This window comes from Rattus rattus, chromosome 1 (genome assembly GCF_011064425.1).
Source record: "Rattus rattus isolate New Zealand chromosome 1, Rrattus_CSIRO_v1, whole genome shotgun sequence".
NCBI lineage: Eukaryota > Metazoa > Chordata > Mammalia > Rodentia > Muridae > Rattus > Rattus rattus.
The window spans coordinates 189,731,539-189,803,627 of record NC_046154.1 but is presented as its reverse complement, the minus strand read 5'-3'; positions in this window follow the sequence as shown (position 1 = coordinate 189,803,627).

Genomic DNA, 72,089 nt, shown 5'->3' with positions numbered 1-72,089 from the left:
TTTTTTTTTTTTTTTTTTTTTTTTTTCAGAGCTGGGGACTGAACCCAGGGCCTTGCGCTTGCTAGGCAAGCGCTCTACCCCTAAGCTAAATCCCCAACCCCTGGCTTGGACTCTTAAACCCTAGCCTATGAAAAAGTTGAAAGTTGGAACAGAGGCTCACAGCAGTAACCGCCCTCCAGCCTTCAGTCCGTGGTTCCCTTATTCGTGGCTTCAGGCTTGAGCCTTCTGACTGGATGTTCATCTTTAGCTTTCTCCGAAAGCACCTGAGAACCGGCCCGTCAGCTTCCGTATGAATCCTCAAACCCCTTTATACAAGTGTTCATTCCCTTCATAATCTGTCAAAAGAAACCTTTGACAGCCGTGAAAATGTTCACATTACCTGACAGCTCAAAGAACCTCCTTAGCTTTCCCTGAGCTAAATCGTTCCGAGCCTCCTTGGCTTTCTTCATTTGTTTCTCCACTTTTTAAAAAATCGCTCCTATTTGTCAAATTAGCCATCTCTTTTTTTTTTTTTTTTTTTTTGGTTCTTTTTTTTTGGGAGCTGGGGACCGAACCCAGGGCCTTGCGCTTCCTAGGCAAGCGCTCTACCACTGAGCTAAATCCCCAACCCCTAAATTAGCCATCTCTTAAGTGCCACAGTCACAGGGCGGCCTGACCAGTTCTGTGCACAATCTTTCGCTTGCCTGTGAGAATTGTTTTCTTTGTCCCCACCGTGTAAGAAAGCATGGTTGCTTTGTTTTCGGTGGCTACACGGAGTAGCTCTGGCCTCTATTCTGACATCCCCCACACCTTCTGATCCTCCAGTCTATAATCTGTATCTCTGCGAATGCTACTTTTTCCTCCTCGAGGCACAAAATAGCTTAAATCCAATAAGCGCATCTTCCGGTGGGCAGACTTACATCCTCTTCAAGTTCAGATGTCGAAGCTGTGATTGTGTACAAAGAGAAGGCCTCGAAGCAGCAATCCAAGCCAGATAAGGTGACCAAGACAGGCCCTACCAATGTGACTGTGTGAAGACCTTAAGAAAAAAAACAGCAATCTCCAAACTGGTCTCAGATCTCTACCACCAGGACGATGAGAAAAGGAATCTCCATCGCCATAAACAACTGGCTTTATGCACTTTATCTTATAGCAGCCCCGAAAAGCTAACACAAGGCTCTCTCCTCACTATGGGGGTGAAGGGGGAAATGACACAACTGCCCTTACAGCCACTTGGGTAGCAAAACAGAGGCTGATGTGCCCTGTCCCAACATGTATGAAACACTGTGGATAACAGTCATCCAACCCATCCACCCAATCCCTCAGTACCACATCACCTGCACATTGGTGTGGATGAATGGAATCAAGGCTCTCCTAAGAGAAGCCCTTTCAACAGTGGCCAAAATTGTACCTCAGGTTTCTTTTCGCTTTCTTCTTTATACTTAAATAACTATTAACTCAGGTAAGGAATCTCAGGAAGGTAGCTAAACAGCTGAATTTTTTTTTTCTTTTCTTTTTTTTGGAGCTGGGGACCGAACCCAGGGCCTTGCGCTTGCTAGGCAAGCGCTCTACCACTGAGCTAAATCCCCAACCCCTCAGCTGAATAGTTTTACTCAAGAAAGAACAGAATCAAATTTACTGTGGCCATCTTCCCCCACTCTTACTCCTAGAGACCATTTTCCCCAAACGTATCATTCTAGGTAGGGAATCCAGCTTCATTGCAACTCAACGAAAACCCGCAAGGAAGCCAGACCTACTGAGCCCCTCTTCTCCTAGGGTTTTTCATCTCTGAACACAGTTGTGTTTAAATTGAAACTGAAAATAAACGCACATCTGCTTTGAACATGGTGTTTCTGCTTGTCACTGCTGCCTGAAAAAAAAATTCAGTGACTACTTAAATCGCACTTGCATTTTAGGTATGAAAACTAATCTGGATCGCATCACAGCATTTGGACAGATATTCACACGTGATGTACCAACTCTAATTATGTGACAAGCTCCTTCTGCCTCCTGACGAACATGTGGTTCTGTTTCTTTGCAATTTCCCCAAACAAGACACCAACTTATCCAAGCTGGGAGCCAGTCCCTTTACAGATGTCATTTCAACATTCTGAACCTTCGGACACCAGGTAACTCCTGGTACGAAACAAGTTTCCACTGGGCAGAAGGAACAAACACTCTTGTCTGGGCTCTTAGCATTTGTCCTCCTGTCTGTATGAAGGACGCTGGAGGTGGCAGTAAGGGCATTCATGGTAGGGCTCGCTTTATGAAGACAGACCTGCTTTGTCATGCAGTTCTGAGCGAGAAGGTTGGCCAGTCTGCTCCAGGAAGAGGGAAGATCCTGAACCCACTCAAGGGCAGTGGCATTCTCTTTTGAGGTGCATGATCAGGAACAAAAGGGTCTTTATTCATCTTTCTGCCACACTTGTTTGCTTATGGTTCCTTATAAGCAGTGGCTGAGAAAACCATGAGTAGCGATTTCAGTCAGCTAAGGAAGTGATGAAAGGCTCGAAGGGAAAGGCCGTCATTCCTGAGAAAGGTTTATTCCCATTACAGAATAATCTCCAAAGGAGAGCACTCCACGGTTCTGATCTTTTAATTATAGGGGAACGACTGCATCTGTAAAACAGACCCATCTCACTTTGGATTAAATGTTCTCCTCAAAAGCCAGATGTTTGAGAAGCCATTTCAATTTGGACATGGCTTCTCTCCATGTTTTTAGGCACTCCTGCTTTACCACCCATTGCCAAATCTCCATTGTTGTCTGGGGGAAAAAGCGATGAGACAAAGACGAAACCTTTCAGAGATGGCCCCTGAGGGCCTTCAATTTCTTCCCGCTACCGAGCCAGACTAGGATTCTCAGCCATACTGACCGGTTATCTGTTAAGAACTTTATAATTGCAATGTCATGGAGAATGCATATATGTATGTCTATACACATATGTGTTTGAGACAGGGATTCTTTGTGTGGTTTTGGCTGTCCTGTAACTAGCTGTGAAGGGCAGGCTGGCCTCTAATTCATAGAGATCTGGCTGCCTTTGCCTCCTGAATTCTGTCACCTCCACCACCACCACCACCACCACCACCACCACCACCACCACCACCACCACCACCACCTGCCTCCCATCAATTCCACTGCCAGCAGCAGCACCTCCAGGCTGAGAGTACACTGTCAATCAAATATCCCAATGCACTTAATGTTACTTACAAATCATATTTCTTAGCCAGGCATATGTGTATATGCCTGCAATGAAAGCACTTGAGAGACTAGAGCAGATAGACTGTTACACATTCAAATTGAGCCTGGGTCACATTCCGCACTGGGAAACAGAATGAGAAACTGTCTCAAAACAACAACAACATCATATCCCAGCACAGCTGAGGGACACAAACAAGAATCACATCTGGGGGAGAAGGATATGATTACACAATGTTCAGGAAGGATAATTATTGAATGGAATAGCATGATGTATAACTCAGAATGTTGTCAGCCTAAAGTTTTTAGTTTCAGGGTTTTGTTTGCTTTGGTTTTTATGTGTATAGTGTTTTGACCACATTTATGTCTACACACCATATACGCGCTGGATGGCCCCAAAGACCAGAAGAAGACATTCCATCCCCTGGGATTAGAGTTATAGACAGTTGTGAGTCACTATGTGAGTGCTAGGAATAGAACTTGGGGTCCCCTGGAAGAGCAGTGCTTTTAACAACTGAGTCATCTCTCCAGCCCCATAGTTTCTTGAAGATCTATAGCAAGCACAGAGACAGTCTCCAAACCCTCACTGGTGTGTCCCTTGCTACGACAACCCAGAAACCATTCTTCCAGCACCGTGCAAACAAGACACAGAGGTGTACCGTTATCCCAACCCTCAGGACATAGAGGCAGTAGAAAAAGAAATTCGGAAGCATCCTCTGCTACAGTGAAAGTTCAAGACCAGTTTGGATTACAAGAGATCTTGTCTCAAATAACAAAGAGCTACACTTTAATAAACTACTGGAGAAATGACCGTTATGGCTATCTGGATGACCAATGCACTGCCAGGTCCACAGCTAACTCTCACCAAAGGATGTGCTGAGATAACATTACAACATTTGTTAAAATAAACTAGAGCTGGCCAGATGGATCAACAGGTAAAAGTGCCCACTCAGGCCTGGCAACCTGGTTAGATCACCTGGGCACAAGGCACAAGGAGAGAGAGAGAGAGAGAGAGAGAGCATACTCTCCCACAGATGCAAACACAAATGCACACTCACTAAAGTAAATTATTTTTATTTTATAAAAATAGAAGTTTCTTTCTCTTTGTTAGTTTGTTTTATTTTGTTTTGTTTCATTTTTTTTGCAAGACAGAGTCTTCTTGTGTAGCCCTGGAGCTAACTCTCTATACCAGGCTATCCTCAAGCTCAGAGATCACCTGCCTCTGTCTTCAGTGCTGGGATTAAAGGGCTGCATCACCACACTCCATTTATAAATTAGATTTTCTTTTTCTTATACACCTGTATAGGCAACCTTTGTAGAAAATGGCTGGTCTGAGTTAGGCTAATACAGATAATAATCGTTTTAATATATAATTTATATTATAATAGAAATATAATTTAATATATATTTACTATATAATGATAAAAATAATAAAATTTAATTTAGCATAATACAATAATAATTTAGCCCTTCCACACTGCAGCAGATGATCTAGAGGAAGAAGAAGTAGAACCTGCTGACTCACAAGTGGCTCTCAAGTTGGAAACCACGGGGTAGAGCTTAATATAGTCCAGGAACACAAAATGACAGTGGTTATATTTCCAGGGTGCATAATCCAGATGTTATTCTCGGTGGATAAACGTGGCTATTTCCAGATCCGAGTAACAAAAAAATCCTGGCTCAGAATGGCTTAAACCATGAACAATGCATATCTCAGGTAGCAAGAAGGTCTAACATTGACTGGCTTCAGGTGGTCACGTCTGGGCCGAAGGATTACCAAAGACCCTGGTTGAGTCCTTCTTTCAGCTGTGCCCTCTTTGATTACCAACTGATCCCTCTCAGAAGCTAAAGATATGTCACAGACCTGGACATTGCTGATTAACATCCAGTGGGAAAAAGGCAGAGTCTGTCTCTCTCTCTCCCTCTCCCTCTCCCTCTCCCTCTCCCTCTCCCTCTCCCTCTCCCTCTCCCTCTCCCTCTCCCTCTCCCTCTCCCTCCCTCTCCTCTCCCTCTCCCTCTCCTCCTCTCCCTCTCCCTCTCCTCCGTCTCCCCTCCCTCTCCTCTCCCCTCCCCTCCCCTCCCCCTCCCTCCCCTCCTCTCCCCTCCCACTCTATCTCCCCTTCCCCCCCTCTTCCTCTTCTCCCTCCTCTTTCTTTCTCAGTGAGATTAGAGGAGTGTGCCACCACCATGGGCCTGGCTGAGAGACAATTTTCCTAAGGACTTAGTCCCCTCAGCAAGGAAGCCATTCCCAGAAACAGTCTAGACAAGCTTCTTTCATATCTCATTGGTGGAATTGTGTCACATGGGCTTTTCTAAACCAATCACCATTAGGGGAGTCAAATGATCTTAATTGGCTTAGACCTTTCATAGTTTTTCATGGAGAAAGAGATGGCAGACATTGGTGGGAAAAATGTAGGAGCAGGGGATTAGACTGGCCAGCATAGCCTGCTATAGAGGAAAAAAACTGTCTCAGATAGAGATAGATAGATAATAAGTAGGTAGATAGATATGAGAGAGAGAGAGATGAGAGATGATAGATAGATAGATGATAGATAGATGAGAGATGAGAGATAGATGATAGATGATTGATAGATGATAGATAGATAGATAGATAGATAGATAGATAGATAGATAGATGAGAGATGAGAGATAGATGATAGATAGAAGATAGATAGATAGATAGATAGATAGATAGATAGATAGATAGATAGATAGATAGATAGATGAGAGATGAGAGATAGATGATAGATAGAAGATAGATAGATAGATAGATAGATAGATAGATAGATAGATAGATAGAAGATAGATGAGAGATGAGAGATAGATGATAGATAGATAGATAATGAGAGATGAGAGATAGATGATAGATAGAAGATAGATAGATCGATAGATAGATAGATGAGAGATGAGAGATAGATGAGAGATAGATGATAGATAGATCGATAGATAGATAGGTAGATGATAGATAGATAGATAGATAGATAGATAGATAGATGATAGATGAGAGATAGATGAGAGATATAATAGATGATAGATAGATAGAACTTTAAAGTGAGGTAAAAGTCTCAAAAGTCTAAGGCCAGAGGACATTAATTCAAGGCCAGACTGCACTAAATAGTGAATTTCAGGCCAGCCTGGGCTACATAGCAAGAGACTAGTACAGGAGCAACAAAAACAAAATAGATATTTTAAAAAATACTCCTACTCAGCAAGATCTTTTGTTTTCTTCCAATGGCTACTGTAAGCATAAAGCTGGTATAATTAAAAATGGTCAAGTACAATTGTTCACAGCTAATGACATATGCCAAACCCAACAGATACTCATCAAACAATCCATGACACATAATTAAGGGACATTATTTTGAGATGACTACAAGCCCATAGAGAATGCTTGGTGCTCCAATTTCGAAAATGTTTTGGAGTAGACTCCATGTATGAACCATGGGAGATTTCACAAAACTGGAGCTCTAATCTGGAAAGCCTGTGGCCATCCTTCCACTCACCCACTGTGGGAGATGCCTTTCCTGTAGGACATTAAAGTTATTATATGCACTGCTAAGTGGCGGCTAGGAAAATTCTTCTGAGCTTCCTATGCAACACTTAGTGTTCTAGATGAAGGCCAGAGCTAGCTGAAGAACCACACTTTCAAATCACAAAGGAGATAGAGCTCTCTGCTTCGTCATTGAGATGACACCCGGGGAATGTACACCATGTCTTCTGCACCCTCTCCAGATTCCTTGAGAAAACAACATAGAGGAAAGGCTTTCTAGAGTCTGCCTTTCACTGGACAGGGCTTCGGTAATGCCTGGCTCTGTCCCTGGACTAATTCAGTTTTCAGTGTCCTAGGTGAGGAGGCCACTTGATCAGAGGGGAGGAAGGCAGGGACAGTTGACTGCAGGGTCATTCAAATTGCATTACTGATCCTCCCGGCAAATGGGGAAGCCTGGCCAGCAAACAATTGGTGATTCAGAGGTCACCGGCAGCAAAGTGTAAAATGCTTTCCTTATCTCATCAAAGATGCTCAAGCTCCTGGGTAATTCTGCCTTCTTTTTCTCAATAGTTCTTTTCAGGAAGCCATTACCCCTAAAGAGCTCTGGATCCAAGAGGCCATTTTTCCAACACCAAATACCAAAGGTCCTGTTTAATGTTCCATGCTGGTTTGTGTTTTAGTCACACAAAAACCTGTAGTGAAGGTGTTCTGGTAAGAGGTTTTCTAACATGTTTCTATTCTGCAAAATATAATAAATGTGTCAGATGCTAGCCCAGGAAATGGTAGAAGCATTACAGGTCTCAGTGAAGATCAATAAAGACTTTCTATTCCCCAAAACTACAGTGCAATCAAAATCCCTCCCAAATATATTGAAAACCATATTTTTATTTATATTTTTCCTGGGCTCCTCCATTAGAAAGTGAAATTCAATGGAGAAAAGTGGAATTTCTGCTTCTCAGACACTTTTATGACAAGAGTTTTCTTCCAGGAATACTAGAGAATATTACTATATGCATTCATTTGGTGTGACGTTTTAGAAAATGGCAGAATCTTTACCAGAAATTATTCCAATACATTTCATTGACTTCAGAATTTTCTTGATGTACAAGGAGATACACCCACCGATGACTCTCTGAAATGTCCTTGCCAACATGTTGGTATAACCAGTTTTCTGGGCTCGCATAGGAAAGATGGGAATTTTTGAATCCTAAAGGAGAGCACTCCAAGTCCCCTATTATAAAGATAGGATATAAAAAGCATAAATAAAACAGACTCTGGGGTTATGGAAGAAGAGGACTCTATACTCCCAAAAGAACCTGTGTGTGGTGTTCAACCTTAAAAGAATCAAAGACTCAGGGACTCATGTGTGGCCTCTTCCTAACCAAGCTTCAAGAAATGGATTAACATAGAACACTTGGCAAGCCTCTACCTTCACAACCCCCACAACTTCATCAACCACTCTGCTGACACAGTACACATAATGACCTTGAGCCAATACAGTCTACAGTCAGGGGAGTGTCTACTTTAAAGAAGCCAGCACTCAAAAGAAGCATGAGAAAGCATGGTGGTGGTGGCACATGCCTTTAATCCCAGCACTCAGGAGGCAGAGGTAGGTGGACCTCTGAGTTCAAGGCCAGCCTGGTCTACAGAGTGAGTTCCAGGACAGTGAGGGCTACACAGAAAAACCCTGTCTCAAAAACAAAAAGAAAGGAAGGAGAGGAGGAAGGCAGAGGAGGAAGTGGCAGAGGAGGAGGAGAAGGAGGAGAAGGAGGAGGAGGGGAAGGAGGAGAATGGGGAAGGGAAACAGGGAGAGGGAGGAGGGGGAGGAGAGAGAAAAGCATGAGATGCAAGTGTGAGCCTGACAGAGCACATGAGAGTGAGCTTCGTAATCTGGGTCTGGGAGGGACACTACTTCCAAGAATAACTCAGAAACCTCTGAAAGTTGACACCCAGCAAATAAGCCCACAAGTCCACACAGTGCTAAATCATTGTGCTACCACCATTCAGTCATTCAGTCATTCAGTCATCATAGCTACCCTGTGAGATGGGGAACTATTATGATATCCATTTTACAAATGAGGAAACTGACGTCAACCAAGATCAAATAAATCTGAATTCTCAATGCGGTGGTTGGAACAAGAAGCCCAACCACAAAAAGTCAACCCGTGGTCTCACCCTCTCATGCTTTGAACCATGACACTGCAATGCCAATGTCTACATCCGTAGAGGCTGGGTGAAGGGAGGGGGAAGGAGAGAGATTCATTTCATGGGTTTTGTCACAGAAACTGCATCGAACTGGTAAGGCCACTAGATGTGTTTTTACCATGACATGGAGCACAACTTGTTTGATCTTAGCCCTCCCTATCAAAGCAAGGGTAAGTCTATTCTATCCTATTACTATATCGCTCTGACCCCTCAGGAAACCACCAATAGGACAGCGAGGAATCAAATAAACTGATGTTCCCATAGCTAAGCCCACTGCTCAGGACTGTCAGGACAAAGTTACATCGGTGGAGTGGCTTAAACATAGAAATTTTCTATCCTACGGTTCTCAGACGGTAAGGTCGCACCAGGCTGTAAGTAGTTCCTTCTGAAGGCTGAAAGGGAGAATCTATTGCCTGTCGTCTGGTTTCTGCGGTTTCCTAGCGATCTTTGGTGTTCCCCGGCTTGTGGCTGTACCAGATCTCAGGTTCACACAGCCCTTTGTTTTGCACACTCATCTGTCTCTGTGTCCAGACTTCCCATTTTTCTACAATATAGTAATATTGAATTACGGTCTACCCTAATGACCTCATTTTAACTCAATCAGGTCCTTTCTTTCGTTTGTTTGTTTGTTTGTTTGTTTGTTTGTTTTTGAGATGGGCCTCTCTATGTAGCCCTAGCCATCCTGGAACTTGCCCTGTAGCCAGGTTGGCCTCAGAGGTCTGCCTGCGTCTGTGCTTAGATCAAAGGTGTGCACCCAGCTTAAAAGCCCTTATATTCAAATACAGTGCTCAAGATGGGGACTTTGAGCTTTTGGGAAGGATCCCAGTTCAAGGTCACTTGGTGACTACCACCTCCTGCTCACTCATATTATGAGACCATCTGCTCACAGGGGACCTGACACGTTCTTACCGATCCTTACAATATAACCACTCTCTGAGGAAGACTACCAAGCTTGTTACCAGGATCCTAGCTTTGACACTGAGTTTCAGATCAGAAGGGTAGAAAGGAAATCAGAGCCTTATCCAGTGGTCCACGCCTCCCCATCATTTTACAGGGAGAGAGGAGAAGTCACGAAGAGGATACCTACCCAGGGTCTTGTGGTCACTCAGAGCCAAAGCAGGACCAGAAGCCAGGCTGCCCAGGCCTGTTCCTCTCTTCCTTTGTGAAAATCTAACCCCCACATTTGAAATCTTTGTTATAATGATTTGATGCACATTTCAAAATAAGTGGATTATAAAAAATATTTTTCCCCCGGCTGGGGAAATAGTTCAGCACGTAAAAGCATGTGTCTTCATGTTTAAGGACCTGAGTTCAATCCCTGGGAGCAGGCGGTAGAAGGAAAGAACTGACTCCTGCGAGTTTGCCTATGATGTCTGCACATGCACACCTCTCCCACACACCCAAAATTGAAATCCAAAAACATTCTCAGAGATTCATCTGTTTGTTCCAATCCCCTACTCCATCCTACCCCACCCCCACCCCCACCCCAAAACCACCAAAACCAAAACCCTGGGGAAATAAATGGAGACATTTTCTGGCCAAAATGATTCACTGTGTTTCATCATATCTAATAGTCTACTTACTGTAAGAAACATTATTTTGCCCATTAACCACCCCACCCCCCCCAAAAAAGAAAATTGAGACGAAGGGTGCAACTCAGTGGTTAGAGCTCATCTAACATGCACGGGGTTCTAGGTTGGATCCTTCATCTCCACATTACCAACTGGGCATTTGAGGTCGTCTTTAACTCATCAGTGAGTTTGAAGTCAGCCTGAGCCACATGAGATGCTTCCAAGAGAGAGAGAATGAGAATGAATAGAAAAACCACAGGCAATTAGAAGGGTGTGGTGTCATACGTATAATCCCAGTACTTAGAAGGCTCAGGAGAGGATCCTGAGTTTGAGGCCAACCTTAGCTACATAGCAAAATGTTGTCTAAAAAAAATGCGGGGGGGAGCCTATCAATGTGTAATATACATCAATAATTTAAAAAAAAAATGCTTGCCTCTCTAATGCAGAGCTGTGAAACTATGAAAACACAGGCATCGTCAAAGCAGGAAACAATGACCCAACTTTGTTACTGTACCAATTCTCTCATGCCTGCCAGTTGTCTTTCCCAGGCTGACAAAGTGACAGATACAAGAGATTTTAAGACACATGGCTCAGTTAATCTAGAGGTTCCTCCACCCATTAAATGACTTAACGCACCCTCTAGATGTTTCTTCCAAAGAAAGCATATGTTCTGTACCTCCAGGGAGAAGAAATAAGCTGCAGGAGGGGACTTAGGATCAAAGAGATGAGAGTGCAGGAGAGAGGAGTACCTAGAGTCTGCCAAAGCAAACACACAGGCAGGCAGGGGGAGCAGGGCAGACATTGCCTGCAAAACCCCTCGCAAAGGAGGCTTCGAAGACTTCAGCAATCCGGTCTGAGCTTCCACAGCTGTGAGCTGGGAAGAGCCCCGTGTGGGGGCTGAGAACCTGAGACTTGCTCCTCCAGCCTGGATCCTGGCTGGAGACCAATGCTGCCCCTGGCTGGTATTTACAAAGACCTGGTGCAGGGCCAGCTGGCTACGGGAGGCATGTTTCTGTATCATTCATCACTCACAAAGTGCTCTGCAGCTGGAAGAGAGGCACGGTGGCCGTAGCCAAGGAAGCCCAAGTTTGGCCTCTCTCCTTTTCCCTCTTCCCCCCTTCCTCAAGAGAAAAACCCCAGCAGTGCTTGGAACCTAAGAGAAAGAGAGCCAGGAGAGGTAAGTGTACTCCAGAACAATCCACTCAACACCATTGGCACTTGAGTCCTGGGGACTCAGTGGGTTAAGGACATCGAGCCCACGATGCTAGTTTTTACTGGGATCTATTTCGTTTCTGAGGTTCTTTGGGTCAATTCCCTCCCAGTGGTACGGAAAGGAACTTTCCAGGGAAGTTTCTCTCTCCATCCAGCCTCCTTTTCCCACCTGCTTTCACACCATCTCCCGCCAGTCCCTCTTAGCCCCTCCAGGGATCAGTCATAGAAATGGTGGCTCAGAGCAACCCAGAAAACAGGGGGAGGAGTCTAAACTTCATCACAACCTTGAAAACTGGGAAGTGTTCACAACAGAAAAAAAAAGAAAAAGGAAGACAGAGAAGAGGGGCATGACTCTGATTCACAGAAAAAGCAGAATGCCCACGTGTGCTGAATTAGTCAGTGCCACAGGCTAGGGAGGGTAGACAGTGGTGGCCATTCAAGCGGGCAGTGGGAGCCCAGCCACTGACATTTACAACAATGCCCCATGCAAATCCAGGATCTTGCCCCCGGAATTTCATAGATTTATCCTTTGAAAGGCCATTCTTCCAGCAAGCTGGGTCCACGGTTAAACCGAAAGAGAAAATATTTCTATGATTTGGCAAGAGTCAGACCCCCACGTAAGCTATTAGTGTATTTGGCAGGCAAGAGAGAAAGAGAGAGACCTCCAAAAAGAAAAAAAGGAGAAGAAGAAGAAGAAGAAGAAGAAGAAGAAGAAGAAGAAGAAGAAGAAGAAGAAGAAGAAGAAGAAGAAGAAGAAGAAGAAGAAGAAGAAGAAGAAGAAAAAAGGTCGGTTCTAGGATGATCATCACACACAGAGAGAAAGAAAATATCAAAGACCATTTCCAGAAAGGATTAGAACAAATACTTCTTCTGAAGTCCCGGGTGATCCCTGGAGAGGGGAGGGCGGGAGGTGCAGGTGTGCTAGCCCTGCTCCAGGACTGCAAACACCAGTCCAGACGACAACTGTGGCTTGCCTTTGGATGCATAGATCTTGCCTTTACACTCCCAACTGGAATTTCACAGAGATGGCTTGAAACCCCGCACCCCCATTCCCAAAGTGAGTGACTGAGAAAAGCCCTATACCAATCCTCTGTACTTTGTACCTCCAGCTCCTGTGACCAGTAACACGGCACACTGCAAGTCAGGCCCCCTGGAGTACATTGTCCCATTTATCTCCCTCATTGAAATCATGTCAGTGTCCATTTGCCTCAGCTTCCTGAGAATGGAAGCTACCCCTACCTGATTCAAGGTTTGTTTTTTTGTTTTGTTTTTTGTTTTAACGTTAAAACTTAAAACTCTGCCTCCTCTGAGGCACACCTTGGCCAGCCCATTAGGGGAACAGTTGGAGTAGTTCTTACCCCATGAGAACTCCTTCCTCCATAGTAAGACTTAGAGATTGCCTCTGTATCCATATTCTTTGCCCCTTCTGTAAACTGCTGTCCAAGTTTTAGAGCCTACCAAGGCCCACAGCACAGAATCTAGGTCTTTGTCCATTGCTTCTTAGACCCAACACAAACATTGCCACGTTAGCATCTGAGAGACGCAAACTGTTGTCTGCTTTCTCCCTTTTGAACTCACTCTTGACTGTTTTAGTGTTTTTTTACCAACCTGATCTGAGCGTTTACACCGATGTAACTCAGATCCACTGGAGCTCCTGTCCTGTAGAGATCAGGTCCCACTGTGCAGGTTTGCTGAGCTCAGGAATGGTCTCTGGTGAGGGAACCAGTTCTTTAACTCTTAGTAAGCAGACTCCGGCCTGCTCTGGGGATCAAGCATAGACCATTCCATACCCCGACGACCCATCATCAGCTGTACCGTGTTCTTGCCCTCTCCCAGACCCGGTTCTCCTCGCTTGGATCTGACGAGCCCTTTAGTGCAGTTATAATTCGTACCTGCCTTTTCCTTATACTCCTTCGGTGGCCACAAGAAATGACAAGCTCCCTCTCATCCTCCCTAGCCCTCACTTTTCCTGTCAAATCACAGGTTACACAGGGTACCCCTGCAGCACCCTAACCAAGGTCATGCCACGGCCACCCCAGCAAGGATGTATCCATCTCATAAAGCATAAGGAAGTACAGCCATGAGGATTCTGCCTACAGTCGCTTCACCCTGAGATACCTCAGCCTCGGTTGCCTTTTTTCACACACGGTAGGGCCCCTTTCAGATGAGTCCCTATTTAGATGCCAATTGCTTTTTCCAGAGAACGTAAAGAAGGTTACAGGAAGAGGTGTCTCATAGGCAGCTGCGTCAGAGTCCCACAAAGCTGACTGATGAGTCTCGAACACTGTACCACTGAAGAGGTCCAACCCCAAGTCACCTTCCACCTCCTAAATATTCTAGCTTCAGCCCTAAGACCACTGCTGTTTAGGGGAGCAGGACACAGGAGACAGTGTAACTGGACTCCCAGGTAAAATGAACCTGCCTTTACTCCCATCCAATGTTAACAGCCCTGACAGGGAATTGTGCTTCATGATGGCCAATCACAATGCTGCAGCCAAAGAAGAAAAGAGAATGCAGCTTACTACAAGAGGGGTGCTGGAGGACAGAGGGAAGCTAAAGGACACAGCCTCCTTTGAGCAAATGGGGGCATTATGTGGAGAAGTGGGCTTGTCTAGCCTTTCATGGAGGCTTACTCATAACTATAGTATAACACCTCACAACACACACTTGCCCCTCAACAGCTGCCTCAAACTGTCATTTTGGCAAAAAGGTTATTTCGAGTAACATAGAATCAAACTATGAAGGGAGGGGAAAGGGGAAATATTTGGGACAAAAGTCTTAGTATCATTCTCATCTCCTTGAAAATCTTGTTGAAGATAGGAGATGACACCAGATGTGTGTGCGTGCTCGCACATATGTGTGAGTGCATATGTGTGTACACACACATGTGTGTGAGTGTGTGCACATGTGTCTATCATGTGCATGCACGTATTCGAGCACATGTCTGTGCATGTGTATGTGCCTGTGCAAGTGTATGTGCACATGTGTGTGTCTATGTGTATGTGTGTGTATGTGTGGTGTGTGTGTGTGTGTGTGTGTGTGTGTGTGTGTGTGTGTGTGTGTGTAAGTAGACCTCAATGAATAGCCATTCCTGTTCACTGGTCCCCACCCATAATTTCTCTTTTTCCAAATTTATTGTTCCTTTGACCTCAAACCCTTTTCCTTCCTTCATAATAGACAATAAACTCCTACTGCTTCTTTGAAGTTCACTTTTCTGTGAACGAATTAGTGTTAGTGAATCGCATGCCTTTTCCCCCATTAACTGGTCTCCTGTTAGTTTAATTCACAGGCCCCTGTCACCTGAACTTAAAAACAATAACATTTTCACCCAAACAACTCCACTGTGCCTCTAGATTCTTTTCTAATGTTATTTATATTTCCACCATTCCAAACTGTGCATATTCTCTCTTAAAGTATTTCATTAGGGACCAAAAAAATCCTACAATACTCTATGCTGAGGCATAATTAGCTAACATTCACCGTACCATACACTCCACGTTCCCCTGAAAGACATTATAAATTGAATGGAAAAAAAAAAAAAAAAAAAAAAAAAAAAACCAAAGAAAAGGAAGGACATGACTGCTCCTAGGTGTGGTCCAGGAGAAAGTTTATTGTGGATGTGAGGGAGAGCATAGCTGGCGGCGTCTGGAAGTTTCCAGACTGAACATGACTGGCCAACTGTACAGGGCCATGTGAAGGATACAGGATAGAAGAGGGCGGTGGGAACCAGGAACAGAGGCCAAGAGGGCAAGAGGCCCAAAGGGGGTCAAAGGGACCTTGGAGCCAAAAAGTCTGGGTTATAGAGGGAAGAGCAGCCTCAAGAAGGACAGCCCAGCCTAGCCCCTGAGTTGGAGATGCTTAGGATAGGGGGCAGAGTATTCCAGGTACTGGAGATGGTAAGAGACTGGCAGTGTCTGCTCTGACTTGTTAACAGGCACCTCAGCTAGCCACTTGTCCCAGTCTGAGACCAAACATGAACGTAATGAAGTTTTGTTAGGAAAAAAAAACTATAGTATATTTAGCACTATAAAGGAAGGGGGGGAAACTAAAAAGAAAAAAGAAAATTTTCTCTGGAAAGAGTTAAGCTGGTTTTAGACGAAGTGAATCATAGCGTGTGATGGGAATATGACTGGATAGTGAACAGGCAGGGGGAGAGCGATGGCCCTAACATCTCGAATCATACCCGAAGACTGCCGCATCCAGGGCTTATGTCTGGAGTGTGAACAACGAACCTGTAGACCGAGTTACGTAAGCAAAATAATAAGCAGGCATGCAATTAACTCTCAATTACACTCAGCCACTGGGGGCGGGGGGAGGAGGTCAGGGAGAGCTTAGCTGCTCAAATGCTCCGTGAAGTCAGATTCCAGAGTTGCAGGGAGGATGCAGGCAGCTGACAAGGGAGTCCCTCCTTTTATCAAGTGAGGGCATTATCCTGTCAAATCATGCCTGTGCACTCTCTCAGGAACGTGCTTGCTTGTTTCAGTCTTGTCTCCTGGCCCTGCCAGCTTCTGGGCAGCTGGGGTTAATGATTAAATGGAAAGATGACAGGAAATGAAGAGGCTGAGACATTCCATCAGATTAACAGCTGAGACACGGGAGGGAGGTAGCCCTGCTCCCTCACCAGCTTCTGCATCTGGGGAAAAAAAAACAGCGAAGGAGCCCTGAGCCCATCCACCTCATTAGGCCGCCTTCTTTTCCTTTTCCACTCACTATCTCAGTCAGCAACGCTGAGAGTTCAAAGGTCTTGAGATATCTGTGAGACACCAGGGAGAGAAGACAGGAAGCACACACCCTCTCTCTGATGTCCAACCTGAGGTAAATTCCTCTCCCTGTGACATGTTAGCTTTGGTTCCTTCTTAGGTCTGCACATAACAAAGGAGCCACAAGGGCCGGTCCTATAGACACAGGGGTCTGTAGGATAAATGTACAGAGATGTCCTGAGGTTTGCTCGAGGTGGAGATTGACAGTAAGCTGCCACCGTCCTTCCTGCATGCCTTTGTCCCTGTCATATCAAATATCAAACTGGGAGGAGGGGAAGGGAAAAGACAGGGACAAAACCAAGAAAGGTGAGTTGGCAAATGGGACATTCACGGATCCTCCTAAGCCGTTGGCCGACTCCCGATTCTGAGAGCCATTGTGCTGCCAGAAAAGGAAGGGTTACGTGGCCTACTTCTTGAAGAGAATAACGTTAAAGCCAACTTTACCTGTTGACCTGAAGACCGGTCCTTGAATTATAGTGGGAATTTCCAAATCTCAGACTCCACACAAATAATATTTCCCAGCAAAATCAGCTTCCAGTGGGAGGGGGCAGGTATCGTAAGTGTCTTAGGGGCTTTCATTTTGCTTTTCTTTGAGCTCATAAAGAGGAGCTTAGAAATCATTAGTTTCTTTGACATTTCATCTTAGACTACCTAACCGCTCAGATCGGAGTTCTGCGTGCCCCAAAGCAGGAAGGGACAATGGCACCTTGCCATTTTGGCACTGGGCCTCTTGTCCCAGGCAGCAGCCTGAGATGGACTTCTCAGCACAGCCAGGCACCTTCTACACCCTCCCTCTCCGGCTGTGAGCAGCAGCCAAGCATGCGTTTCCTGTGACACAACCCCTCTCCACAAATTCTAGGAGCTCCAGAGGGACCCCATTTAGATAACCAGGCTCCAGATAAGCTTGTCGGGTAATTACCCAGCCTGTGCCCTGTATCACGCCAGCTGAGTGGCTGTGAAGGGAGCAGAGGACAAGGCCAGCAAGACTACACGATGCTTTAAATTGTACTCGTGTAGGAGCAAGAAATCCCTCCCTCTGCTCCGTTAAGGTTCAATAATGAGTCTCAGGAAGGAACTGGTAATGTTTTCATCCGCAGGAGAAGCTCCTATTTACCATATGCGTGGGCATCACACAATCGCTATTGGGTAGCTGTCTGGTGAGATTTGGAGAGTTAGAGGCAATAAAGATACAATTTTAGAGATTAAGTAAATTATTTTTAGATGAGATAAATGACCCCCTCCCCCAAAAAAATGAGGCTCGGACAAATTTTATCTGGCCTCTGGCTGTAATGTTAACTCTAATCTTCTTCCTGTTACCTGCTTTAGTCACTTCCGGTAGGCACGATGCCTGAGGAGGGATTCAGACTACGTTTTGTGGAGAACTGGGAATTTTAAAAAGAGGCAGAAATCAGAGGAAGCCTTGGCTATACCCCAGGTGCTCCCACTGACCTCAGGACATCTGTGTATATTTATTTGAGATCTCACCTCTCAGGGGTATCACAGGCTCTGTATGTCTATGCAGCCCAATTCTAAGGACATCCTGGGTCCGTATAACGCCCTTCTATCTCCATCGGCAATTTTAGAACGTTCTCAAACCTTTCCGAGGACTCCTAAAGGATTTTCAGAATAATCTGTTGACAGCTTCAAAAAGCAATCAGCTTCCAAATTTGTGCAAGTGGGGAGTCTCTTGTGTAAGTTGCCACCTCAGTATTAATACATCCAGGACAAACAACTATTTAAAATTCTAATTTCTATTCCAGTACAATAGTCTCTATGGAAATGAAGACTACTCTGAAGAATAACTAAGTGAGTTACTACTTTATGAAGATAGCATATGATACCTAAATTAAACCAAGCAAGCAAGAGGCATGACACCAGAGGATCGCACTCTTTGTAGCATAGTAAGAAATGCATTTCACATTACACCCAAGCTCAAATTTTCTATGAAGCACACTCACCTTTACTATTTTCTGTGTTCTCTCTTTTAAAAATGCTGGTACAAGTTGAAACCTACTCTACTGACTTGCTGACCCATTAGGGGGTTGAGAATTTTAGGTTGGTTGGTTTCAAAGATCCCACCTTAAATTGTATCTGTTAAACAAAGAAATTCAAAATAAAACAACAAACCTGAGGTTGGAAAGACGGCTGAGATTAAGAGCAATTTCTGCTCCTGCAGAGAACCTGGATTCAGTTCCCGGCACCCATGTGGCAGGTCACAACTGTATGTAACTCCAGTTCCAGGACATACAAAACCGTTATCTGGCCTCCATGGGCACCAAGTATGCATGTGGCACACATACATGCATGCAAGAAAATGCAAAATGCATAAAATAAAAATAAAACTTAAAAGAAAACCTATGCAACCACTCTGGAAATCAGTCTGGAGGTTCCTCAGAAAATTGGACATTGCACTACCTGAGGACCCAGCTATACCTCTCCTGGGCATATTCCCAAAAGATGCTCCAACATATAACAAAGACACGTACTCCACTATGTTCATAGCAGCCTTATTTATGATAGCCAGAAGCTAGAAAGAACCAGATGCCCTTCAACAGAGGAATGGATACAGAAAATGTGGTACATGTACACAATGGGGTACTACTCAGCTATCAAAAACAATGACTACATGAAATTCTTAGGCAAATGGATGGAACTAGAAAATATCATCCTGAGTGAGGTAACCCAGTCACAAAAGAACACACATGGTACGCACTCACTGATAAGTGGATATTAGCCCAGAAGCTTGGAATACCTAAGGAAAAAAATCACAGACCATATGAAGCTCAAGAAGAAGTAAGACCAAAATGTGGATGCTTCATTCCTTTTTTTTTTTTTTTTTTTTTTTTTTTTCGGACTGGGGACCAACCCAGGGCCTTGTGCTTGCTAAGCAAGCGCTCTACCACTGAGCTAAATCCCCAACCCCGCTTCATTCCTTTTTAGAAGGGAGAGTAAAATACTCACGGGAGGAAATGCAAGGACAAAGAGTGGAGCAGGGACTGAAGAAAAGGTCATCCAGAGACTGTCCCACCTAGAGAACGGTCCATGTGCAGCCACCAAGCCCAGCCATTATTGCTGATGCCAGTAAGTGCTTGCTGATGGGAGCCAGGTAGGAGTGTCCCCTGAGAGGCTCTGCCAGAGCCCTACTGACACCGATGAGGATGGTTGCAGCTAACCATCAGACTGAACACAGGGACCCCAGTGGAAGAGTTAAAGAAAAGTCTGAAGGAGCCAAAGGGGTTTGCAACACCACAGGAAGAACAATGGTATCAACCAACCAGACCCCACCAGAGCTCCCAGGGACTAAACCACCAACCAGTGAGTACACAGGGAGGGACCCAGGACTCCGGCCACATATGTAGAAGAGGATGGCATTGTCCAGCATCAATGGGAGGAGAAGCCCTTGGTCCTATGAAGGCTCATTTCCCCAATGTGGGAGAATGCCAGGGTGTTGGGGTGAGAGTGGGTAGATGGCGGTGGGAGTGTCCTGGTGGAGGCAGGGGGAGGGGGAGGGTTTATGGGAGAGGAAGGAAGAAAGATAACATTTGAAATGTAAATACATAAAATATCCAAGAAAAAAAAAAAAAACAGGATCACAAATTAAAAAAAGCTGATTGAACCAACCTGAGCCCCTAGGTGCTCACAAAGAATGAATCGCCAACCAGGGAACGTACGTATGTAGGCCTGACCTGACCTAGACCCTCTATATGTTATAGTTATGTAGATGGATCTTACTGCGAGACTCCTAATGGGGGAGCAGGAGCCATCCCTGACTGTGTCATATCTTTGGGACCCTTTTCCCCTAATGGGTTGCCTCGTCTAGGCTTAGTAGAAAAGAAGTGCCTGGTCTTACTGCAACTTTCCATGCAGTGGCTGGTTAGTTGATATCCATCCAGGCTGGCCCTTTTCTGAAGATGAACAGAGGGAGAGTGGGTGGGACTGGGGAAGAGAGGTGGGAGGGGGAGAGGTTGGGAGAAGCAGAGGGAGAGGAATCTATGATCAGGATATAAAACAAATAGAATAAAAATAAACTACATTTTAAAAAAGAAAAAAAAGAAAACATAAATTTTTTCTCTAGTATCTAATAATGGCTCTCACTAAAGCAGAAAGATAATATATCAGAAATATATAGTATACATTTAGAATATAGATTAGTAAAAGACTTCTTGTTAGCACGCGCCAGGATCTTCCAAGAAAGAAAGAAAAGGGGAATGGGAGAAGAAGAGTGAGAGGGAAGGAGGGAGGAACGTGAACGAAGGCAAGAGAACGTGAAAAGAAGAAAAACATGAGGAAAAGAGAGATGTAACGCCAGGAACTAGTCATATTTTAACTCACTTAAACTCAGATCCGTTCTCCTTATAGCTTTACAAAGGACCCTTCATGTCTACACGTTTCATTAAAGATGGGGATTTGGGGGCTAGGATGGCTGAAGTAGGTTAGTGAACCATCCTGAGGCTTAAGTGGTCGGTGGCTTTGTAAGTTGTAATTACTACTGTGTGTGAATGTCATTAAGTGGGAATGGGGCAGGTCAGTGGAGTTCTAACACTTGCAACACTGCCCCCAAGCAAATTCTGGGAGAGCGTTGCACAAGGAGGAAGGAAAGGGTGTGTGAAAAATCTCTGCATTCCTCACTTGGTTTTCTTGTCAACCTAAAACTGATCGAAAGGAAAAGATTTTAAAGTACACCTTCTACTTGCCTATCAGCACTGTGTTGGTTTGAATAAGAATGGCCCCCACAGTCTCATACGGTCACCAGGGAGGGGCACTATTTGAAAGGATTAGGGGGTGTGGCCTTGTTGGAGTGGGTGTGAATTAGTAGGAGGAAGTATGTCACTGGGGGTGGGGCTTTGAGTTTCAAAAACCCAAGTCAGGCCCTGTGGCTCTCTCCTCTCTCTGTCCCTTCCTTCCTACTGCCTGCGGATCTGGCTGTAGAACTCTCAGCTACCTCTCCAACACCATGCTCTCCCCACTCCATGGGGATATTGGACCAAACCTCTGAAACTGTAAACGAGACCCAATTAAACGGTTTCTATCAGAGTTTCTTACAAAAAGTGTTTCTTATTTTAATAAAACCTCTTTTTTTTTTTATAAGAGTTTGCATGGTCATGGTATCTCTTCACGGCAATAGAAGACTAAGACAGGCAGTAAGTGTTCCATAATTTCATAGACATTGTGGTGAAAAATAATCGAGGAGCCTTTACTACAAGAAGCAGGCTGACACACTTTTTTTCTTCCTCCCCAGCACCTCTCACTTGTTTGTAAAGCTTTTGGGTTTTAAATCCTTTGCCACCTCCTTGAGATTCTCTTAGGATGAAGAACACAACTGGACGTAGCAGGTGTTCAGTCGACTCTTGACTTTTTCCTTCCCAGCCAAATCTTTCCATCAAAATGAAACAGAGATGGGAGAAAAATTTGTCCCAAACTGTCACTGATAGCCTTCGGATCTGATGGTAACCACTGACTCACATCAGAAGGAGAAAATGAGGAGGAAAGATTGCTCAGTGATTAAGAGTGAATACCGACCGTTCTGGCAAAGGACCTGAGTTTGGTTCCCGCACCAACAACATCAGGAGACTCATAACCTTCTGTATCTCTAATTCCACAAGTACCTGCACTCACTCACATGCAGGAAAATAAATCTTTAAAAGGGGTGAGAAAATTATGTCAGATCTGCCTTCTAGCTTTGTGCGCTCTCTCTCTCTCTCTCTCTCTCTCTCTCTCTCTCTCTCTCTCTCACACACACACACACACACACACACACACACACACACACACACACACAAGGTTGGGACCATGTTCTAAGAGTACTTTTAGATCCTTGACAATCCTAACTCTGCCAAGATTCAAGCATGAAAACCAGTGATGTAGGGAAAGCCAGTCAATGTTATAACATCTTCAAGGCTGCCCTCTCAAATGCTACGGGATTCCTACCACCTAACCCACAGGAATTAGACACAGATACACATGGGATATGCATGTGTATGTGCCACCTTCTTTCTCTGAGAACCACTGCCTTGGTGAAGCACAGAAGCTACGTGAGAAGTTAAACACGCCCAGGGAAGTAGCAGGTAAAGAGTATCTATGCTAAATAAATATGAAAACAGAGAACTAAAATTTATTATCAATATCTCTGTTACAATTTATACTGTACCTGAAATATCCCCCTAAAGGCCATATGTTAATTTTTCATCTCTGAATTTTCAAGAAACTTGGGTTTCTACTGAGTCCCCTGTGGTGTGTTGGCCTAATGCTGCTTGTAGTGTAATGCTAATACAAGTTGCCCCAGAGATGAGAGAGTGGGAATATAGACCCAAATGCTATGTCACCTTCCCCGAAAGTTGTTTCTGATTGGTGAATAAGGATGCTAACAGTCAACAGCTGGACAGAAGAGACATAGGCGGGTTTTAGGGTTCCCCGTCCTCCTGGGATGGGGGGCGGGAGTCAAAAGAGAACCATGAGGGAGAGAAGGAGAAGGAGGAAGAAAAAAAACCACCCTGGGTCAGGCAGAAGTCAAGAAAACATGGTTCTGAGGTCTGGCCAATTGGAGTTAAGAGCAGCTCAGATGAAACATACTAAGTAATGGCACGGGGTTATCAATAGGAAATAGATTTTAATAACATTGATTATAGATATCTGCCTAGCTCTAGTACTGATTAAGCTTATTGTAAATATAAAAGTTGTCTTTTATCTAAGAACTGAATGATCCAGACAAGGCAGAATCCCTAGATTAGGGTTAAAAATTTCTACAACATATTAGTGCAACACGTTGGGGTTTCTACACCACGTCTGACCATTTAGTTCCCAGATAAAAAGACATGATATGCATTAATTTATCATCTCTGACTTTTCAAGAAAATTGAGTTTCTGTTGAGTCCCACTGAGAAAACTAGTTATCTACACAATCTGGCCAACGGCTAGGCACTAGCTCTAGGAATAAATTGTCTCCAGCAGGATAAAATGAGGGACAGTGGTTCCTGGTGAGATTGCTCAGTGGATAAAGGTGTTTGCTGCTAAGCTTGATAACCAGAGTCCGATCCCCGGGACCCACACGATGAAAGAAAATAATTAATCTCTCCAATTTCCCTCTGAGCTTCCCACATAGGCCATAACATGCACATGCACAATAAATAAAATTAAATGTGAAAAATGGAATAGAGAGGCAGAGGCAGGAAGGGGAAGAAGAAAGTTCACTGTTTATGCAATCATCTATGTTGTTATTAATATCAGGCATCAGATGATAATAATATCAGGTAGAGGCCACATCCGTGGGGAAAGAGCACACCAACACCAACACAGTCCCATGTGGTGAGATTTTAATAGGGGATCGAGACAAGGGGAAGGGGCAAGAGAAAGAAGAGAAGAGAGAAAGAGGGTGAGGGGGCAGAGAATCTGCCTTTTATTTGGAATGTGACGTAAAGGTTCCCAGGTGGAGGTGCGAATTGAGCCAAAAGGTCTTCTGGGAATGTATGGCCGTTGCCATGGCAACAGCGACCAAACGGCCATTCCTGATACCAACAATCTATATGTCCACTTGCTCCTAAGGGTGAGCATTTTTTTAATACTTAATAGAAACCTGTCTGCAGCTTCAAAGGTTTACCTCAGCATACCCTACAAACTAAAACATCTCTTAAACCATTTAACATACGTAGCCACTTACTCCCCCAAGCTTGCCATGAAGGTTGGGAAAGGACCTGTTCAGGGCTCTGTGCTAGACGGGGCTGCTGATTCAGGTTCAGTCAACCAACACCAACAGTGTCATCATGTTATTGCGGGGTAGCAAGGGCTTTTACAGAAATGACCTTACCTCTAGGTTCTGGTTCTGTGTTTCCGTTGTTAGTCTGAGACAGGGTCTCATAGAGCCCAAGCGAACTTGAAACTCGCTGCAATATAAAGATTGACCTTGAACTTTTCTGGTCTTCCTACTTCAACCTCTTGAGTGCTGGAGTTAGGAATGTGCCCCACCACGCCTGGTTCATGCTAAGCTACGGATGGCATCCAGGGTCATCTGTATGCTTGGTCAATACTCTTCCAACAGAGCTACCTCGCAGGACTTGAGATTATCTCTTTCTAGTTAGCTTTAATTGTCAAGCTGATACAGGCTAGAGCCGCTTGAGAGGAAAGCCTTGTTTGAGGAGCTGCCTAGACCAAATTGGCGTGTGAGCGTGTCTGTGGGGGACTGTCTGATTATTAATGGACACAGGATAGCCCAGTCCATTGTGATTGCCACCATCCCTCTGTAGGAGACCCTGGATTCATAAGAAAGCTAGTTTAAGCTTGAGCAGTGCGGCCAGACAGTAAGCCAGGGATCAGCACTTCTCTGTTTTCTATACCAGGGCCCTCTTCAGGTTCCTGCCTTGACTTCCCTCAGCAATGGGTTGTGTCCTGGAAGTGTAAACCAAGGAGGCTCTTACCTTTCCAAGTTGCTTTTGATCAGAGTTGTTGTTGTTGTTGTTGTTATGGTGGTGGTGGTGGTGGTGGTGGTGGTGGTGGTGGTGATGGTGGTGGTGGTGGTGGTTATGGTTATTGTTCTGATGGTGGTAGTGGTTCTGTGTATTTTTTTCTCTTCCACAGCAACAGAGAAATAAACTAGAACTTAACTTTCAACAGACCCTGCAAACTAAAACATCTCTTACTTCTCAATTCTTGCTACATTACTAAATCTTCTTAGTGCAGTTATCCAAGTGCAGATTTACTCAGGATAAAGGGAGAGCTGATCCAAGGCGTGGTTGAAGGGAAGGTCTTTGTTGTAGACATGAGGAAGAGGGGAGCCAGAGGAATCTGGAAGAGTCCAGAGCAGGGAGAGAAAGGAGTGCATTGAACATGGCCAGCGACTGGACAGCAGGAGACGAGAGGGAGGGAGACGGTGAGGAGACCAAGAGAGAAGGGACCAAGGGAAGGAGGTAAAAGACAGAGGACCAAGAAAGCTCATGGTCACAATAGCAGATTATATATGAATAAGAAGCTGGGGGAAGGGAACTCCTGAGCTGGAGAAGTCTTGGGTAGGGGTAGGGTGAGAAGAGCTAAGAGCCACAGCTACTGAGCCAGCTTGGATGACTCAGCTTAGGTACCACAGAATCCACTTTTCCCTTCTGACAGAAAGAAGGAAATAGCTCCTTGAGTGGAGCCAAATTGGCAGGCCAGAATCAGGAGTGGAGTTTCCTTTGGACCTAACACTCAGATAGTAAGTAGCACAATCAGCACGTGGCAAGGTCAGCTTTGAATAGGGGTAGCCAACTGATAACCAGAGGGTCACTGTGGGTCTGGTTCACACAGTATCTTAATGCAGCGCTGCCTTTAAAATCTGACATACTTTCCAGTATCAAACTAACTAGTCCTTTTGAAACCTGATTAGATTGAACATAGCCTCTCTTGACCTGCTTCAGCCTCGTATCTCTCTCTCTCTCTCTCTCTCTCTCTCTCTCTCTCTCTCTCTCTCTCTCTCTCTCTCTCACACACACACACACACACACACACACACACACACACACACACACAACACACAAACTGCTTCAGCCTTCTATACACACACTCCCCTCCCGCTCTAATGGCCTCACTCACCATGCAGCTGGCACATGGCCACCTGTTACATCTCTAGCCTTTGCTCTTCCTGGACCTTAATTCCTAGTTCATGATCAGTTTTTAATGCACATCCCTGACTCTCTCTCAGAATCCTCCTTTCCTTATCTAGATGAGGAGACTCCTCCCCTATCTTCACTTGTTTTGTTTTACCTTGAGACTATTTTTGCTAAGTAGGTCTGGCTGGCCTGGAACATGCTGTGTTGAACAGGCCGTTCTCCAACATACACTATATCCTGTTGCCTCTGCATCCAGGCACTGTGATTACAGCTGTATGCTGCTTTAGCTTTAAAGTTTGTTTTTTAAAGATTTATTTTTTTTATGTGAGTATGCTGTCTTCAGACACACCAGAAGAGGGCATCAGATCCCATTACAGATGGTTGTGAGCCACCATGTGGTTGCTGGGAATTGAACTCGGGACCTCTGGAAGAGCAGTCAGCACTCTTAACCACTGAGCCATCTCTCCAGCCCTAACTTTAAAGTTTTTAAAGACAATGTTCACTGAAGGTTTCTGTATTTCTCAGCCTCCTCTACTCAGAGGGATGGTCTAGAAAGGCAGAGATGTTTAGGGTTCAAATGCAAAGATACTTTTGTACAAAGAATTGAACGCAGGTGGTGGTGGCACGTGCTGTTGATCCCAGCACTCAGGAGGCAGAAGCGGGTGGATCTCTAACTTGAAGGCCTGTTTTACCCAGCAAGTGCTAATACAGCCAAGGCTACACAGAGAAACCCTGTCTCGAAAAACAAAAACAAAACGAAGTGTTAAAGCTAATTGGGTATTATTTCAAAGAAACACAAGAAGAAAAGCTACAGCTGAGAACACTTTTTCGAAGGACAGAGGTTTTTTTATTGCTAATTGGGTGTGGTGACAGATGCCTGTAATCCCAGCACTCGGGAGACAGAGGCAGGAGGATTGCTTCAAGTTTTCAACCAACCGGGGCTTCTTAGGAAACGCCGGGCCTGGCTACAATGTAGCCAAACTCTGTCTCAGAAAAACAAATGACACAAGAGAATTGTTTCTTTCTAAGCACAAGGATACATACAACCTTCCACATAATCCTTTAAGTAAATCTATTCACTAGCTGGTATGTCTCAATATGTCTTGTAGGAATTTTTTTCCTGAGCTAGTAAAAAGTCTGAACAATCTACCATGGGTTTAGTCATATATACACTAATTCACTCAAAGACATTAGAAGGCCTAAAAGACTCAGGCCTAGGAGTCATACTGACGTACGTGAAACAGCCATTTCATACTTCCCATGTTAACAAACTCTCTTCTACTGCATCTGACTAATCCGTTGCTTAGCTCAAGGCCGCTGACTCATCTGAGAGAGGCAAGGCTTTTGTTGAGTCAAGTTCTTAGGAAACGTGAGCCATGGAGACCCTGGCTCTCCCAGGAGCACCAAAGTCTTTCCGAGTCTCTGCTGTTCATCATAAAATACTGTGCCTGCTCCCCTCCCGCTGAATTAATTGCTGTTAGTATGTGGGAGGGTGGTGCCTGCAATTAACTTTCTTCATGGCAGCTGTTTAGTCAACAGTAGAAAGGTGGCTAAGTGAATCATGAACTCGTCAGTAGATTAGAAAAAGAAAAAAGAAAAAACTTGGAACTTGTCAAATGTTTAAAATAATTGGTTCACAGAGATTTAAATGGGATCCAAGCTGAGGTAGAAAGCCCAGGCACACTCTCAGATAATATGGAAGCCTTCGGGAATTCCTGACGCAGGTGACACACGGCTTTATCTAGCACGGCATGAGAAGGGTGGGGTTGGAAATGAGGAAAGGTCAGAATCCACAGATAAGGATGAAGGAAATTCCATGCAGGATCTGAAGTTTGCTGATGGCAGTGCTGTTATCTGCATAAAGAATCGGCATGGCAGACGGCTTCGAGTCCTTGCACTACGCTGATTCTGCCTCAAGAACGTTGGCTAAAAGGGCCACTGTGAGCTGCAACGTTGGGGAAGGAAGCTAGCGGAACTGGAGGCAAAATTCGCTCAAATATTTTGGCTTCCGTTGGAACAAAAATAGCCCTTCTCTTTAAAGAAACTGATGCTGCAGAGACTTGATGAGGTTCTAGGAAATGAAATGAGATAATGCTTTCAAAATAGCCCTGTGATAATGTCAATGAGTGATTTCAGTTCTTATCATGCAAGGCATTGTGTGCTCGGAGAGCAGCCGTGCTGCTACAGAAACAGGCAAAGGTGTCAGGACATTAAAAAAGTGCAATGCTTCCCCCTCGCTAAAGAAAACAGCACATAAATGGCCACTGTCGATGGATGAAAACCTCACTCCACTCTGCCGTGGCAGGGCATGTCTAAAAATGAGTTTCATTGATTCTTGGCAAAGGCTGAAGGAAGATCTTGGACTAACACCCATACTTCAGAGTCAGGGAGAAAACAGGATCTCAGGTTATTCAAGCCATCAGAGGCTTTAAATGTCACCTGGCTCTTGCCCAAACTGGCGGCCACCCAGACACATTAAATAACATCCCTCACTTAGTTTCAGGGTGTACGGACTGCAGCATTGGGTCCAGGGAACCGGGCTGACTTCTTTCCTCCCTTTCTTCTTCTACTTCTCTCTGCCCTTGACCTACTTCTGAGAAACAGTAAAGATTCATGGGCAAAATGTTGCTGAAGCCCAGCAACATTGTGTAAGTCCGCAAAATTGTGAAAACCACCTTCCCTTGCTCCATTTTATCACCTACCACTCTCACAAAGAAGCCACCTCCATTTCCAGAACACCATGTGCCTGGGGTCATTCCAAGGTCGTCATACTTTCTTTGATGCTCCCGTCCACGGCAAGCCAAAGGCAAGCCAGCTTCCCGGGTCATGGCTTGTATAGCAGTTCCGGTCTTCTTCGGCTGCACACTATTTATTACTCACTCTTTCACTATCTTCATGACCTTTCCCCCTCTTACCACACCCGCAGCACTGATTTCTCGGAAGTGATGAATTGTCTGATTGATCTCCATTCACGACATCGCACACAGCCCAGAGACTCCATCACCGTGTGCTGGCCAAAGACTTGTTACCAATTTTCTGATTCTCTGAATGGTAGGAGATAGCAGATAGTCAAGCAACATGACGACACGGGATAATAGGTCTAGGCCATTGGAATGCCTTTTTCAGTAGCGAAACATCTGTGAGTTGATACGGTGAAATTTCTAGAATTTACAAACTGCCTCTGGAAGGGCCTGCTAACTGTCAAGTAATTACCCCCAAGAATGGCAATTCAAATTAGTCTTTGCTTTCCTCTCTCTGACCTCTCTGCCGCAACACTCTAGTTCCATATTGATTCACTCCACCTGATTGTGAGTCTGAACTCACACATTTTTAGCCCTACATGGGACATTCCTTGACCCCATTGATGGCACCAAGGTTCAATCAAGCTCTTATCAATTAAGTCTCACAGAGCTTATCCCCTGCCTCTCTGTGCTGTTAATCTCTTTGGTGACTGTTTCTTAGCTGTGTTTGCTGATCCACTATACCACAGTAGTTGACATGGGCATGGGTTTCTCCATTTTTACCTGAAGATGTCTCACACAGTATCTTGCTTGCAGGTCTGTGGTAAGCCGTGTTTTTCAAACCTTCATCTGCAAAATGATGCAGATGGTGCATGGCTGCAGGGGTTGAGGGGTGGGGACATGGCTCAGGTTACCTTAGGACAGCAGACAGTAAATTTACACACTATATTACACAGGTAAAATGGTGTGCGTGACCTATTGTGGGGAATATGTCTACTTGTCTGTCTGTCTGTTTGTTTATTGAACCCATTGTGGAAGTAGGGGTTGCCTAACTTAGGCTGGAGGTCAGAAGACTTTCTAGAAGAGGTGACCCTGACTCGAGGCTCATCAATTGCTGTAAAGAGAAAGAAGGAATGACATTCTCATTGGGAAAAAAAGGAAAAGTCAGCATCCACACACATTTAGAGGTTTAAAAATACTTCATTAAAAAAATAATGTTTCTTAAATATGGGAATTAGAAGATAGAGTATGGGGTAAGGATTATAGAAAGAAGAACCTGGGAGGGCAATGAACCTCGCTAACACAGATTATCCATTGGCACCAAGTTCCTTTGTTTTCCTGGAGGGACAGAGCTATGCAAGTACGACAGGTTATAGTGATATGGCCACGTGCTTGGCAGTGTGGGAAGGAATCAGTGGACGCTGCATAGGAAGCAGAATGACCTATGTGACTTGTGGCAGTGTTACAGGGAGACCAGAGATGACCACTCAGACACAATGTGTAGCCAATTCAAAGTTTTTATTCCATTGGCTGGGACCACACCCAAGTATTTGGGGACATGGTTGAACCCTAATTCTCTATGTCTTTTTTAAAGGCAGAGACCTCATACAGGCATTTGCATTAGGCCCCTGGAGGTGGGGGTGGCGGATGCTTTATAGATGAAGCAGTTGGAAGCAAACAGTTTTGGCAGAAGCTTAGGTAGGTGGATAGCCAGTCAGTCAGCAAAGAGAAATTCACTGCCCAAACAGGCATCCGAGATGAATGGGTAGCTGGAGGAGTTTCTGCACAAACAAGCAATCTTAACAAAGGCTAAGATAAGTTAGCTAGGACGCCCTGACCTTTGATTCCTAGAATAGAGTTGGGTAGTTTTTCGTGGGATTCTCCACCAAAGAGATAAGATTCTAGTTAAACATTGAATGGCCTCAGAAAGACTACAAGATGGAGGAACCGCTGCACTGTCTTGCTCTGTCCTACTGGCATTAGTTACCCCATGTAAAAAACACAACAAGCTTGGGGTAGTAAGATGAGTATCACTCGGGCATTTGTTAGATGTAAGAGTTTCCTCTTACATCTCTTTCGAGAAGAGGGAAGGAAGGGAAGGTAGCAAGTAAACTTCAACCAGTCACCAAGACAGGAGACGCCAGCAGCACAGGAGTTTACACACAGAGATACCCATCAAGTGAGTTAGTTACCTAAAGAGCAGAGTGCCTGCCCAGTAGGAATTCAGTTAACAGGGGCCCAGATCGCAGAAGAGAGATTTCAGAGACAGCGATTGGTAGAGACAGATGATCATCCAGGGAAGGCCTACAAAACTCCTATAGTCTTTAAATGTAAAAGCAAAGCCGGAAGAGAGGCTCGGCGTTGGCCCTTTCGCTGTTCTTAAAGAAGACCTGGGTTTGATTCCTACCACCTACACGGTAGCTCATGATTGTCTGCAATTCCAGTTCCAGGGAATCCAACACTGCCTTCTGCCTTCTGAGAGCATTAGGCATTAGCATACATCCATGCAAACACCCATATACATAAAATAATAAAATACTTTTTAAAAATAAATCCAAGGGATAAAAAAGTGAAGTTCTAACCAAAAAGAAAGATGGCAAACCAGGAAAGACCAACTTTTGAAAGGTGGAGATTGTCTGAAAGGAGCAGGATTCCTGATAATGTATTATAGTGGTAGAGAGCCTGCCCCTTGTCTCCTGTCCCCTCCCTCCTCCCTCTTCCTTCTTCCCTCCTCCCTCCTGCCTCCTGCCTCCTGCCCCTAACCCCCTGTCCCCTGCCTACCTCCTCCCTCCTCCCTCCTGGCTTCATCACCATCTTATGCCAGGGAGATAGGAAGTGAGATTAAGACTTCAACAACAGTCATGGCATTTAGCCAGAGGGGGTTTTGACCTTAGAAAACAAAACACTATCTGAGGAGTGATAGAAACTGAAGCCAGCAGTGGGTTAAAAGAGGTGGGGAGGGGGGTGAACATAGAGTTTTCAGAAGCTAAGCTTTGAAAGGAACAGGAGAGATAGATGAAAGCAAAAGGAAACACTGGCCTAAAAGAAGTTTGGGAGTTGGGATGTGTTATTTGGCTGGTTGGTTTGTTTTCACAGTTGTCAGAGCCTTGAACATGTTTATATACTGAGCTGAAAACAGGGAGAAGCTAAGGACAGTGGGAGGAGGCTAAAAACAGGAGAGCATTCACTGAGGAGGCAACCAAGGAGGGACTGATGAATTACCTAAGGAGGGGGAAGACATACTGATGCTGCTCAGAGACCAGCAGGCAGGCGGGTCTCGGGATGCTGGTTACAGACACTAATAGTTTTACAGACAAGAGGAGAGATAGACACAGGACTCCTCCCCCAAATCCTGGTTCTCTGACAGGATTCAGAGAAGCCAGTCATACTAAGAAGGGGGATATTCACACACAAAGAGGTTTACTAAACATGTTGACCAATCACAATGAGTGAATCTGATTCAAACCAAAACCAAAAAAACAGAAACAAAAGGCAATCTGGGGAGTACGTAAGCTACCTGTCTGCCTGATGGTAACGGGCGACGACGATTAACTTTTGGCTCAGATGATGCATTGCGGTTGACTTGTAAGTATCATTATCATTCAGGCGGCATATAACCCTTACAGATAATAATAATATAATGTGCCGAGTTTACTTTTAAAATAATTGGTGTGAAGCAGAAGCTGTAGATGAAACAAGACGGGACAAAAACTAAGAGCTAGACGAGGAAGTTTATGAATCTATTCCCTGTGGTTTTGTGTGTATTGGAATTTTGCCATACTAAAAATATATATATAAATAAATAAAAATGAATAAAAAATAAAAAATTAAGTCAACCCCGCCCCCAAAAAAAGGTGATGGTAGAAAATGGAAAAGCTTTATATCGAATAAAACATAAAGCTAGGTAGAACTGAAAGTCTGGCGAACATCAAAGACATTAAGGTTGCAATGCAGTTAAATGACCTTTTATCTAGCAGCACTCAGAGAAAAGCTTTGATGTGGCCGTATAAAAGTAACACTGGAGCAAAGGTGAGAATCTGCAAGGCTATGGCAGCCGAGGTGAAAGGGGTCAGGGTGCAAACTGGAGAAAAACTGAAAGTTTAGATCACTGCCCTGCCTACATTAGATGGAAAAGTTGGGGTCAGGGGAACCGCGGAAGTTACCAATAGACACAGGGAAAAAAGAAATGGAAGTCTCAGGGAAAATGCACGACCAGAAAGTAAGAACAAGAGAGCTGTACGGATGAGAAGCCGGGGTTGGCAAGCCGGTCTCTGGAGCTGAAGGTTTCAGTTCGGCGTGATGGCACGGCCTGGTAGAGCTGTGTATGGTCTCCAGAGAGAGTTACCTGCTGGTAATTGTTACCCAGGAAGTCAGGTGGAATCAAAAAAGTGACCGAGGCTGAAGACTTGACGGCTCAGCAGTTAGGAACGTGGATTACTCTTCCAGAGGACCTCGGCTCAATTCCCAGCTCCCGTGTCACGTGGCTGAGCTGCCTGTAACTACAGCTACTGGGGATGCAACACCTCTTGACTCCATGAGCACCCACAAAATCACACACGCACATAGACACACACAGACACACACAGACACACACACACACACACACACACGCACGCACGCACACACAGGCATGCACACTGGCTGCTCAGACGTCTCTGGAGCAAAACTGAATTTTGGGGCACAGAGTGGGATCCTATAGCTGGAAACATAAATCATCATTCTTTGTTATTTCGTTCACTTGACAAATATTCCACCCGTAAGCAAGTAGTAGGCCCCATCTACCTACATGAGCTTTTCGACTTAAAAAGTTAGTGGGGACAAAAATTCAAGTTGAAGAAACAAATTTAGAAAGGCCAGAAAGGGAACCCTAAAAAGCAAAGAAAACAGACTAAGTCACAACACAAGTAAACATTTAATTTACGCTCATCTCAGATATCAAGAGAGCTTATCACTGGAAGAGGGGACTCCAGACCTTAGTAGGCCCCAGACCTTAGCGCAACTGACTCCATGATGGAAGCACCATTCAGGCTGTAAAATTCAGCGTGTAGACAGAGCCATCTGCCGAAATGAAAACAAAGACCTAATCCGAAAGATCTAGCTCTGGGAAAGTCTCTAAATGAACTAACCTTGCTTTTTTGGCTTCTGTGGCTCCATGTTTGGCTAACTTCTTATTATTGAAGTATGTCAATCAAGGACATGGTTTTCTGTGCTTAAAAGCTCACCCTAAGAAGGCTCAATGCTACTCTGGGATCCCGAACACCAGTGTAGACATGGACCAGCTAAGACTCTCTGTTGGCTTCAACTGATGTCTGAGCAGTCTCTTTTGGTGAATACCTCACCCCACTTACATTGCACAAAATTTCTCACCACTGCCCAGCAGCCCTGAGATTCCCATTTACATGCGGAATAGTGAAGGTAATTTCCCCTCTGCCATTCAAGGATTGGCTGGAAACAAACTGACAAAGACCAATTAGTTGGAGAGGAGACACACATGTAATACAATTAAACCCCTGCCCAATAAGACTCCGAAATTCCAATATGATGAACAGTATTTTTTGATGAACAGTAAATGGTTTGTAAGTGACTTCAGGGAGTTTGTAGGAACATTTTGGAATGAAACTAGGACTGCATACTAGCAGGGAAGTATAAATCTCTTCGGCATATTGAGCAGGACTAAAAATAGAAAATAATTGTGTGTGTCAAAGTCTGTCCAGGTGTGTTGACAGACGGCCTCTCTTCCTGTGATTTGTGTTAATGAAAACGCAGGGTGGGTCTAGAGGGAATTACTTCCTTCCTTAGCGGGTGGGACTTGGAGCAGAGAAAGCTTCTGGAACTCCTGCTGCTCAATTCCTTTCGCTCAAAATAATGGGCAGACGAGGGTGTCCTGTTCGAGGTGCTGACCTCTTGATTCCTTGGTAGGTAAGGAGGCAGGCTAAGAGGCTAACACAGAGACCACATTGCTGATAAGAAAAGTAGCCAGGGCTGGTTGAAAATGGGTCACCTTCCCCTAACCTCTGTTCCATAATGCTTTACTACACCCTATAAGGGAAACCATAGTGTGTGAAACAGCCACACCCAGACACGCCTGAAAGGTCTAAGTACAGTCACTCTCGCACTCTCGCAGAGGCTCTGAGACTGGAGGAAATAGACACGAAAGGGTGGGTGGGTGGGTGGGTGGGTGTCTCCATTATTAGTCACGGAACTTCACTGTTCAGTGGGGAGAAGAAGCTGGAGTAAGAGAGGCTTCTGTTACAGAAATTCCTCCCAGGGATCAGTTAGGCCATGGTTTATCAAAGTCCTAGAATAAAAGGGAAGGCGCCCAGAGTCAAAGTCCTTGAGTGACTATTTCCTTGTGAATGGGAGGCTGGTATGTAAATAAGGGCTTTGCATAAGCCAGACATTCTTTCAAGTCCAGTTTATCTGCTGTGTGAGTCATTTCCTCTCTAAAGAAAGAACTAGAAAGAGAGCCAGTCCCAGAATCATTACACAGCACATACCTTCCTCCCTGGCCCGCCTAAAGATGGCCAGCAAGCTAGGCTCTTCCTCTGACAGGACCAGCAGCAGAGGTTAGCCGTTTGAAAGGAAGTTTCAGGTACAGTTGGTGTGAGTCATGAAGGACTGTGAACAGCAAGACCCTCTTAAGCAACTTAGGGCAGGGTATTGTCCTCCTAAGGAACTGCAACCCTGCCGGCTGAGAAGCAACAAGGACTAGAAACTTCCAGAAAGGCGGTTTCCAGAGACCAGGAAACGAAAAGAGCAACAGGACACAGGCTCTTCTACAGAGGAAGGCTTCGCCCAGGGACTTGACCTTTCAGAGTCAACAATACAGTAGTATTCTGGGATGGTGTGCCAGTAGACACACACACACACACACACACACACACACACACACACACACACACACGCCAACAAAGTAACCAGTTCTTCCTCCCAATGTCTTTTGGACATCTTGCCTGGATGCCATGGCACCCTCACAGGGCTTGATTCGTTCTTTCAGGAGTTAGAGACTAAGTGTGAAGGGAGATTAAATGGGGGAGGAGGAAAGCAAGTAAGCAGAAAGAGAAGCATTCGCTTTCCCCTGGGAGCCTCCACAGCCCCGTGGCATCCACCCTCCCGTACTACAGATGATCACATGCCCAAGGGGTGTGAGTTTGCATCACCGAGGTTTAAAGGAGTGAAACCAGGTTTGCTGCTTGCAACAAGGAGGGAGTGCACTGGACTTGATCTGCAGAATGGTACTCTCCTCCCTTTGGCACATTCCCTCATCCCATGTATTGACAGGACCTCCTTCTATTGCCCAGGCTGTGCTTGAACTCAAGACCCAGAGGCTTCAGCCTCCTAAAAATTGCCAATATCACTGTGTGACACTACAGCCAGCTTGCAGTTTCTTGAACAAAGAGCGAAGGAACTTTCCTTGGGGAACTCCTGCATACAGGCTGATATATAGAAGGATCCGATATTGTGAGCATCAGAACTGTCCACAGACAGCCAGAAGCTGTTTACAGCCAGCCTCTGAACCCAGCGATGAAGTCATCTCTAGGTGACAAGACCCTGCTGCAACTGTTGCCATGGCAACCATCACACACACACACACACACACACACACACACACACACACACACACACACACACCTCTGCGCGTTACCACCTGCATTACCTATGTCATAGCCCAGATAAAAGACACAATAAAGAGGACCCCCCTCCCCCTCCCGTGAGAACTATGCTGGCTTGGCCACTTTTCACCTAATAGTTATCAGATTCGGAGTGGGCACATTGCTGAGCAAAACCAATTTAGGGTCATAATCACGTACCCCTCTCTGTATTGTTCCCCCAAAAAGATGGTTGGTACAAGCAACCCCAGACAGATTTTAGCATAAGAAACAAAGTGGTCAGCTAAGATAGTTATCTTACGGGAGAGGCGACTTGGTGAAGCTGTTGGTTTTTTTTAAGTTTGTCCAAAGAGCCATTTCTCCAATAAAAAGTGCTGGACATGGGCCTCAGTTGGTAGTCTTTCCCTAATATGCCCAAAGGTGCGGTTTGAGCAGCAAAGCTACATCAAAACACCAGTGCTGGCACGAGCCTGTAATCTACAGCACTCAGCAAATACAAACAGCAGGATCAGAAGTTCAAGGTCATTCCCAACTGCGGAAGGGGTTTGAGGCCAACTTGGGCTACAGGAGATCTTGTCTCCCAAAGGAGACGAGGGAAGAGCGGGAGATGGTGAAGCAATCCGAAAAAAAGATGGAGGGAAGGAGGGAAGAGAAATCAAGGGGAGAGTGCACTGTCAGCTGATAGCTTTTCTTCCTTTGCATACACAGCTTGTCCCTAAGGGTCCTGGCCTTGCCTCCAGCTTCCTGCAATGCCTTGCTCAGCACGTGCTGTGCAGGAAGCTCACAGAAACAAGAAAAGTCGGTGCTGTAATAGTCCTCTAGGAGCTGTGGTCCAGCAGAGGAGACTAGCAAGGTGACTGGGGATCCCAGCACAGGGCTAGTGCTCTAACTGAAGACTGGGAGTCAGCAACAGGTTGTTATCCAAATAGAAGAAGGGGTGTGAGGGTTAGTCTTCCCTGAGGAGCTAAGGTCCAGGGTCCCAAACCACAGAATGGGAACCAAAGGACGGAGGAAAAAGAAGGAAAAGAGATCGCTTTGACTCAATAGAGAGGAAGCAGAAATTCTTCAACCCTTCTCATGAAAGGAATAAAACCCACGTCTCTGAAGAACAGAGTCCTTTTATCATTTCTCAAACTGTATAAACCTTCCCCCTGTGTTGTGAAGACAACTATTCTCTAAATGGGAATGTTCCCACTTTGCTTTTCAGGTAATTTGTGCTACAGTAGACAGCATTTTGTGACGACCTTCTGAGTATTAGGAAGAACCCCCAGCCCCATTCCTAAAAGTCTGCTTCAGCCATTCACAGTGGAAAAGACTGTGTGTGGTTATGGCATGCAGAATACATCAACCTAAATGCACAGGAACAACTGAAGGAAAGATTTAAAAAAAAAAAAGCTCTAGAACACAAGGAAGGAGTTTTGAACAGTAGCAGCCATGCCTATCGAAGGGGAATACTACACCAGTAATATTTTTTCTAATTCTTTAGGCACTCGGGCTGGCTTATCTTATGTCAACTTGACACCCAGGTATAGTCATCTGAGAGGAAACTGTAGTGGAGAAAAGCCTCCTTAAAGCATTTTCTTAATTAGCGATTGATTGGGGAGAGACCAGCCCATTGTGGGTGGTGCCCATCCATCCCCGGGCTGGGGCTCCTGGGTTCTATCAGGAAGCAGGCTGTGTAGCCTTGTGGAACAAGCCAGTAAGTAGCACTCCACCATGGCCTCTGCATCAGCAACGGCCTCCAGGTCCCTTCCCTGTTTGCATTCCTGTCCCTCCTTCCTTCAATATTGAACAGCAATGTGGAGGTGTAAGCCAAATGGACCCTTCTTGGAGAACTTGCTTTTTAGCCAGGGTGGTTTTGTCGAAGCATTAGAAACCTTAACTAAGACAGTACTCTAGGTCCATTGATTAAGTGTTAAGTTCTCCTGACAGTTCCCCGGGATGAGGGAGAGGTCTCTGAGACCCTGCTGACTAGCAGCCCCTGGCAGGGCACTGGAAAGTGGAGAACAGGTCATTTCTGGCCAATCAAAGAGCCTAACCTCAGGAGTGAGTTTTTATGGACCTCTTACACCATTTATTCATCAGCAAACACATACTGCTGCTATATATATATATTTTTTTTTTTCCAACCGGCAGTTGTAAAAAAAAAAAAGTAGCACTCCAAGAAAAATTCTTGTTCTCAGAATTGTCCCCTTCTGAATAGATCAAAGCCGCATGGCAAGCACTCAGGAAAGGACTATGTAAACACTGTTTATTTAAAAGGATGGAGCCTCGCTGATAACAAGGAACAACATCCTAGCATCCAGAAGAGCAGCTGCAATAGCCAGGGGGGAGGTTGGACAATAGCCCATTATCAATATGACGGCGGGTATGCTCTGAAGACCAGGGGAGTGCTGAGGCCCGTGGTAGGTATGCTTCAGTGATTTCATATCCACGCTTGCTTCTTATTTGAAGATATTTTATTAAGAGCAAAGGTTTTTCACATCGCTGTTTATAAACCCTTAGTAGTCTACAGAGAAACAAACAAACACACAAACAAAACCCTTTAAGGCACTTTTGACAAACATTAAAGACATTTTCATGGGGAGGGCTGCTGGAGAGATGGCTCAGCGGTTAAGAGCACTGACTGCTCTTCCACAGGACCCTGGTTAAATTCCAGCCACCACATGGCGGCTCACAGCTGCTTGTAGCTCTAGTTGCAAGGTATCTAACATCCTCATCTGGAGTTCAAGGGCACCAGACACATATGCGGTGCACAGACATATATGCAGGCAAAACATTAATATACATAAGATAAAATATATTTTGTACTTAAAGTATATATATGTATATATGTGCACACACACACATACACATATATATGTATATATATATATATTTAGAGAGAGAGAGGATCTAGATAAATAATATGATAATATGGTATGGCTGGGGCAGGAAAGATGGGTCATCAGGTAAAGGTGTCTGCTGCCAAGCCTGAAGACCTCAATTAGATCCTCAGGACTCACATGGCTTAAGGAAAGAACCAGAGAACCAGCTTCCAAAAGTTGGCCCCGATCTTTACTGTTTTTTTTTTTTTTTTTTTTTTTTTTGGAGCTGGGGACCGAACCCAGGGCCCCTGCGGTTGCTAGTCAAGTGCTCTACCACTGAGCTAAATCCCCAACGCCCCCAATCTTTATTCTAGCCATGAAACCTGTGTGTTCACACACACACACACACACACACACACACACACACACACACACACGAATAAATTTTTCCCTTTCAGGCTTTTTATTTTTTTTTTTTGAGACAGTTTTATAAATCTGAACTTATATGTTTGGCGATTTTAGATCGACATGAATTATAATTCAGGTGACTACACACACACACACACACACACATACATATATATATGTGTGTGTGTGTATATATATTATTCAATATGAGAAACACTAACATTAACGACTCTAATGTCTGGGGTAACTTTTCTCGCAGACATCACTGTGCTGAAGGCTTAGTCGTTGCTTTGGCGCTTTAGAAGGGAGTGGAAACTTCTAGGAGGCGGGGTCTAACAGATGGTTAGGTCATTGGAGGAGCACTGTAGGAGGAGATAGTGTGTCTTCCTCTCTCCTTTCTGGCTGCCATAGTCACAGTGACAGTAAAGGCCCGTTAAGGACACTATTTCCTTCTGGTCAAAAGAATGAAGTCACTGGTTGGGTGGAGACATTCCAGTTGGACAGGTCAGTGATGTGGCTAAGGGACCACCCTTCAAGGAGGAGGTTATCACCCAAAAAGGGCAGACTCGCCTTAAGCCATGCTAAAGAGATGGGAGGAGTGGTTGGCTCTTTAATGAGGTAATGAGCATTCCCTTCCCAGAATGCCCGCCTCCAGTGCAGTCCTGCAGGCTCCCTTGAAGCCCTGATCAGAAAGGATGTAACTTCTTTTTCTTCCTTTCTGTCTCTTTCTTTAGGATGCTTTCTTCCTGTTACTTGGGCTTCCTTTGTCTTTCTCTGAAGCTCCCCTTTCTGCCATGTGGCTGACCCCCAGGTCAGTTTAACTCAAAAGGCATAGTGGGTATTTTTCCTTCTCCTCCCCATTCCCCTCCCCTGGGAGGCTGCCAAGATTTATAGCTTGCCTGCCCTGGGTGTTTTCCTTTTAAACTCCTATTTTCCTGAAGCTTCAATTCGAGTCTGTTCTTAAATTCTTTTATTAATGAGAGTAAGGACCCAAACAGGGGTCCTTGATTTCCCCAGTATCATACAACGCCACTGGGATTTCCAAAAATTTCAGCTAACACCATGAAGCAAACGGCTTCCTCTCCGATGTATAATCTCAATCAACAAAAAGCAACAAAGCCAGCCAATAATGGGCCAAAACCATGATGGACCAAAACAATAATGAAACAAAACTTTCTTTTCCTTATTTACCTCTTGTTGGTATTCTGTCTAAGCTCCACCCCCACAGCTCCCTGGCAACAGCCAGGTATGCTCCGCCCCACGATTGCCTAGCAACAGCCAGCTGTGCCTGACTCTAAAGGGAGCTGCTTGCCCCCTCTTCTCCCTCTTACTTCTCTCTTGCTCTCTCTTACTCTTCTCTTCTCTGCTCTAGTGCCCCCTTTGTCTGTCCCCTCTCTCCCCATCCCGTTCCCCTTCTCTCCACGTGCCCATGGCCAGCCTCCTTTACCCCCACCCCCTTCTCTCATTAAACCTCTCCACATGGAACCATGTTGGCTTGGTGTATTCTGTCTGGATGCGGACCGAAATTTAAACCCCAACACTTCGGGTGCTTGTTATAGTAACAGAAAGTTGACTAACACAATGGGCAAATAGAATGTCCTCTTGTTTTTTGAATTTTTTTAAACAGATTTTTTTTTAATGTGGTGTGCCCTCATGCACGCATGTGTGAGCCCTGTATGCTGGTACCTGCAGAATCTAGAAGGTGTCAGGTTCACTGGATCTGAAGTTACAGTAAGTCTTGAGTCATCTCACCTGAGTGTGAGGAACTGAACTTGGGTCCTCTGATAAAACAGGAAGTGCACTTGACTGCTGAGTCATCTCTCTACCTCCAATCTTGGATTTTTTTTTTTTTTTTATTAGCACCGATGTGTGTGTGTGTGATTAGGTGAGTGGCAGGTATGCTATGGCACTTGTGTAGACTGCAAAGGACAACTTTGTGAAGTCACTTTTCTCCTCTCTTTATGTTGTTTCCAGGTACCAAACTGAGGTCATCAAACTTGCTTGGTGCGTTCTTTTTACACACTGGGCCATCTTGCAGGCCTGATCTTGGATCCTAAATATATAAACTTAGAATTTTAAGGGTTTTCTTTTTCTACTATACACAGGTCAACGTTCTGTCTTAGAAACAGGCTGCTAATGGAATCACAACATCCAGAGAGAGAGCTTTCAAACAAAGACAATGTTACCTTTGTGAACCGGTAAATACAGAGAACAGGAAGGGATATACACCGCCTACAGATGCAAAACTCACCGCCTACAGATGCAAAACTCGCTGGTTCTTTCTTTCATCATTGTCTACTTCCCTCTACAACAAGATAGGAAAACTTCTGCTAATAGTTCCCAAAGGCATAACTAAATTATAAGACAGTTTTCTAAAGAGATTAAATATATCTAGGGTTATAAAGATCATTTGCGTTGTGATTCTGACTTTCAATACTCTAGTTTGAAATATGGAAACACTGAGATCATCATTTGGAGTTCTTCTGTCAGCATTTTTATTTGCAGCTTCCTGATAAGAATAATAGAAGAATAGCAAGTTCGGAATATAAGTCACAAGGCCCTGGTTAAAACCCAGTGCCACGGGGGGGGGGAGTGGGGGGGGGGGTGGAGAGAAAGGAAGAGAGAGAGAGAGAGAGAGAGAGAGAGAGAGAGAGAGAGAGAGAGAGAGAGAGAGAGAGAGAGAGGACAGACAGAGACAGACAGACCTGGCGCACATGCATGCCCGTGTGAACACTACATAAAAATAAATTTATTTTAAGAAAGTTAAAGATCGAGAAAGAGACAGAGAAGAGACAGAACAGGAAGAGAAATGGAGGTGGAAGAGAGAAAGAGATGAGGAGGAGGGAGGAATGGGGGAGGGAGGGAGGAAGGGAGGGGGGGGGGAGGGAGGGGGAGGGGGGGGGGAGGGAGGGAGGGAGGGAGGGAGGGAGGGGGAGAAGGCAGAAGGCAGATCATTACCTGTGCTCTGTATCCCTTTGGTGGGTGGCAACCCTTACCTCTCTGGGTAGGAAAGACTGCAATGGAATTTTCATGGTCCCACACACAGGTCTTTGGCATTTACAGTTCTCATACCCATTCTTTGGCATTTGTGCTTCTGCTTTTGAACAGGCAATTAAGGCTATTTGAATTCATACTGCTATCCAAAACTTTCAAGATACAACTGCATCATACCAAAAAGTAACGGAACTAAAGCGGCTCGCCATTTCAGACAAGAGGTCAAATTCATTCAGACAACAAACAACTCTGCATTGAATTAATCTATTTCTAATTCAGAGGTTTATTGTTGCTGTTATTGTCATTATTATTATTTAAACAGATGGCTTTCTTTCAAACCAACTCATACTCTTTTTTCCCCAAATTGTTTATGTAAACAGAAAAAACTTTTAATACAAAACCAAAAAAAAAAAATCTATACACACACACACACACACACACACACACACACACACACACACACACACGATCTATTTGTTGGCAGATGTTGATTTTCTCATTTACATAAAAAACCCTCGATTGTTGTGAAGAACTCCCACAATATTTTCCTTTAAGAAAAAGGACACACAGGGCATGCTAGTACACTTTTTTTAACCTCAGTACTTGGGAGGCAGAGGCAGGTGGGTCACTGAGTTCACGGCCAACCTGGTCTACAGAGCAACAGCCAGGACCGTTTGTTTCACGGAGAAAGCCTGCGCTAATTAATTAATTAATTTTAAATGAGATTTTGATATTATGTATCAGAGGAGCAGATACTGACAGCGGGGAGGGGGGCACGCCTGGGAATATGGCAGCAATCCTTAACTTAGCTCTTCTCCCAGCTGACTTGAAACAATGTGTCTCCGTCAGAGACACTAGACTTGCCTCTCTGTTGTTCCCCCGAGCTACCGCAGAAACTGAGGTTTCTGGCAAAGCCATCGGTTCTTTGCTCTCCACCATTACTAATCACACAGATTGTTTTCCTGTTTGTATAAGACACACCACACTCGGGGTTGGGGATTTAGCTCAGTGGTAGAGCGCTTGCCTAGCAACCGCAAGGCCCTGGGTTCGGTCCCCAGCTCCGAAAAAAAGAAAAAAAAAAAAAAAAAAAGACACACCACACTCTGCCATTTCAACACCCAGCAGGCCTCACCTGAGCAAAGAATGTTCTTTCCCCCCACATACAAGGTCTTACTTTTTGTTCTCTTCCAACCAACACACCTGCTTCGTAACTGCTCCCTTATTATTGGAAAGCCAGCACTACCTATCCTCCCGACAATGGACTCGACCTACAACTGACTCCTACAGTTGTCCTCTGGGCCTCCCCACATGCGAGGCGGAACACAATCTGCAGATGTGCGTGCGAGCCCCACACACGCATAAAATAAAGGTTATTTTTAAAACACTAAAAATAAATAGGTAATACCCTGGTCTCTCAGATCATATAGAATTGTTCACCTTCTAAAAAGAAAAGCAATGGTGGCAAGAAAAAACCTGGTACTGGTGCTGGTAACTGTAGGATGTGCTAGGCTTTTGGTATTCTGGATACCAGGCACCGTCAGCAGTACATACTCAACCCACTCAAGAATGAGTCCTTGAGGACCAAACAGAAAAAATAGGCCTAGCTTGTAAATGTCTCATTAGCCTGCAGTGGGCTTGCTGCCCATCCCAGATTGTGTTCCCAGTGACCTCTTTTCAGGCGTGAGGCCAGAACTTATTTTTGTTAGATCTGGAAGTGATTTATTCGGTTCCCACAAGTGCCACGGTATTGTGGAAGGCGCAGGTTGAACAGTGGTGGCGTCTAACAGAGGTGTAAGTGGAGTAGCCAGAAGGGAAGAGAAAGACAAAGACGCATAACGAGGAGCACAGTTCCACCCCCTTTGTCAGAACAATTCAAGTTTGATCAACCCATCTCGGGAGCTAAATTCCCACACCAGCTTGAGATAATTAGCCAGTCTCCAAGGGAAAGCCTCCAGCATAGCAAGCCACAGGGGGACAGAGAATGCAGAGAAGGCCATTCATTGATGTGTTCCCGACCCCACACTAGTGGTCGACTGACTTACCCTTCAGAAAATTCCATGAGAAATGACAGGAAAGTAGACACAGCCTCCCCTTAATTGACTGGACAAAACCTGACTTTGCACAAAACCTGGAAAGCTAACAATAGTGACAAAAGTCATTACGTTACTTGAGTAAAGCTGTATTGGGTACTGCCTTTGCATATGGCTCCCATTTCGGGCGCATTGGTAAGGACAGAAGTTTACTCTAAAATCAGTTGGCAATCTTGAGGATGAGTAACAGGGTCCCCCCAGTTACTTAGACAAACTGTCACACAGCTATGGCTCATAGAGGGGTTCCTCCATCTCCAAAGTTTCAGACTTGGGATGAACATCAAAGGTTCCTGATGGGATTCATGGTTACCCCACCCTCCAGGGAAAGATTGATGGAATGTATTGGTTACTTTTCTCATGGCTGTAACAAAATGCCTAACAAAAGCAAATTAAGGAAGGAAGGGTCGTTGGGCTCACAGTTTTGAGAGCACAGTCCACCGTGGTGGGGAAGGCATGGGGCTAGAAGCGTAAGGCAGCTGGGCACATTGCATCTGCTGTCAGGAAGCAGGAAGATGAGTGCTGGTTCTCAGCTTGCTCTCTCTTTCATCAGTGGGAGATTCCAACTCACTCAAGGTGGGTCTTGCCGCCCCGGTTATACCTTTCTGAAAATACATTTGCACATATACCTAAGGGTAGATTTCTACAATGGTTCTAAATCCAGTCAAATTAACAGTCAAGATTAGTCTGTATGCTGGGCTGGCCAGACAGGCATTATGAGTGTCTTAGAGTTACTATCACCGTGATGAAACACAACAACCAAAACAAGTTGGGGAACAAAGGGTTTATTTGGCTAACACTTTCATATAGCTGTTCATCAATGAAAGAAATCAAAACAAGAACTTAAACTGGGCAGGAACCCAGAGGCAGGAGCTGATGCAGAGGCCATGGATGGATGCTGCTTACTGGCTTGTTCCTCAGGGCTTGCTCACTCTGCTTTCTTATAGGACCCAGTACCATCAGCCCAGGGATGGCACCACCCACAATAGGCTGGACCCTCCCCAATCAATCACTAATTAAGAAAATGCCCTACAGCTTGCCTACAGCCTAAACTTATATACACATTTTCTCAGCTGAGGCTCCCTTCTTTGACGACTCTAGCTTGTGTCAAGTTCACAAAACTCTGACCAAGATAGTGAGCCTACAGAAAAAAACTTTGGGACCCCCCAAATTATTTTCTTTGGCATATTTCAAGCTAGCTTTTCTAACAGATTAGTACAAAATCAACTGTAAAAGGCTACTACTCATTTATAGGAGCAACTTTCATCATTCATATTAGTGAATGGATAGCTACCAGGTGTGAGGAGACACTTGTCCCTGAAATTGCCCTTCTGCCCTGTAAGGTTTCTTGCACAAAAGGATTGGGAGTTCTTGACAGTTGGCTCAGAGATTTCCACATGTGGCTGTTACTCAGGAGATTATCTTCGTGAGAAAATGGCCCCAGTTCACTGTGCACCTCTCCCAGCTGCCTTTCCTAGCTTCCTCCAGGCTGCGACAACCTCAGAGACTCAAACCTCTGTGTGTGTGTGTGTGTGTGTGTGTGTGTGCGTGTGTGTGTGTGTGTGTGTGTGTGTGTGTGTGTGTGTGCCTGTGTGTGCCTGTGTGTGTCCTATGGGTGGCACATTGATGAATTCCTTTTTATTCCCTTCTCTCTTGTCAATCTGTGTATTGCCAGTCTATTTCAAACTGAATTATCAAGTTGTCATAGGACAAAGAATAAACAAACATCCCTAAGGAAACTCTAAGAAAGAAAATTAGCCTGCGTACAATAGGACGCCCAAAGTCATGGATGATTTTATTTAAAGACAAAAGAAAAAAGGAAAGGAAGGAAGGAAGGGAAAGGAGAAGGAAGCAAGGAAGGAAGGAATTAAAGAAGGAGAGAAGAGTCAGTATCATTCAACACAAGCTAACAGCACTGAATTGTAGTCCCAAGAAGCTGAGGTTATTGGAGAGATATAAGCGATTAAGTTAAAGCCTCCTCTAACTGTCTCCCATTCCCAACTGAAGCAATGACCGTCAACATTTATTCCTTCAGTCGTCCACCCAACAGGGATCACAAAGGGTGCCACACGATAGACACCACTCTAGGAGCCGGAAAACAATGGCAAATATAATCTTCTGTCAACTGTGTGATCCTAGCTTGCTTAAGAAATATCTAGGGACAATCCTGAGACCTCAGGGGAGATAACTACTTCTGCCCACATTCCCGACCCAAGAGGAACCAGCCTAGTGCCCTCTGTGACCTCTGGGCACAGGGACCTAGGAGAAGTCAGGGGCAGGACTCTTCGGGTTTCTGCCTGCACCAAAAGCTGAAAGCTAGTCGCCCTACACACCTGAGAGGTAAGACCAACTCTTCTGCGCCAAGCAACACGCCTGGAGGCTTCAGGTCACATAAACCCAAGAGCAGCTCTCTGCTCCCAGATCTGGCTGAAAGAAAACAGGTCTACAGGAGTGCTGACACACATGCCTACAGGAGAGTCAAGTCATTGTCTGACACAGCAAAACAAGCTAACACCAGGGACAACCTGATGGCAAGAAGCAAGCACAGGAACCTAAGCAACAGAAACCAAGACTACTTGACGTCATCAGAGCCCACCCAGTTCTCCCACCAATGCAAATACTGGATACCTAAACACACTGGAAAAGCAAGATTTGGATTTAAAAATTACATCTCATGATGATGATAGAGGACTTTAAGAAGGACATATATAACTCCCTTAAATAAATTCAGGACAATAGAAGTAAACAAGCAGAAGCCTTTAAAGAGGAAACACAAAAATCCCTTAAAGAATTACATGAAAACACAACCAAACAGGTAAAGGAATTGAACAAAATCATCCAGGATTTAAAAATGGAAATAGAAACAATAAAGAAAGCACAAAGGGAGACCCTGGAAATAGAAAACCAAGGGAAAAGATCAGGAGTCATAGATGCAAGTATCAGCAACAGAATACAAGAGAAAGAAGAGAGATTCTCAGGGGCAGAAGATACCATAGAAAATATCGACACAACAGTCAAAGATAACACAAAAAGCCCCTAACCCAAAACATCCAGGAAATCCAGGACACAATGAGAAGATTAAACCTAAGGATAATAGGTATAGAAGAGAGTGAAGATTCCCAACTAAAAGGAGCAGTAAATATCTTCAACAAAATTATAGAAGAAAACTTCCCTAATCTAAAGAAAGAGATGTCCATAAACATACAAGAAGCCTACAGAATTCCAAATAGATTGAACCAGAAATTCCTTCCATCACATAATAGTCAAAACACCAAACACACCAAACAAAGAAAGAATATTAAAAGCAGTAAGAGAAAAAGGTCAAGTAACATATAAAGGCAGACCTATCAGAATTATACCAGACTTCTCACCAGAAGTTTTGTCTCACTATGAGAGACAAAAAATCCTGGGCAGATATCATACAGACCCTCAGAGAACACAAATGCCAGCCCAGGTTACTGTATCCAGCAAAACTCTCAATTAACATAGATGGAGAAACCAAGATATTCCATGACAAAAAAATTTATACAATATCTTTCTACAAACCCAGCACTACAAATGATAATAGATGAAAACCGCCAACTCAAGAAAGGAAACTACACCCTAGAAAAAGCAAGAAAGTAATCTTCTTGCAGTGAAACCAAAAGAACAGAGATACAAAAACATAATTCCACCTTTAACAACAAAAATAACAGGAAACGACAATCACTATTCCTTAATATCTCTTAACATCAATGGAACCAATTTACCAATAAAAAGACATAGACTGACAAACTGGATACAAAAGAGGGCCCAGCATTTTGCTGCATACACGAAACACACAGAGACAAAGACAGACACTATCTCAGAGTAAAAGGTTCCAAGCAAATGGTCTGAAGGAACAAGCTGGAATAACCATTCTAACATTGAATAAAATTGACTTTCAACCAAAAGTTATCAAAAAAGATAAGGAAGGACACTTCATAATCATCAAAGGAAAACTCCACCAAGATGAACTCTCAATCCTAAATATCTATGCTCCAAATGCAAGGGCACCTACATACATAAAAGAAACCTGACTAAAGCTTAAAGCACACATTGCACCTCACACAATAATAGTAGGAGATTTCAACACCCCACTCTCATCAATGGACAGATCATGGAAAGAGAAATTAAACAGAGACATAGAGTAACTAACAGAAGTTATGAACCAAATGAACTTAACAGATATTTATAGACCATTTCATCCTAAAACAAAAGAATGTATGTTCTTTTCAGCACCTCATAGTACCTTCTTCAAAATTGACCATATAATCAGTCACAAAAGAGGCCTCAACAGATACAAGAAGATTGAAATAATCCCATGTACCCTATCAGATCATCATGGACTAAGGCTGGTCTTCAATAACAACAATAATGACAGAACGCCCACAAATATATATGGAAGTTGGACAATGCTCTACTCAATGACAACTTGGTCAAGGAAAAAATAAAGAAATTAAAGACTTTTTAGAATGTAATGAAAATGAAGGCACAACATGCCCAAATTTATGGAACACAATGAAAGCAGCGCTAAGAGGAAAACTCATAGCTCTGAGTGCCTCCAAAAAGAAACAGGAGAGAGCATACATCAGCAGCTTGACAGCACACCTAAAAGATCTAGAACAAAAAGAAGCAAATACACCCAAGCCAAGTAGAAGGCAGGAAATAATCAAACTCAGGGCTGAAATCAATCAAATAGAAACAAAAAGGACTACACAAAGAATTCAACAAAACCAGGAGCTGGTTCTTAGAGAAAATCAACATGATGGATAAACCCTCAGCCAGACTAATCTGAGGAAACAGAGAGTGTATCCACATTAACAAAATCAGAAACAAAAAGGGAGACATAACAACAGAATCTAAGGAAATTCAAAAAATCACCAGATCCTACTACAAAAACCTATTTTCAACAAAACTGAAAAATCTGGATGAAATGGACAATTTTCTAGACGGATACCAGGTACCAAGTTAAATCAGGATGAAATAAACCATCTAAACAATCTCATAACTCTTAGAGAAATAGAAGCAGTTATTAAAAGTCTCCCAACCAAAAACAACACAGGACCAGATGAGTTTAGTGCAGAATTCTATCAGACCTTCATAAAAGACCTCATACCAATATTGTCCAAACTATTCCACAGAATAGAAACCGGCAGAACACTACCCAATTCCTTCTATGAAGCCACAATTACACTTATTCCTAAAACACACAAAGACCCAACAAAGAAAGAAAACATCAGGCCAATTTCCCTTATAAATATTGATGCAAAAGTACTCAATAAAATTTCCACAAACTGAATGCAAGAACACATCAAAACATCATCCATCATGATCAAGTTGGCTTCATCCCACGGATGGAGGAATGGTTCAATATACAGAAGTCCATCAACGTAATCCACTATATAAACAAACTCAAAGGGAAAGAAAAACACATGGCCATTTCATTAGATGCTGAGAAACCATTTGACAAAATTCAACACCCCTTCATGGTAGAAGTCCTGGAAAGATCAGGAATTCAAGGCCCGTACCTAAACATAGTAAAAGCAATATACAGAAAACCAGTAGCTAACATCAAACTAAATGGAGAGAAACTTGAAGCAATCCCACTAAAATCAGGGACTAGACAAGGCTGCCCACTCTCCCCCTACTTATTCAATATAGTACTCGAAGTCCTAGCCAGAGCAATCAGACAACAAAAGGAGGTCAAAGGAATACAAATTGGAAAGGAAGAAGTCAAAATATCACTATTTGCAGATGATAAGATTGTATACTTCAGTGACCCCCAAAAGTTCCACCACAGAACTACTAAACCTGATAAACACCTTCAGAAAAGTGGCTGGATTAACTCAAACAAATCAGTAGCCTTCCTCTACTCAAAGGATAAACAGGTTGAGAAAGAAATTAGGGAAATGACACCGTTCACAAGAGTCCCAAATAACATAAAATACCTTGGTGTGACTCTAACCAAGCAAGTGAAAGATCTGTATGACAAGAACTTCAAGTCTCTGAAGAAAGAAATTGAAGAAGACCTCAGAAGATAAAAAGATCTCCCATGCTCATGGATGGACAGTGTTAATATAGTAAAAACGGTTATTTTGCCAAAAGCAATCTACAGATTCAATGCAATTCCCACCAAAATTCCAATTCAATTCTTCATAGAGTTAGAAAGAGCAATTTGCAAATTCATTTGGAATAACAAAAACCCAGGATGGCAAAAACTATCCTCAACCATAAAAGGACTTCTGGGGGAATCACTATCCCTGACCTCAAGCAGTAGTACAGAGCAATAGTGATAAAAACTGTATGGTATTGGTACAGAGACAGGCAGGTAGATCAGTGGAATAGAATTAAAGACCCAGAAATGAACCCACACACCTATGGTTACTTGATCTTTGACAAAGGAGCTAAAACCATCCAGTGGAAAAAAGGATAGCATTTTCAACCAATGGTGCTGGTTCAACTGGAGGTTAGCAGGTAGAAAAAGGCATATCGACCCATTCTTATCACCCTGTACAAAGCTTAAGTCCAAGTGGATCAAGGATTTCTACATAAAACCAAATATATTCAAACTAATAGAAGAGAAAATGGGGAAGAGCCTCAAACACATGGACACAGGGGAAAATGGTGTTTCCTCATCAAAGCACCAATGGTTTATGCTCTAAGATCAAGAATTGACAAATGGGACGTCATAAAACTGTAAAGCTTCTGTAAGGCAAAGGACACTGTCATTAGGACAAAATGACAACCAACAGATTGGGGGAAAGATCTTTATCAATCCTACATCCAATAGAGGACTAATATCCAAAATATACAAAGAACTCAAGAAGTTAGACTCCAAAGAGCCAAATAACCCTATTAAAAATGGGGTACAGCACTAAACAAAGAATTCTTAGCTAAAGAATATAGAATGGCTGAGAAGTACCTAAAGAAATGTTCAACATCCTTAGTCATCAGGGAAATACAAATCAAAACAACCCTGGATTTCACCTCACACCAGTCATATTGGCTAAGATCAAAAACTCAGGTGACAACAGATGCTGGCAAGGATGTGAAGAAAGAGGAACACTCCTCCATTGTTGATGGATTGCAGACTGGTACAACCAATCTGGAAATCAGTCTGGAGGTTCCTCAGAAAATTGGACATTTCACTACCTGAGGACCCAGCTATACCTCTCCTGGGCATACACCCAAAAGGTGCTCCAACATACAGCAAAGACACATACTCCACTATGTTCAAAGCAGTCTTATTTATAATAACCAGAAGCTGGAAAGAACCCAGATGTCTTCCAACAGAGGAATGGATACAGAAAATGTGGTATATTTACACAATGGAGTACTACTCAGCTATTAAAAACAATGACTTCATGAAATTCATAGGCAAATGGATGAAACTACAAAATATTATCCTGAGTGAAGTAACCCAATCACAAAAAAACACACATGGTATACATACATGATATCCACTCACTGATAAGTGGTTATTAGCCCAAAAGCTCAAATTACCCAAGATAAAATCCACAGATCACATGAAGCTCAAAAAGAAGGACAATCAAAGTGTAGATGCTTTAATCCTTCTTAAAAGGGGGAACAAAAATATTCATAGGAGGGGATATGGAGACAAAGTTGGAGTAGAGACTGAAAGAATGGCCATTCAGAGCCTGCCCCACCTAGGGATCCAGTCCATTTATATACAGCCACCAAAACTAGATAATATTGATGAAGCCAAGAAATGCCTCATATAGCTGTCTCCTGAGAGACACAGTCAGAGCATGTCAAATACAGAGGCAAATGCTAGCAGCAAACCACTGAACTGAGAATGGGGTCTCGGTTGGAGGAGGTAGAGAAAGGATTGAAGGAGCTGAAGGGGTTTGCAACCCCATAAGAACCATACACCAACCAACCAGAGTTTCCAGGGACTAAACCACTACCCAAAGATTATATATGGACAGACCCATGTTTTCAGCTGCATATGTAGCAGAGGATGGCCTTGTTGGGCATCAATGGGAGGAGAGGCCCTTGGTCCTGGCAAGGTTGGACTCCCAGTGTTGAGGAATGTCAGGGGGGACACGGGGGATGGTTGGGGAGGGCCCCTCCCAACCCTCTTCTACCCTCATAGAAGAAGGGGGGGGATGGTATAGGGGGCTTATGTCTGGGAAACCGGGAAAGGGAATAACATTTGAAATGTAAATTTAAAAAACCTACAATAAAAAAAGAGCAGAAAAAAAAAAGAAATGTCTAAAAATGGAGCTAAATCAGAGAGAAAACATCAGTGTTTAAACCAGGAAAAATATTTGCATTCTTAATGTCAGGTCCAAATTCTGGCAATTAGACAGAAGCCGGCATTTCTCAGAAAGCCAATTCCCCTACTGAAGGAGACAGCCATAGCTTTATCACTGTCTGAAGGGACAAGTGGCTGTCTGTGGTTCCTTTTAGCGTGCCGGACCTCAGGCTCCTTCAGTATCACAAGTACTACTTATACATTTTAAAATCCACGCAGGCTCCTGCTCTTCTCACCTGGGTCCCTACCCTAAACTTCCCCAGCTCAGAGTCTCCCTTTCCCCAGCTTCTAATTCTCTTAAACTACTGGCAATTTGACCCCTTACCCCAACCATCCCCCCTTGTTCATCTTTCTCTTCCTCTCTTGCCCCATCCACCTTCCATTGCCAAGTCCAATCTGCTGGCCATGTTCAGCCTACTACTTCCTCTCTGGACTCTTCCAGATGTTTCTAGCTGTTCTCTCCCTCATATGTATGAGGGGGGAAAAAATCCCCTCAACCATACCTTGGATCTGTCTTGTCATCAGTTTACATAATTAACTTATGAAGTACACAGTTTTCTTTTCTTTTTTTCTTTTTTTCTTTTTTTTTTTTTTCCGGAGCTGGGGACCGAACCCAGGCCAGGGCCTTGCGCTTGCTAGGCAAGCACTCTACCACTGACCTAAATCCCCAACCCCCACAGTTTTCTTTTCAATGTTTATGCATCAACCATTCTCGCCACTACAATAGCTAGGAAGGTTGAGTGAGGGTGTTTTGGAGTTGGTTTGTTTAGTTGATGGGGTTCGGGTATTTTTTAAGACAGTCTTCAAAAATGGCCTAGGATGGCCTAGAACTTGCTGGGTAGTTCAAGTAGAACATTTAGGAATCCTTCTGTCTCAGTGTCCGGAGTACACAGAACACAGGAACAAGTCACCACACCCAGCACTTTATAAAGAGGTTTGTTTAGCCTCTGTTTGGAAGGCTGGTTGTCTAAACAGCATGGTGCTCATGCAGGAGAGACTCATAACAAATGACATCATGATCGGAAGGAAATAAAGCAAAGAGACGTCAGGCCTGACGGTGCACACAGAATCTCAGCCCTAGGGAGCTAAGGCAGGAGAGGAGCTGAAAATTTGAGAACATCCAAGGCTATAGAATGAGATACTGTCCAAACAAACAAATAAGCAAGCAAACAGGGAAAGACAGGGAGAAAGCACATAGTCCTGCGTTTAACTACAGTGCTGCAATAAGCCAGGCAGTGGTTACAAAAGCCTGAAACCCCAACATTAGAGGTAGAGGTAGGGGTAGGGGTAGAGGTAGGGATAAGGGGTAGGGGTAGGGGTAGGGGGTGTAGAAAGGTAGAGAGGTAGGGGGTGGGGGATAGGGAGTTGGGGTGTAGGGAGGTATGGGTATATGGGGGTAGAGGGATGAGAAGGGTAAAAGGGTAGAGAGGGGTAGTGGGGGTAGAGGGTGGGGGTAGAGGGACAGAGAGGGGTAGAGGGTGGGGGGGGTAGAGAGTAGGGGTAGAGAGATAGAGAGGGGTAGAGGGATAGAGAGGGGTAGAGGGGTAGAGGGTTAGAAAGGGATAGAGGGGTAGAGGGGTAGAGAGGGGTAGAGGGGTAGAAAGGGATAGGGGGTAGAGGGATAGAGGGATAGAGGGGTAAAGAGGTAGAGGGATAGAGGGATAGAGGGGTAGAGGGGTAGAAGGATAGAGGGGTAGAGAGGTAGAGGTAGGAATTGTCACAAGTTCAAGTTCTTGGCTGCATAGAGACTATGAGACCAGCCTGGGCTGCATGAGACCCTGTCTCAATATTAGAGAGAGAAATCGAATAGTAAGCCAGGGACCGAGGATGTGTGGAGCTCACTCTGTAACAACTCATTCTCTGGAAATATAACTGGAGTCCCACGGGAACTCAGTTCTTCCTAAAGGTCCCCCTATCTCTTAGCATCTCTACATTAAAAGACTGCTGCACATGAACTTGGAATAACCATCCAAACCATAGCATACATTATCTTCTCCTAGTGTGTGTATAATACTGTGTTGTGGCTGGTTTTCTCACTTGCTGTGTTCGGTTCAGCAAATTGCAGTCTGACTAAAGAATAGTTTCCTAAACACAAAGGAGCTTGTATTCACTTCTGACCAGTGAACTAGACTAGTGGTCTCGGAGGTGTGGGGTAGGATTAAATGGACCCTAAAGCCCCAAAGCCCCGCCTACCCTATAGATTGCAAGGCTGGGTAGAGAAAATGGCACCACAGCTCCCTGCTAACTATGGGACTACAGATGCACCACGTCCTGATGGGTACACCTGGGGCAGGCAAGGGAGGGGCATTTCCTCAGTAAGTGTAACAACGCAGTCTGGTGTGCTTGACCACTGGGCTACTTGACAGGAAGCCCAAAGCATAGCTGGGTGTGGTCTGAGCTCTTGCTGAGAACAGCAAGGCAGGTGTGAGGAGACCCAGCTCCTGGAAAAACAACCTATCATTTCTTCAAGAGCTTACATTACTTCAAGCCAGTGAGATTCTAACTCATCCGAACCTTCATTTAAGTTCAGTCTATGACACTTCGGCAATGGAGTAACACTTAGGATCCTAGTCTTCAGATCACGTAGGAGGAGTCCAGGGAAAGCAAGCATCTTGATAAGTGAAATTTGAGCCGCTTCCCCCTCCCCCACCAGTGGGGACTTTTCTCAGAAACCACATTGCAGAATAATTCCTACTGATATATCCATTTACTTACATTCACCAAATTTTATCAGTTGCTTTTATTTAAACACTCTAGAAAAAAAAAAAAAAACCTGTAATACCCATTTCCCCAGCTCTAACAGCCCTGCAGTGAACAGCATGGTTACTAAATGTTTGTGCACCTGCTTTCTTATGGCCTTAGGGTAAACATCCGAGGTGGATTTCAACTCAAAGGATAGATACATTTTTATGGCTTTTGAAATCAAATTGCTCCCTCAAAGAAGGAGCTATTTTTGTTCCCACTAGCCTTGTGTGGAAGTATTTACTCCCCTATAATTGTCTCTTTGTTGAGTACTGCAATAAAACAAAATTGCTAATGGGATAGATGAATAAGTTACTTCTTTCTATGAATTTCTTTGTAGCCTTTGAGGCCATAGTTTCTGTTTGCTGTATATTTTTTATGTGAATTAGTTGTTCATGTAGTTTGTAGTTATTCTTTATACAGCAATTAACATTCCATGTGTATATATTTTGCAAAGAATGAGCTTTTTTAAAAAATGTGAGTGTGTATATGTGTGTGTATATCTATGTATATATGTATGTATGTATGTATGCATGCACGTGTATTTTTCTGAGTGTCTATATGAGGGTATGTGCACTTGGATGCAGGTGACCTTGGAGTAAGAAAAGGGTGTCAGATCCTCCAGAAACTGTGGGTAATTAAGAGTCACTTAATGTGTGTGCTGGAACTAGACTCAGATCTTCTGCAAAAAGAGACACACATTCTTAACCTCCGAGCCATCTCTCCAAGCCCAGAATGAACCTTTATAATTTACATGCTATTCCTGATAGTTTCCATCTTACGCACTCTGTAAATCATACATGGGATTCCTTTCTTTCCTAGTGGTTGCATTTATCATTTTCCTAATCACTACATTATTTTGAAAGATGGTCCCTTAGACACGGCAGTTCCGAGGCTTTAGTCACCAACCCCGCTTACCTCATGCACACTTAAAATGCTGAGGACCAAGCCTAGAGTCTCACACGGTCTAGGGAGACTATGCTCAAAACAAAACTCATCACACCGTGATCCAATATATTCATACAGAAATATATGTGTATACATAGTTGACAAACATTCATGTCTATAACAGAAGTATCGGTTTTATAGAATAGTAGCCTCCTTAATATCTGCCTTTTACATAGATTTTTTTTTCTTCTTAGGCTAGTTGATGACAACTAAATTGAGTCCATAAATCATTTATAAGACCCAACCCACAGGCTGAAGAAACATCACAGTAATTTAATTTAAAATGCTGAGGGTCTAGAAAAGAAACACTCGTCCATACCTTCCCCCTAGAAGTCTCTGGGATATGTTTATTCAAGACTAAGTGGTAGGGGACTAGAGAGATGGCTCAGTGGTTAAGAGCACTGGCTGTTCTTCCAGAGGACTTGGGTTCAACACCCCGCAACCACATGGTGGCTCACAACTGTCTGCCACTCCAGTTCCAGGGGATCTGGCACCTTCTTACAGACATCCATGCAGTCAAAACACCAATGCACATAAAAATAAACTTAAAAATCCTTAAAAAGAGAAAGACTCAGGTAGAAGGATACTGTTATTCTCATTTGACAGCTAAGAAAATCCAGCCTGGGGCACTCAGAGGTCTTCACAGCACCCAGGGCTGCTAATACTTCTCCGTTAGTAAAAGCTTTTACCCTGCAAGCACAAGGTTCTAAGTTCAATCTTCAGAGCCTACACGGTGGCACCTGCTTGTGTTCTCAGGACTAGGAAGACAGGGGTATACAGACCTCTGGGGCTGGCTACCTAGTCAGTCTAGCCTACCAGGCAAACCCCAGGCCAATGGAGATTCTATCTAAAGGAAAACCAAAAGTTAAGAGAAACCTGAGGAAGAACATACATGCGTACACCAGCACACACATGAACACGTGTGCACACACCTGTACACACACACACACACACACACACACACACACACAAACACACACCATTAAGTAAAGTAATATTGGAAAGAACAGGACAGCAGTGAATGCTACTCCAGACAAAACTAATGTCCTATCTATGAACAGAGGCACACAAGCCTGCTGCCCTGGGCTTCAAAGGGTCCACAGTCCTCAAGCAGAATCTCTCAGAACTTGGGTTTCCCTAGTCACTCACTTCAAACCTCTTTTTCTTTTCTTTGATGTTTTATTATCTCCGGCGAAGCTGGACACTCAGCTTGCTCTACGAGAAGTGGATGGTGGTTTGGTTTTCATACCGACAAGGGCATGGTCAAACCGGCAGGAAGTCCTCTCGTGCTAGTCTTCAAAATAACTCCACCAGCAGCTCACTTAATAACATCATCGCCAGGAAGTCCTCTCCGAGATCTTATCTGCATCTGCATGGCAGCAACTTATAAATAAACTTTAATTTCCCATCCATAACCAGAGCGCTGGATGCCCAAGGACAATGTAAAACAGTAGTTGAATGTATTCGCAACAGGGTCTGGAGGAGCACCGGCTAATTTGCATGTGAACCATTGTAATGCTCAGACAAAAGGTGTCACGTGTTACAAAATCTCTCTGCCTAGAAGAAAAATAAGTCCCACAATTAAACTCCTGCTAAGAGTAGTTGCAAATACTCAATAATTCTTATTCAAAGAAGAAAGCCTCAAGCTTTTGTTCCTTTTGTTGTTGGAGAGATATGTACACTGCTCCTTAGCTAAAGATCTGAGGCGCCGAACTCCTGCTGGGGCAAATTAGGAACAATACTGAGCCCAATTGGATGGAACTTGCAAATTCTCCATACCGGAGAAAAAAGGCTCCCCAAGTCCCAGGTGTCCGTCCGTTGGAGGTGGGAGGGCTGGGGTTGCACGGTTGCCCATTAACTCTCTCACCTCCCCTAGATAGCCAGGTGACAGCTGCAGTGTGGTTTCTTTGAAGTGTCACGTTCTGGGGCGGCACTTCACAGAGCACCGACCTCTAAGGCAGGTATGTTTGCCGGACGCACCTGGTACCCGCCAAGTGCACAGACACAGATGGAAGGCACCACGGATCATCTAAGCCAGGGATTCTCAACCTCCCTAACGCCGCAACCCTTTCATACAGTTCCCCGTGCTGTGGTGACCCCCCCCAGCCATAAAATTAGTTCATTGCCACTTCCAAACTGTAATTCTGCTACTGTTATGAATCGTAACGCAAATATTTGGGGGAGATAGAGGTCTGCCAACGGGGTAGCAACCCACAGGTTGAGAACCGCTGGCCTATGCCAAGGGGCCCTTTAATGAAGTCTGACCAACTGACATCCCTCCAAGGAGACAGGGTGAGCTCGGAGATGAATTAAGTGTGTGAAGATACGTTCTGTTTTGAAGGAGAAACAAACCTGTCTTCTCTACTCAGGATCATCACAGCACAGACACATTGTGGGGGGCACTTTGACTGGCAAGTGCCCTGTGTGAAAAATCAAATCTTATCCACATGAGCAAGAGGCGGGAGTCAGCTGTTAACACAGACTTGGTTAAAAGCAACCTGTGCGTAGAAAGCTAGGAATGTAAGTGCTGTTGTCAGTGGAAATGTGAACCACCATAAAAATAGATACTAAGGAACCAAAGGGTCCACACAGAGGTCAGACACAGAACTTGAGGAATCCTGGCCTCCTTCCAAGTTGGCTAGACAACACTCAGGCCGTACCTTATGAAGACGACATCACCAAGTAGCCTTAAGTAAGTTACCTTCACTCAGCCCTTGCTATTTCTGTGTGGGTGTCAGGATGTAAACAAAACACCATGAGAATTTATGGTACAATACAGACAGCTGCAGCCCTCTTTACCCAGCATTTGCCTCTGAAAATAATAATAATAATAATAATAATAATAATAATAATAATAATACATCCTTTGGTTTGTCTGCTAACTGTGAGACACTGAGCGAATAGATGTAATGTTTCTGCTTCGGTTCCACTCTCCCAAAGAAGTTATGTGCACTGAGTAAGTGAATGCATGCACAGGCACTGGGCTAGTGTCCAGCACTTAGCATCAGCTCAACAAATATTAACTAATAATCTGACTGCTTGTTGCAAGGAAATGGGTAACAGGGTGAGATGTGGCCTGCAAAAAAAAAAAAAAAAAAAGCACAGTCCCCCCAGCCCCATGGTCCACCTTGACTGTCAGTGAACTGTATCTGCGTTCTTAACTCATTTGTTTCTGGAGGAAGAAAGGTCCAGTGCCAGATGTTTGTGGTCTGCTTATGTTTTTTTTCCCTCAGAGCATCTGGAGTAGAAGCCCGGCCGAACAGAGCTCACCCAGCTTCATGAAGCTCAGCGGTAAACAGGAAAGTCCTCAACTTAACTTACCACCTCCTCCCAACAGCCTGCCTGCCCTTCAGATTGCTCAGCTCCTGAGCTTTTTGCAAAGACTACGTGAGAATCGGAATGCGACACCCGAGTATGGTAACTGGTACACAGGGAGGAAGGGTGCCAACATAGCGGCTCTTACTGTGCTCCCATAGAACCATTGTCTGCGACAGCGCAAGACTATTTCCCATGGACACGCCCATTCCGGTCACCAAGCCAGCTCTTCTACACAGTGCAAGATAACACTGGGGCACGGCCTTGCTTCACACGCTTTTCACAGCATTAGAAAGAACACCGGGACTGGCCTGGGTTTTAATATAGACTTTGCTACCTACTACGTTATTTAACCTCTGTAAGTCTCAGTGGTCTCTATCTCTAGAAAGAAGGAAGTGGGGCTGGAGAGGTGCCTCTGAGGCCAAGAGCTCTTCCAGAGGACCCAAGTTTAATTCCCAGCACCCACACAGCAGCTCAAAACTGTCTGTAATGTGGCTCCAAGTGATCTGATCCCTTCACACAGATATGCACACAGGGAAAACACCCATGCATGGTAAATGAGGATAAACAAATCATTTTGAAAAAGAGAAAGAGAAAGAAGGGATTTGGGAAAATAACCTTGTGTTTATTTTGTAGATAATTATATTTATTTTAAATTATGTGTACTTGTATACGTACGTATTCCTGTGGGAAGGTGTCTGTGAGAGTGCTATGGAAGCCAGAGGTATCTGAGGTCCTAGAGGTAGAGTCACGGACAATCATGAACAGCCTGACCTGGGCGCTGGGAATCAAACTCAGATCGTCTGAAAGAGCAGCAAGGGGGTTGGGGATTTAGCTCAGTGTAGAGCGCTTGCCTAGGAAGCGCAAGGCCCTGGGTTCGGTCCCCAGCTCCGAAAAAAAAAAAAAAAAAAAAAAAAAAAAAGAGCAGCAAGTGTTCCTGACGCTGAGCCATCCTTCCAATGATAATACCACCTTCAGCGCCTGGTTTACCATTATTAACGAGACATTCGTGATACCAACTACCTATTGGTTCTCCTTTCTTACATATTCTTTTTCTGTAAACAATAAACACGGGCTTTTTTTTTTTTCTCAGAAAGAGTAATCCCACCTAGGACACAGCAGCATACGTGGTGGTGGCACTACTTGACCGGTTAGGAGGTGTGGCCTTATTGGAAGTAATGTGTCCCGGGAGTAGGGAGTGAGGGGTGGGGGAGGGGCTCTGATGTGTCAAGGGCCTAAGCCAGGCCCACTGTCTCTCTCTTCCTGCTGCCTGCAGATCCAGACCCAGAACTTGCAGCTACCTCTCCAGCGCCGTGTCTGCCTGCCATTCTGCCTGTGTGCTGCCATGCTTCTTGCCGTGAAGGATATTGGACTAAACCTCTGGGACTGTAAGCCACGTCAATGATTTGAGATGGTCACGGTGTCTCCTCACAGCCTTAGGACACTAAGACTACATATTGGGCCAGTGTATTGACCTTGCTTCCGGCCGGCAACACTACAGATCCGGCTTGCCCCAGTCAGCATGGAGAAAGCAGGAATTCACTTCAATAACCCCCTTTCCTGTCTTAGTCAGTGTCCTATCAACATGAAGAGACACCATGGCCATGACAACTCTTAGGAGAGAAAGCATTTCATTGTGCCTTGCTTACAGTTCCAGAGAGTTAGTCCTCATGACAGGGAGCACGGTAGCTCAGGGAGAGAGTTCTACATCCGGATCCATAGGCAGCAGGAAGAGAGAGTCACTGGGCCTGGCTTGGGCCCTTGAATCCTCAAAGACCACCCTCCCCCTCACCCCTGTGACATACTTCCTCCAAAAAAGCCACACCTAGGCTAACAAGGCCACACCTTCTACTAGTGCCACTCCCTATGACCAAACATTCAAATATCTGAACCGATGGGGTCATTCCTATAGAAACCAGCACAGTTCTCTTCCTCCCAACACCTCCTACTACTTCTTTGATTTCATTATTACCCAGGTGATGTCTTGGGGGCCGATAACTCATAGGTACATATTCATATGCAAAGGTATGTTCATACACATAGGCCTGATTTGTGGATCTAGCACCAGTTTTGCTATTTGAGAATTTATTTTTGACAATTTCATACATGGATCTAATGGATACTAGATTTAGACACCCCCACTCTCCCTCTCCCTCCCACCAGACTCCTAGCCCTCCCCTTTCGCTCTCATGTCCTCCTATTAATAATTTACTGAGTGCAATTCACGCTGCGTACAAGCATCCTCTTCTTAGGTAGGTAGGTTTATATGGTAGAGATGTACTGTGACCTCCCAAAGACCAAACTCCTAGTTAACACAGTTTTGCCAAGACTCCATCCCAGTCGTGGCCAAGATCAAGGGATGTACGGTCTCTCACATGATCTTTGTCCTTGCTCGTATGGTTCTCTAACACAGTTCTCTGTTGATTCTCTCAGTGGCTCAATACTTTAATCACCTTGTCTCCCCCAGCAGAACTCTGAGTGATATTGCACTCCCCCCATGCCTTTAGGGAGCACTGTGCTATGGGTCTGGGTGTGTCATATCATTTTCTGCCTTCCAACGACTCTATAAGATGTTACAAATAAGAAAACTTAGTCTCAGGGTGTGTGGATCATCAGCCCAAAGAAACTGTGAAAAGATTCACTCAGTCATTCACAGGACAGATTCATTCATTCATTCATTCATTCATTCATGTACACAACATACTCATTCATTCATGCACATATTCATTCATGATTATCAGGTATGTTCTCTGTTCCAGAAACAGCCAGGTCTTTGTTGTCAGCAAACAAGCTGGATGTGGTTCCTGTTTCTATCCACCTGCACATCCTGTTTTATAATGACTACTCCCAAATTAGAGACCAAATAGTTGTCCAGTGTGGTACAGCGACCTGACTCACCCGGAACCAGACACTATGGCCTGATAGCCCTTGGCATTCCTCTGTGCAAACAAACAAAAAAAAAAAAAAAAAAAAAAAAGAAAGAAACCTTAAACACATCCACCCCAAACCCAAACCAAACTGAAGAAGGACCTAACTGGGAAGTTTACTTTATTCTGTGAGTTTGAGCCCAGTCTGCTCTACATAATGGGTTCCAGCACAACCAGACACGGCTATGTAGAGAGACTCTCAAAAACAAAAACAAGCAAACAAATAAAAGAAAAGATCTTTTTATTCAAGTTCAACCCAATTTGAATTTGGCACTCGCAGAGGAGTCTGTGTCTGTGTCAAACTGACCACATCCCCTCTAAAGGACATCAGTTAGGTGCCTGAGGCAGTGTGTCTACAGATGTCCCCACCTTGTCAGGCTGGTTTACCTCACCCCCACACTTCTATATCTATCTCTCGCACACACCAGACCAGATGGGCAGGTTCCTGTTTAATGTTTTAGTATGATTTTAGAAACTCTGAGAGATGAACTCTACCATCTGTCTCCTCAGGGTTTTCTGCACTGTACATCCTTGGGGCACAGAGGAGAGGGTACAAGAGTACCCCTGTTATAGAAGGCTGTCTCTCTTTCTCGAAGGACACTTTTAGTTTCTCACCAGTGCCCCGAGGTGTACCAAGCCTTCCTTCTGTACTTGGTAAGGATGCTTTAAATGAAGAGAGTCTTACTAAAGACTACACCAAGAGTCAAGACTTTGCCTGGTGATCCTTGGAGGTAGGGGTAGTCGTAAAGGACTCCACATGGCAGGCTAAACTGGTGGAGGATCTGGGGGGGAAATGCTGGGAACAGCAGGAAGACACATTGTGCACATCTGCGAAGATGAAATTCAGACATGGCTTTCAAAAAGCTTGAATAAATGCCTTGGTTTGAGGAGAACATAAATTGAAACCAAAGACGCTGCTTTCTTTCCTTGTTCTCCAGCAGCAATATATCCCCACAGATAAAATGCTGACGTGTTTTTACGAGGAGAGAGGGCACCTGTGATTTCCATAGTACTGAGCTAGCTTCAATTTTCTAGTTCTCAGATTTGCTGTAACATGCTGACCTGCGTATTATTTTGAGGAGACAACTCAAGTTTCAGAAGACACACATTCCATGGGGGCACTCTGAAGAAATTGCCGCCTAGCTCCCACAGATGCGACAGGTTCCACTACCTAGTCGTTAAAGGGTGACATACTCTCAGCTCATAAATCTTGAACACAGATTCCTGACCCCCCAAGTGCAATGTTTTCATTGGCCAAGTCGCTTTCCCTCCTCTCCTTGACATTCGTGTTTAAATGTGAGGCACAGCTGGATTTGCCGACAGTGGGCTTTCTGGTTTGGTTTTATGAGAAAACAGACCGCAGTCCCCAAAGACGTAGAGCAGGTGTTCTCTTTTCACCCCATGGTGAAATAGGACCGGGTGCAGAAATAAACACGGAATGAGAAAAGGATGGGTAGCAGAGTAACCAGCCTGGCCGACAGAAAGTCGGGGACTTGGGGGTGGGCAGGCTCAGAAGAGCTGTAGGGCTTTAACGATAGATGCGCAGGTCTATAGTTGTACTCGTTCTCTCTGTCCTTTTTAAAGAGATCGCCAGTGCAAACAGCAGAAACTCAAGAGAGACTACAGAAACTTGAGTTGCTCAGAGAATGTCTGGAAAAGTTTTTAGAGCAAGAGAATGTCTGCTCTGAATGAGAGATTCCTTTTTTAGCATGCATACTCCATGTTCTGTCTTGTCCATGTGAGAGGTATTAGACCTGTAACAGTCTACTCGGCCTAACAACCAATCAAGTCAAGTTCCTACCAAGCATGAACGGTCAGAAGAAGCCAGGAATTGGTGAAAATCCAAGCCAGTCTGGACAGGGAGTGACGGCTTCCCTTCTCAGCCTTAGTTTCTCTTTTAACTTAGGGAAATAGAAAGAAGGATGATGATGAAGGACTAGAGGTATAGTTCAGTTGGTAGAATGTGCTGAGCACACGCCAAGTCGTGAGGTCAGTCTTCAGCATAGCATGAGCCAGATGTGGTGGTGTACAACTGTAATCCTAGCACTCAGGGGTGGGGGATGGGGGATGAGGAATGGGGGATGGGGGATGGGGGGATGGTGGTGGGGTAGGGACAGGAGGATCAGAAGAGGTTCAAGGCCATGGTACCATAGTGAGTTCAACGTCAATCCAGGCTACCTGAGACCCTGCCTTAAATAAGTGATGATAGCTAGGATTTTCCAGTTTCTTAATAGTGACTGGATGCTGCTGTAAACACGTTTGCTTAATCCTGACAGCAGCCTCATAGAGGGTACAGTGATGACCACCATTGTGTAAGTGAGGCCACCAAAGCCTGGTGAGTTATGACTGGCTCAAGGTCTCGTGGCCAGCAAGGAACAGGTCAGGATGAAAAACCATGAGGAGAAAAGTCTTCTGGTGTCTCATGACAAGGTGTCACTGGGACTAGCCACTACCTTCCATCCATGGTTGTCTGTAGCTAGATAGCTAGAAACATGACCAGAGTCTGTATCATGTTTGATGAGGTAATCCACACAATCTAAAAATGATCCTTTAAAAAAAATAATGGGAAGAGGGTGTGTAAGGAAAAAAAAATGGTACTTAGCATTTTCCTCTAAGATTGAAACATTCCATTCCATCTTAGTGAACCTCCCTAAAACAGAAAACAAACAACTAAAAAAAGCTTCAGGAAGTCCCTGAAACTGACCAGATTCACTAGGCCCCTCCCTCCCAGTAGTAAAACAAAGACTGCTGATAGTTGCTCTTAGACAAGCCGGTGTCCCAGGAAGGAGTAGAGACCAGCTGAGTTGCCTGTAAACTCTGGCCATCTGATCCATCTAGAAAGGATATTCTCTGACTTGTTGGCTCCCTGCAGGTGTGCAGTGTGTTCCAGGCCCCAGCTTTTGTGAGCCATCACCCATGCCAGGTGGGCTTTGGTGATGCAGTTGTCTTTGAGTCATATCTGCTTCTGTAAGTAACCCCAATAAAACTCTGTGGTTCATCAAGTTAGACTTTGGTGGTAACCATGCTTTGGTCTTTTGTGGGATCTCTATCAGAGGTAAGTAGACATGGGTGTTGTATCTCCCCAGGAAAAAATTTGTTGTACGTATTTGCCCAAGTGAAAAGGCCATAATGGAATTCATTATTTTTTTATGGTAACAAATTTTAATTTAAAATAAAAACCATTTGATCAGTTCCAAAGTCTTAGTTACTCTATGCACACTAACCACTAATTTTATCAAGTACTTAGTAAACAGCTCTGGGTACTACTCTACACGCTCATGTGATGCTCACAGACACCAGAGATCTCTGGGCTGGACTTTCAGCTCAGTTGTAGATTGCTTGCCTTAGCACGCCCAGGGCCCTGGATTTGATGCTCCAGCTAAAGGAACACAACTGTAATCCTAGTACCTGGAAGGAGGTTGGGAAAGCTAGAAATTCAGGGTCAACCTTGGCTACATTAGGGAGCCAACCTGGGCTACTTGAGACTATTTTATAAAACAAACAACAACTAAAAAAAAATCCAAGCATGTGGTTACCAAACAAAGAAACTGAGGACTGGAGAAGCCAAATTCTAGCTCATGTTTAGAGAGCTGATAAGTGGTTTTCTATACAGTCTCACTCTCACCTGGAGTCTTCGACATTCAGAACCTAGGATAAATGCATCTGGTTTGATCACTTATGTCCTTGTGTTAAATAATATGAATAGCTGGTTTTGGTAGTATTTGTCCAACTCAGTCGATAATACTATCAGACATGAATGCTCAAGGACCTTCTTGGTGCTCTGATCTCTGATCACATGTATTTCCTTCTCTTTGAGAAGAGACTTTAAAGATTTGCAGTGCCACAAACCAAGAAATTAATGCAAAGGGTAAAGCCCTAAACTCTAATATTCCCTCCCTCTCTCCCTCTCCCCCTCTACCTTTTCCCTCTCTCCCTCTCCACCCCTCTTAAGGGCTCGGCCAGATGTTTTCCCACCTCCTGTACTTGGGAGCTACCTGAGTCTCTGCCCATGATGCAGGTTAATGCCCAGGAGCGGTGCCTGAGATGCTGATGTGGTTAACGGGCCAGCGTTCTTTGCGTAGAGGAAAGCTTTCCATCACTTTGTGGGTGACAAGTTGAGGGATGGCTACACTGAGCTCTCTGTGGACCAGTCTTCTTTCTCTGCTCTTTGCATCTGGCCTCAAGTTAAATGTTCCCCCAAATGTTAAATGTTAAATGTTAAATGTTAAATGTTCCCCCAAAATAAGAAGACGCTTTGGCTCCTTCTCGTTATCCAATGGTGTCAGAGGAATGAGTTCGTTCTTCTGCTTAGGAAAACTGACCTAGAAGACCTGAAACACTTGACTGGAGATTTTGGAGTTATAATAAGTTTCTCAAGTGGGGAACAGACTTCATGGTGTATGCTGTGACTTCCTATCTCCAAGCCCCCTTTTGACCCCATCAAATTTAGGCAGATATCTGGGGTCCCAGCACTGGGATTGAACCACTCTACTGGGTCATGACTCACTTGGGGGTAGAGTATCCATATGCTGTCTGAGGCTCTCCTTAACCTGACAAATGCAGAGAAATTTTGAAAAGGTGCCTGCCTTGAAGTACTACCGACTGTCCTCAGCCTCGACCCCCCTCCTTGGATCTGACTGCTTTTGAGGTTCCCAATTCCCTGTTCTTTATTATTTAGAGCAGAAAGCATTATTTTCCCCTTTCAGTCTACAGCTCTACCCATGGGAAAGAAGAAACCCATTAGTCACCAAAGAGAACTTTGTTTAACCCACTCTAAATCAAAGTGCCTGTCACACCTGGGTAAATTCTGTTATCGGGAATGCTGGGAGAGTAATGAGTTGCCGTTGCCACAGCAATCTTCCTTGCTTTTTCCTTTGTGCCAGCCTCCAACTTGGAGCCATACACAAGAGCTCGGCTCAAATTAAGCCAGGGGGCTCCTAACTCCGGGGATGGGTACCATGTCCATCTTTTTTATCTAGGCACTGGTCTGGCACCTGGCACTGAAATCTCTGAGAAGAGAGAGGGCCCAGGCACCGAGCCCTTTTGTCAGCCTGCCTAGCCACACCTTTGGCAAGCGATCCCCCCAAGTGTGGGTATTTCCAGCTCGTTGCGAGCTTACTGCCAGACCCTGAAGCAATCTGAGAGCTGGACTCTGCCAAGTGAGAAAGAAGACACTAAACAGACCTTGCCCCCCCCCCCTTTTTTGACCACGGTTGGATAATAGAATGTGATTTCACTCTTTTTGTTTTAGCCCAGAGTGTGTTTATTATTTGATTCTTGAGAGGTTCTTTTATTTTACAGTAGCCACCCCGGCATTTGTATTAAGGTTTCTTCATAGCGTTGCCTTTGTACTTGAATACAGGGCGCTGGCTGGGGTAGTGACGTTACCCATTTAAATAAGTGGGGAAAATGTAGATCTGGGCAAAACAGTCAGAAACAAGAATTTAGTGCGGGGGCTCAATTCAGTCCCTAGCTCTACATATCTGGATATCTTAAAAGAACAAAATACTAAAGTACAATTACTTTTCTATTGTTTTTAACTTCAAATATCCTACTGAATAAGCCTCAAGCCATGGCTTATTAGAGTCTCCGCGTACACTGCTATATTACCATTAGGACTTTTACAGAAACAGTCATCAGACTCCAAGGTGGGACATAGCACAACAAAGGGTGGCCATTCACTGACACAGTTGAGAAGACAGACCATTCGACCACTCAGGAATTATATTTTGTAATAAAAAGGACAAGGCTAATTCTGCTGGTAACCAGGCACCGACCTTAGATAAATCACCTCCTCAGCCAGAGCCTTTTTTCCACTGAGGTGGGCACTGGCCCTCGCTTCCGATTCTAATGGAGGGCCTAATGCTATTTTAGATCTTCAGAAATAACTCACAGCTCATACAGAGTCAAGAAACAAATCCACAATGTTCTCCCAGTGACTTGGATACAAAACTAACACCCTAGAAAGCTAATTCAAGAACATGCTTCCAGTGTTGATACAAGCTGTAAGAACAAAGGAGATAGCAGTCTCCATTCTTTGGTCAGGCTCCATCACTTGGTAAAATCCATAGTGTTTCCTTACTGTCAAGTTTCACTTGTAACCTTTATCATTATTGTTTCTATTGATGACCAACCCAGGCAACTTTCCCGTAGCACTTACAATCATATAATTGTGTTTTAAAAGCGCATGGAAAATAAAAAATGAAGGGATGGCAATATGGCTTAGCAGGTAAAGGTGCTTGCCACTAAGCCTGATGGCCTGACTGATCCCTGGAACCCACGTGGTAGAGGGAGGGAGCTGACTCCCCAGAGTGATTCTCTGACCTCCAAATGTTCACTATGGTATGCATGCATGTATTACACACACACACACAGACACACAGACACACACACACACACACAGAGAGAGAGAGAGAGAGAGAGAGAGAGAGAGAGAGAGAGAGAGAGAGAGAATAATGTAACATTTTTTTTTTTACGAGAACCTCTTCACAAATGAAATAAATTGCCCTGTTGGTCTGTATTGTTAACTATGGCCAGGGTCTAAGATACTGCCTGACAATGTGAGCTCCAAGAAGTACTATTTCCTTAAGAAGGCAGGCAGGCTGAAGGAGTATTTCACAGGACGACAACCATAATACGGTGACTTCTCACTTCAGAGAAGCTAAGTAGCCCAGCCTGGAGTGAGGAGGAGACAGAAAACTGTCCGTGTCTCTGTGGATTCAGAGCCCCTGAGGCCGTGTGGCAGGGCAGCCATTCTTCCTCCTCTGGCTTCCTCCTCTGGAAATGCCGTTCAGCACTGCACTCTCACCTGATGAATGAAAACTGCTGGCCCAGGGTCCTGGCCCTTGTGACAGACTCTGAGTCTCACCCAGGTTCCACATTTAGTGTGACGCAGATGTCCCTCTCCTAAACTTCAGGACACAGATTGGGACAATTCATAATCACCTCTGAAAATATCTTCTCCGTGCTCCATAAATACCACCTCCAGACACGCTCCAAAATTAAATCCCCGCCTCATTTGTTTCGTGAACACCTGCTCCTCAGCTGAGCAACTGCTGCACAAAGCCTTCCCATGCGCTCCTCTCCCAAAGAAATACGGCCACAGGGACCACATGCGGGGGCGGGAGTGACTGGGGGCATGGACATGACCGCCCTACAGGCAAGACCAACACAGTGTGCAGCCTTATGTTGAGTTACACATTTGGACAAGGTCCGAGGTAGACAGGTGTTTTACCAACTTGAACTCCACAGTGAACCGCATTGCATCGCTACGGTTGTTACCACGGTGATCTCCCTTCAAATCGCCTTCCTCCTTTTTCTAATTAGATTTTCTTACGTTCTGCTCAAAATACGGACTACAGACTGTGGGTCGGAGGCAGCCAGACCTGTCAGGAAACACAGAAACTGGCCTGTGATCAAACAGGAGCTTCAAAGACTGATGGTCCGCCCCCTACCCCCTGTAGGGGAGGAGGGAACAGAACGGCCATACCCTGAGGCCCTTTACCCAAGTCAAAGCCAGCGTTTTAAGTGCAAAAAATATGTGGGTCCTGGGGCCTATTTCTATCAACAAACCCAAGAGCATATTTCCTGTCTAACAGAAGAACTCCAAAGACACACAGAGAGAGACAGACAGACAGACAGCGTAAGGTGGAGGAATTCCAGGGTCCTCAGCCAAATGAACACAGAGGGGGCTTGCCTAACATGAACTTTGGTGCCAGGGGTGGGGGTAAGGTGGGGGGAGGGCATGCACACCTTTAATCCCAGTACTTGGGAGGCAGAAGTACGCAGATCTCTAAGTTCAAGGTTAGTGTGGTCTACAGAGTAAGTTTCCAGGACAGAGAAGAACCCTATCTCAAAAAAAAAAAAAAAAAAAAGAAAGAAAGACAGACAGAGAAGGAGGGAGGGAGGGGGGGGAGGGAGGAGGGAGAGGGAGAGGGGAGAGGGAGAGGGAGAGGAGAGGAGAGGGAGAGAGAGAGAGAGAGAGAGAGAGAGAGAGAGAGAGAGAGAACACTTAGTTTTTGAGCTCAAACTTTGAATTCCTGGTGTCTAGGAAGCCTTTGATGAGCCTTTGATAGTTTCTGAAGATTTTTAGTGGCAGTGACCTTACACGGTAGGGACAATAAGTCACCAAGTATTGTTGGTATCTACAAAATACTGTTAGCTGTCTGCCGCTGAGCAAATGTGTGTTAGCCTGTGACAAAATAAAGGAAATCACAGAAGTGAAAGAGGCTAAGAATGAGGTTTTACGCCCCATCCCACTTTCCCTAGTTCAACAGAGAATATTCTAGATCAAGGAAGATCTAAAAGCCCCCGGAAGAAATACACAGAAATAGCAAGTAGGAAGTTGGGGGGAGCCTGGAACTAGGGAAAGGCCCTTGTCATGAGCGAGTTCTGTGGATTTTAGAAACTGCTGGGCTATTTACTACTGAGTTAAAGAGCCTAGAATAAGGATTGGCCTAGTCTTCCCCTCAGGAGCTATTTAACTGTGCTTGCAGCCTAGAAACTGCAGCCTGCAGGAGGACCACTGCAGTGTCATGCCTGGACCACTGCAGTGCCATGATTGGACCTCTGCAGTGTCATGCCTGGACCACTGCAAGGTTCACGGTCTCACCTCCACAGGGTTATCATTCTAAGCATGTCTTAGCACAAGTGCTATTAGTTCGTTACTAGAGAAAAGACTTCGTGAAAGAGGCTAGGAATGGGTTAGCAGCTCTGTGCAGTTCTGAGAAGAAGAAAGAACAGTGGGTACACACAGAGCTAGCCCCGTGTCCCTGTGGTCATTACTTAACACAAATGAATTACACGGTGCCACCCACAGAAGATAAAGGTGATACTGCCCTAAAAATAATTACCCAGCACACAGACACAATCACAAAAGCAAGGAAGTAGCTACCACAAACAGGGGTACCCCAAGGGGTGGCAAGGGCGTGGTCTGGAAGGCAAACAAAGGAGGGACTTCTGGGCTGGACCTGTTTCATTTCTTGATGGAGGGTGTTCTGTTGATAATTATTTCTTAGACTATGCACTTAGTTTTCTGTTTGGATATTTGACTTCATACCTTTTAAAGATGGAAACAAAACAGTGACCTCCCTTCATTGAGGAAACGACACCTTGATAGAGACCTCAGTGCAAGGTGTTTAAATGTCATCTTATGGCAGTGATGTCTGCTGTCCCCAGACGCTCATTCTGGAAGGTGGATTTTTGAGGAGCCATAACTACGCTCCTC